The sequence below is a fragment of the Hibiscus syriacus genome, unplaced genomic scaffold (genome assembly GCF_006381635.1).
Source record: "Hibiscus syriacus cultivar Baekdansim isolate YM2019G1 unplaced genomic scaffold, ASM638163v2 tig00110201_pilon, whole genome shotgun sequence".
Lineage (NCBI taxonomy): Eukaryota > Viridiplantae > Streptophyta > Magnoliopsida > Malvales > Malvaceae > Hibiscus > Hibiscus syriacus.
The window spans coordinates 811429-875920 of NW_024062624.1; the positions used below are offsets into that span (position 1 = coordinate 811429).

Below are 64492 nucleotides of genomic sequence, written 5' to 3' on the forward strand. Positions count from 1 at the left end.
ACAATTGTCCACCATACTCTAACTTACCAAAGTAGTAACAAAACTACTCAGTTCAACATCTCCACTTTGAAGAAATGAAAACCTTCTATCATATCATTCAACCAAAGGTCTATAACAATAGAACCTTCCTCAAATCCACCCTTGAACTGGGGTATTCGCAACTTTATCAACTAATTTGATACATTCATTCTATGAGTTAAAGAAGTATAAATTGAAAACACATCAGAACATTCTTCAACATGAAGAATAATTTTCCAAATTTTATACAGGCATTTCCTGATGTGTTCGCTCTTCTCCCTGCCTGGCCAGGGCAGGTGAATGCTATTACCTTCAGGTTTATTACCTTTCACTTCTTTCGAAGCTCTTATTATCATACTTCCATTATCACATAATAATCTATTTTTATTAGCAAGACATCATACTCCTTACACTATCAGATCAGAATTTTTCACTTTGAGTTGGCATGTATACTTTTTAAAACACTTCTGACTTCGATTTAAGCCTAGAATCGGCTAAACCGTAGCTCTGATACCATTAAATATAACACCCCAACCCATACCCGACCCGGATACGAGTCCGAGGTGTCACATTGACTTTTCAAAACATGTACTTGTATAAAATAGTGAGTAATTTAAAACTTTTATAACCTTAAAACTTATTCAAAACGTTTACAAAACTATGCAGAGCTTATACAATATATATATTATTTTGATTACATGCCAACTAGAACTTTATTTATTAAAATACGTATTATTCACCTCTTTTCTGATCTGACACTTGGTAAGGAGAACTGACCTGTCTTGCTTCACATTGCTCGTTACTCTTCTCGAAACCTACATGTGAAACAATCACACGCTAAGTCGTTAACTTAGTGAGGCATATAAACATGTAATACAACTATAATTCATATCAAATGCATGAGCAATTAGTATTATAATCATATCATATAAAAGCACATATATATAATTTCTGCAACATGTACACACATGCACATATATCATTATCAACACGTTTAACATTTCTCATTCACTATCATTAATCTTTATAATTTAACACTCTTATATAAACATTTGTCTTTACCATATCATGCATTAACCAAGCAATACACCCTTATGTAAATCATGTAATCTATTCCATATAACAAGTCACATATGCATATCACATTTAGTATACTTGTTTACTCTCTTTATTAACCCATGTACACTATTGAGAACTTAAGGTATGTGAGTACATTGAGGTTGTGCACACATATGTTGTCACCACAACTCGATCAATGTCCCGCAGGACCTATCCAGAGGTCATAAAGATCCTCGGTAACTATCCAGAGGTCATAAAGATCCTCGGTAACTATCCAGAGGTCATAAAGATCCTCGGCAACTGTCCATAGGTTCCGAAGAACCTAGGTGAACTGTCCATATGTTCCTTAGAACATAGGTATACTGTCCATATGTCTCGAAAGACATAGGTAATTCTGTCCATATGTTCCGTAGAACATAGGTACCCTCGACTCTTGGCATGCCAACTATACCCCTAGCTCTCATGACACATAATATGGGTATTATCTTTTATATCCTTTTTCATATTCATGTAACAATATCATATAAGCTCATGGTTTCCTTTACATATACATGTAATCAAGTAGTTCTTATCCATTCTCATATGAGTTCATATCCATATAAACATAGGATTCACTTTCACATGTCCCATATACTTTCTCTTTCATATAACTCATGTCTTGTGATCATGTAAACACGTATCACATAAAATAACATGTCAAACATATCACACGACTGATATAATATTCTCATATATTCATGTAGTTCAGTATCACATATCATATGAATCATATAAATCATGTCACCTATACTCATGCATACATAAAATTCACAAATCAAATAACATTTTAAGAGTTACTTATTACCATAGTAACTCTGTCACTGGCTCATTACAAGCCAATGCTTATTCGATAACATAAGTATAATGAAATTGCACTCACCTGGCCTCACTAGTCCATTCCAATCTCTTATCTTCCCTTTTTATCGATATTACTTATCAATGATTCCGGAACTCGTTTAGGCTCTGAATCTACATAATTATACATTTTTAAGACAATTATTAGATACATACACCTTGTAATTTGATACTAGCAACTTAAACGAACTTATTAAACCAATATTTACAATTTTCCTTTAGGGGGAATCGGTTCCCTCCTGTGGGGGTATCGGTTCCCCCATGACATTCTGGAAATTTTATTCGCTTGAAGGGGTATCGATTCCCCTTGAATGGGTACCGATTCCCCTAGCCCAGAATTACATTTTCAGCACGAAAAATACTTCATTTCAACTTAAACACTTCCTATTTCAACCTCTTTTTCATTCTTAACTCTAGTACACATACTTAAACCAATCTATATTCATTTAATTCATCTTAAACCTCAAAATCTTATATTCCATATTTAATTCAATAATTACATCAATTTTGCAATATGTTTCAAATCCAATTCTATTACTCCAAATCTCTTAATTTAACTATTGACAAGTCAAATTCAACTTAAAATTCAACTTATCAACTTTATTTCAAGATTTCATTCAAAATCACAAAATCTTTAATCTCTCCTAATTCCACCATCCTTTGTTTTTAAGATGATTTAAGCTTTCCTTAAGCTTAGTTATCATCTAATAATCAAAACCCAACCTTAAAATCAACAATTCATTTATAAACAAAGAAACTTACCTTTGGCTCTTGGCTTCCACGTGAAGAAGAAGAAGAAAGGAGAAGAGAACTCTGGAGAATTCTCTCCCTTTCCACGTATATAATTCCATTTTTTTTAATTCCTTAAATGATCAAATGACCATTTTACCCTTTATTTCCTTTAATAATTACTAAATAACCTTCATCATATATATCCAATAATCATTGAACTATTTCATTCTTCTACTTTAGTCATCAAATTCTGAAACTTTACAAATTGGTCACTAACCCATAATTTAGGATGTTACAACACGTCTTAAACAGTTTATATGCTTATTAAAATCCACTTCCCGATAAGCTTTTACAGCCTTTCAATATGTCCATTTGTGATTTTTTATACCAGCAGACCTTGATTTTAGATTTCTATACAAATGAACACCAAAAAGTCCATGAAAAGCATCTGGGAAACACCTTCTAACAGCGTTGTCAATTGAGTTTGCCCTATCGGATATGATTGTCAGATTGCTAATAGGACCTATGCAATCCCTAAGATGCCCCATAAACCATGTCCATGAATCAGAGGTTTCAGATTTGCCAACCCCGTAAGCTATTGGCAGTATCCCATTGTTAGCATCCATGGCTACTGCTAATAAGTTTACTCTAAGGTATCGACCTTTTAAATGTGCTCCGTCAACTATAATAACTGGGCGCATACAATTAATAAACGAACGAAATATATTCATTTAAATGTGAAATGCATGTAACTAACAAAAATGAGTCAACAAAATTATATTGATTTACTAACCGCAGCACCAATGGCGATAAACATCAACTCAAAGCGTCCATCTCTATCTGTTTTGATATGAGTTACCGACCCAGGATTTTTCAGCTTTAAATTGTGACAATAAGCCGGCAGTTGGGCAAACGATGCTTCTGGCGACCCCCTCAACAATTCCAAGGCATAACATTTGGCTCTCTAAGCTTGAGAATATGAGATACTAATCTTGAACCGTGCATTCATGTCAGTCATAATTTCATGTCCCCGATATACCCTGCCATTCAAAAACATTAACTCAGCCAGAAAACCACCTAACATCTTTTTGTTTGCCTGTCTATGGTGAGGAAAAACTTGGGTTCTTGAACATGTATGTTTATCAATAAAAGTCCTAACTTGAAACATTTCGCAATCTTTTATCCTATTTGCAATCATACGCCACGTACAGTTTTTGTCAATCATACACCTTGTTTCGAAACGATCTTTGCTTGATTTGTTAACTTTTAGTTGATAGTCATCTTCCACACATTTCGTATACAAAGCTATCTTCAAGTCTTCCTTTGTATCAAAACAATCATCTTTCTTGATATGAATAATTTTTGTGTAACAATCAACTGCTATCTTTACCAACTCTTCTTCCGGTATCTGAAGTAATTATGGCATATTCCAGTTATACTCCCGTGGTATTTTCTTCGGGGACTTTTCTTTGGGGATTTCTTCTTCTTCTTTTTCTTCTTTAGTGTTATATGAATTACAGAATGGATGTTCAACATGTTCATTTACATTCGTAACTTCCTCCTCATTATCATCAATAACATCTTCCTCGGCAACAGCTGTTTCATCATCAAAATTCGGGTATTGACCAATATCAAAATTCTGGTATTGACCAATATCAAAATCATTACACGCAGGGTCTGTTTCTTCTTCTGAAAAATCATCAAAATCCGAGTATTGACCAAGATCAAAGTCCGGGTATTGACCAAGATCAAATTTTGAATTCTGACTAGTACTCACAATTTTTTCTGTTGGCTCATCATCGTCTAACTGGACAATACGAAAATCAGAATTTGGTGCTGAAAGTTGATTGGGATTTGGATTAGGGAAAGGTTGTGGGTTTTGAGATTGTGTTTGGTATTGGAAATGTGGTGAAACAATATTTGCTTGGTGATGAAATTGTGGTGGAACCATTAAATTTTGAGCACCATAAACTGGGGTTGAAAAACTTAGTTGATTACTAACCGCTACTGACTCAACTTCACTACTTCTAGGTTCAACAACATACAATGTAACATCATCACTTGAAACACTAATGCAAGCAATGAATCGTTCAACATCTTCATTGTCGGTTAACAAATAAACTTTACCATTTCTCTGATAAGATAGCCTAAATCCACTTAGGGGCTCTAAATTCAATTTATTTGCAACACGTAACATTAGAGTTTCATAAGTTAACTTTTTTAATGACAGTTTTAGTTGAAGATTCATGGGTAAAGGCATATATTGTAAAACACCATGAATATTCTCCCATGACCCTCCAAAACACAAATATATCCAAACATGATCAACATTAGATGATTTCATTATTGTAAATTAATTTACTAAACAAACGAGCTGCGAAACTAAAACATGTTGCCGGATGGGGAATGATGTCGTTGGATATAGGAACGGATGTCGCCGGAGAGAGTGATAGATGGAGATGGAATGAGTTGCGATTTAGGGATTTAGGTTATGAGTTACTGCTGCTGCGTAGTTATATACCCAAAACATTTGTGTTGCAAAACTAAAACCTGTTGCGAATTCAGAAATCGAGTTGCGAATTTGAAATTCAGTATTGCGATAGTCAGAATCTCGTTGCGATAGTCAGAATCTCGTTGCGATAGTCAGATTCGCGTTGCGATTTACGTATTCGCATTGCGATTTACGTATTCGCATTGCGATTTACGTAATCGCATTGCGATTTTCCAAATTCGCGTTGCGATTTACGTATTCGCATTGCGAATTAGGAAAATCGTAATGCGAATTTGAAAAATCGCAATGTGATAGTTAGAATCGCGTTGCGAATCTGGAAACTGATTTGCGATACCGGAGATCGCGTTGCGGATTATCGATCACATTGCGATTTAGTTGGTCATTTTGACAAATCCAAAAAAAATTGATTAAAATCGTATATTATAAGGTATTTTTTGTAACTGAGGTTATTTTCTCTAAAAGGAAAAATGAACAGTTTGGTATTATTGTAGAGAATTACCTGCGTTTTGAGAGCAGAGTTTATATCTAACGGTTAAAAATTAAAATATGTTTAAAATGGAGTTTTTAAACTAATTGAAAAAATAAAAAAATTCGGTTCTTTTATTTGTAAATGTTTTTATCTTTATGTCACATGGATTCTATTTATTTATAATGTCTAAAATATCATTTATTTATTTAAAAATACTTTTTAATGATAATCTCAAATATTTAAAATATACCAATGGAGATTGGTTCAAGTAGTAAGTAGTTTAATATAACTTAAATAAGAGTTTGAGAATTTGTTGCGGAAAATCCTGCTAAGAGACTCACCTATCAAAATTAGATATGCGACACAGATTGATCCAGAGTAATTAAGACGAAACCTTGAAATCAAAAGAAAAAAAATCAAAATATTAAACTGAACAAACAAAAATATTCTTCGACCGTATTTTCAAGAGATATACCAAACTATCGGATAGTTCTGTTGTACAACAGCCTAATATACAGTTAAGGAAATACGCTACAGGAAATGTTAATATTTTTTAACATTTTCGATAAAGTGCTACCTAAAACATTTTTTCTACTGGAATTGTTAATTTCGTTATTTAATTTCGATAGAAAAACTAATATAAAAAATAATATTTTAAGTAATACCAAATATTAATATTTTTGATAAAAAAATAATATTTTAAATAATATATTTTTAAAAATATTAATATTTATCACAACATATTTCTTTAAACTTATATTAGTTATGCAGTGCCTTATTCATCCCCACTCCAAAGTCAACTGTCTCAACTCTCATCATTTGTTAGGTCTAAGAATCTCATTCCACAATCTCACGCTCTCTTCTGCAACATTGGTCAAAAACCATTTATCATTCCAACTATCCATAGAAACCTTTACCAAAAGCTCCAGTCCCAAGTCAACATCCATTATGTCATCAGCTTTCAAGCCTGAACAAGCCAGGCTACCACCTGCCCGCGCTCTTTCCACTCCTCCTGTCACCAAGGCAATCTCTTTTGCTTATTTACTGTATATATATATATCAGTTGCTGTTTTTAATTGTGTGTATGATAAAGTGATGAGTGATCTGTTTTTGGTTGTTGCTATAGTTCAAGATTGGGCTTTGCCAGTTGTCGGTGACACCTGATAAAGAGAGGAACATAAAGCATGCTCGTAAGGCCATCGAGGAGGCAGCTCAAAAGGGTGCCCAGCTTGTTGTCTTGCCTGTGAGTTATCTTTCTTGTCTATGTCTCAAGGTTTCTCCTTTTCTGATGCTCGAATGAAGGGTTTCGTTAGGTAACAGTGTGTGCATAATTTAGCTTGGTTGTATCAGATTCCAGGCGTGAAAATTGAGAAGCTTGCTGGATCTTAGGACATTATGTCATACCAGATAAGATTGTAAACTAATTAATTGTTGCATATAACTACGTGGATGATTTATACTTCAATCTTGTTACTCGGATAGAGCTAGCCTTGAATGATGACCATGCCTTTTAGTTAAAGCTTTTTTCCATTTTAATATTTTTTGGTGAAAATGGAAGTGAAGTTTTTCACGTGAGCCAAATATATGGTGGAATATTTAGCCACATTGGTGTTCCATGAAATGTTGGTTTTGGTGTTCACCAATTACGTCTAATAATTTTGTGATTAAACATCTCAAGGCCCTCCCTTCCTGTCTGTTATTCTGTACCAGGAAATATGGAACAGCCCATATTCGAATGACAGTTTCCCACTTTATGCTGAAGATATAGATGCAGGGCATGACGCATCTCCTTCGACAGCTATGCTGGCTGAAATTTCTGGTCAACTGAGGATCACGATAGTTGGAGGCTCTATCCCTGAACGCTGTGGGGATCAGTTGTATAATACATGTTGTGTCTTTGGTACTGATGGAAAGCTGAAAGCCAAGCACCGCAAGGTAGAGGCACTTCCAATCTCACATGGTAGTGTATAGAAAATGCACTCCATTCTGGAGCCACATGTTATTTATTGTCCATTACGCAGAATGGTTTGACTATGGTGCAACATCTGTCAATTCATCACCTGTATATAAGCACATACATCTACGTGTATTACTAGATGATTAATCCATTTAATATTCCGTTATTGTTCTGATTGTGTCAATTTTTTGTTTGGTATCATCAAAACCTTGATGCCTGCTGCAAGAAAATGATCATTGGTCTTAAGCTTTATATTTACCTTTTGCCACTAACTCGTCAGTATGCTAGTCTCAAATATAAATATGTATCAGTAATCAAGCACAAATATTTGTGGTATATGTTGCCGAGTTGGCTGCTTCCTTTAGAGTTTAGACAATCCTAAGGTTTACTGATGTCGTTTTGAAGACCCCCTTTCAAGCTGGTGTGCAGATTATTTATGAATTCTTTGGAACTACAGATCCACCTTTTTGATATTGATATTCCTGGGGAGATTACATTTATGGAATCCAAGACCCTTACAGCTGGGGAGACTCCTACCATTGTGGACACAGGTTGATGTTTCCTTAAGACTTTTGCATGCATGGACATGTTAACCTGTCCATAATTTTTGTTAAAATCATTTTCTAGATCATATATGGTAAATCATCTTCTCCCATGTCATGTAACATTTATCTGGTCCTTACATCTCTGCCATGATTGGATGAAGTACTTTGTAAGATCTTCTACAATTAGATTTCACCAACAAGGAATTGTTTTCAGCAACGGAATATACTGGGTGAGTAATTTTCCAAGTGGGAAGCTAATCATCAACAGTTCATGCAGATGTTGGGCGAATTGGTATAGGGATTTGTTATGACATTCAATTTCAGGAATTGGACATGATATATGCCTCAAGAGGTGTCTTTACTTCTCCATTAAACCGTTATACAATTAATTTTATTTTCAACGTTGGCTTTTGTTAGCTGATGAATTCAACTATTATGTCCTAATTTATTTTATTTTTGTGAGTTTGGAGAATTATTATCATGACCTACTTCTCCTGTGTTATTTTGATGAAAATAGGTGCTCACTTGCTATGCTACCCCGGAGCATTTAACATGACAACCGGACCATTGCATTGGGAATTGTTGCAGAGAGCAAGGTGCTAGTTATTTCCCTGCTTTTACTCTCCTTGCTAATTCGTTAAACTTCACTTGAAAAACAAGAGAAATAAGGTAGGTTGGAGAGGGGATGTAGTAACTGCAGAGAGCAATGTGAGAGTCAGCGTTTCAATTCTTTTGGCCTTGCATCCTTACAGGGATGGTTCCTTGTTTTAGTTTTAGCTGGACCTACTAGTTCTTTACTTGTAAGGAACTCCGTACATATCAGTTCTTTTATATTTAAACATTACCTGCTGAGTTTGCTTTGCCAAGAGACCAACAAAATTACTTGATGAAATGGAATTTATCATGTTTGAACATCCAAAACCATCATTTAATTTATAGGGAGAAAATTATATTAGTTGTTTAGCAATGAATTAAAACTTAGCTCGAGCTGTACCAGTTTGTCCTCCAGATCTGCTCCTTTTTGCTATGAACATCCAACCTTTGCTGATAAAGTGAACTAACTGTTATTATGCTGAGGTAGTTTGTTCATCTACTAATGTGTTCCGTGCTGTTCTGTATGCAGGGCTGTGGATAATCAGGTATAGCAGCAAAATTTTCCTCTCTACAATTGATCAGTGTAAAGGCTTTCATAATCACATAATTGTCATACTTTACTGTTTGGTTTAATAAGACAGAGTGCTAGTACATATGAAAACTAATGTAAATCATGTCTGTATATAGTCAAAACGAGAATGCAGAGTATTTGGTTAGAGTAATATGTTGGACTCTGATGTTGTTCTAGATGAGTAGTGAAGACATGGTGTACTTAATTTCCTTCTTCTTTATTATGCTTCAAGAAACACTTGAATATATAAGTCATGTTCTGATGTCACCATAGATACTGGATAGTGAAAGTGGAGTCGATTCATCAGAACTGGTGTCTTCAGATAATTTGGAGATCTAGAACACGAATATCTGATTGCGCATAAAGGAGTTATTTTGTGTGTGTGTGTGTGTGTGTGTTTCTTTCCTCTCTAACAAAATCTAAATGACAGTTATATGTTGCAACTTGTTCACCTGCTCGAGATACTGGAGCCAGTTACATAGCTTGGGGTCACTCAACCCTCGTAGGTCCGGTGAGTAGATGCTTGTTTCTTTAGCTCTTTTGTGGATTACCAACATACGGCTTTGCTTCTGTAATACATGTGGAATGCCAGCCTTCCTGATCCTTTAAAAGTCTTTTGAGCAGACAAGTACATAATTAAGTTTTTGCGTGTGACAGTTTGGAGAAGTCCTGGCCACAACTGAACATAATGAGGACATAATTGTAGCAGAGATTGATTATTCAATACTTGAGCAACGAAGGTGACTCGGCTTTTACATGATATTTGTTCTATGCATACTTTCTAACTAATTTTACATGAGATTTATTCAATCATACTTTCTAACTAATTTTAATTGGGTGCTTGTATGAAATGCAGGATGAATCTCCCTTTGGCAAAGCAACGACGTGGTGATCTCTATCAGTTGGTGGATATTCAGAGACTCGATGCTCATTGATTAGAGAAGTGAACCATGTAAAGATCTGTGATTCATTGTGAGAATTTTTTATCAAGAAAGGTGGAATTCTACTAAAAATCATGGGACTGATCTAGTCCTTTATTTGGTTGAAGAAAACCAGAAGTTAATGGGATGTTAATCATTCGGATGATGGCTTTGAAACCCATATTTTAACAATAGCTGGATGTGTTTACTTTATTGTGTGTCGTTATCTTTTAACAAATGTGGACCAAGTCAACCATTCTTCTTCTCCTTGCTATCACTTTCAGTCTGTTTTATGGTTGAATGAGCAAGTCAAATCCCGTGGACAGATAGCAGGGAATGTGGGTCTACGCTAATAAGTATCATGCATGCATGCCCAGAAAATGTACTAAAAACATAATACAAGAGTGAGACAGGCAAGGTTTACAATGTTGTCTGCAATAATGAAGAACGATGAGGTAAAAGCACAATCGGGTGTGGCCATGCAGCACTCAGCTAAGTAGACAAGCAAGCAACCCTCCGCATGCATACCCACTTTTATTTAATTCACTCCTCGCCAAATTTTCTACTCTTATTTCACCTATCAATATTTGTATTTTGATGCAAATGAAATAATGATATTAAATTACAACCAAAACAAAACGTAACAGTGTTTATCGCGACATTATAATTATATTTATAACTTAAAAATATAATATATTTTTATAAATAAATCTATAACTACGATATCGCAACAACAGTCGTATATGCAACAAATACTACAACCCGTAAATTAATATCATGCTGCTGCCAAATAATGAAAGAAACTACTATATACACGGCGAGACAGTGTAGGTGAACATCTGGAAAACTAAACCTTCAAATGAGCTGACGTGGGGATGAGAGCTAGTAGCTTTTAAAGCGCACGTGAATTACTGACTATAGTTCACGTGCCTTGGTCAGGTGTGGGGCACACCCCACATTTTAATTAAGAAGAAGGAAATAAAATCAGTCATCAACTGTCCCTACTTAGTTCATTAGCGTTCCTAATTCAGGAATTAACATATTAATTTGTGTCACCGGAAGTATAAGAAACTAAATAAATCAGATCGGATTTTAAAAGTTAACAACATTATAATAGATCAGCTTAAAAAGTTGACAGATTTTAATTATTGCAATTATATTGTAAGAAAGATTATATTTATTTGTGGATTCCAAAATATTTTTATTATAGATACACGTATTAATAATATAAATTTTTTACATGTAGATTGACATAAATAAAATTTTAAAGTGCACAATCATTAATATAAATAATTAACTTAAAAGAATTTAATTTTTAGAGTGAACAAGTACTCATTCTAACTAATATGTAGATCAATCGATGATTATGTTAAGGGATGGTTATGGATGTCGTTAGGGACGGACACATAAATTTATGTCTGTGATACAAACTTAAGAAGTTATATTAAAAATGTAGGGGTGCGAAATTAGATAAGCTATATGAGATATAAAGAAAAAAATTAAAATTTCTAAGAGTGCGGCCATATCGCAGCTACCCTCGATTCATCCTTAGATGTCGCTTCTATGATAACTTATGTCCTCGAAATTGAGGTACATTAGCAAACCAGAAACGGCAAAAACATGTGATCTTGACAAGGATTTTTGAAGCATACTATCCCTTGTTGGATTTAAATAGAGATGGTTACACAATGCTATGTAATAGTTACTGTATGATTCTATGTTCTCCATTCTTTTCGGGGTTCTTAATGATGTTACTGGTTCATGCACACTGTTGTTTTTGGCAAGGGTTTTGCATAAGCAAGTAGGTGATCATGTGTAGATGGGGTTTAGTAAATAGATTAAGGTGGTGTTTGTTTTTAAAGAGGTAAAATGTTTGCAGTCTGCGGACCACATCTGCAGACATCTGCAACAGAAGAAGTAGACAAAAAATCTGCAGTCTACAAGAAGAAGATTATTTGTTTTTTAACGTCTGCAGACTGCTAAAATAAACTGAAATATAAAATAAACTGATTTTTTAAACTTAAAAGAGTTTTACAATACTGAAATTTAAATAATTTTAGTTTTATAATACTGAAATTTAAATAATCCATACAACTACAATAATAAATTTTTTAAAATAAATCAATTCATATTTTAAAATAAATCAATCCACATTTTAAAATAAATCAATCCATATTTTAAAATAAATCAATTCATATTTTAAAACAATTTTTTTCCATATTTTAAATTAAATCAATCCATTTTTTAAAATAAAATTTTCCATATTTTAAAATAAATCAATCCATATTTTAAAATAAATCAATCCAAATTTTAAAATAAATCAACTCATATTTTAAAATAAATCAATCCATATTTTAAAATAAATCAATCCATATTTTAAAATAATTTTTTCCATATTTTAAAATAAATCAATTCATATTTTAAAATAATTTTTTTCATATTTTAAAATAAATCAATCCATATTTTAAAATAAATCAATCCATATTTTAAAATAAATCAATTCATATTTTAAAATAAATCAATCCATATTTTAAAATAAATCAATCTATATTTTAAAATAAAATTTTTCGTATTTTAAAATAAATCAATCCATATTTTAAAATAAATCAATCTATATTTTAAAATAAATTTTAAAATATATTTAAATGATTTTAATTTTCCCGCAGACCTTTGAAGACATAAAATCATGTATGCACCAAGAAGAGTCCGAGCAGACATTTGAATAATTTCTGTCTTCTAAAAAACAAACGGTATACGAAGCCTAATATCTGCGCGTGGTCTGCACGACACAAATATAAGAGATTTAAAGAGGTTGCACAGTAAAAATAAACTACCTCTAAGAGAACTTGGCATGGCGTTTTGGTATTGCACGTGATGTCTTTAGACTCCTCGATGGGCACCTCCTTCAAATTTAATTCGTCCACATGGTTTCATTCTTTGTTAGATCGGTGGCTCCAATCGATTCCATATCATCTCACCATTTATGTCTGGGTTACATTATTCAGGCATTAGATAAGGACTGTGGAAGTTGTGCTTTATCTTCTTTGATATTTTGAAAGACGAGCACTCCAAATTTAAGTTTTATTTTTTATTTTTAGTAAAAAAAAGGAGAAAACCAATTTAATTACACACTACACAGCCTCATAATATTATTTCTGTGATTTACATCTCTCTAAAACAGATGAATTATATAATTAAGTGACGCTTCGAGTAAAATTAAATCGTTTATTTGATCTTGTACAAAATTTATTAAGTGATCCGTACATTTATTCCCTTAACGAAAAATATAATGAACTTTCTTGACTTAATCCTCCTTAATAACCATCTTATAGTCTTTAATCAAAACGTTTATTGGATGATCCCATGGGCGGAGCCAATGCCGATTGACACCCCCAAAAATTTCCAATTTTTTATTTTATATATAAATTTAATATATATAATATAAAAAAATAAAAATAAAATGACATCCCTTTTAAGAAAGTTTTGAAACCCTTTAAAATGACATCTTATATTAGCTTAGTTATATTCTATATTAATTTATTGAGCCTCACTGTTATAAATTAATTTATATGATTTTATTTAAATACCATAATTTAAAATCATTTATTTGATATCGGGATCTACAATCAAACATAAAATACCTAATACCTTAGTTAAGAGTAATCTTGATTGACTCTCCACGATTATACTGATTAAGTATTTATATTTTCAATCTTTGTCATAAATATTTCATCCAGATATTATTTATATCATGGATCAGTTCTAATTTAATGAGATTTCATTGTAAATGATTGAATCATTTTTGATACCATATACAATATGTGTTGTTTTTCGAATAAATGTTATTTTTTAAAATAAAAAATTTGATACAAATCGTATGATTAAGATTTATTTTATGGTACGTTGTCGTATCGATTGGAGAATTGTCTTAAAATTGTAATATTTATTTCAGAAGGAAGAGATTAATTCAAAACAGAAAAAAGAAAATAATGATATATTTCAAAATCATTTAGATACAATTATTCCTTTCAATGATGTATTAACAACAATACCGCAACTAACTGGTAATTTAAAAAACCTAGAAGAGACAACGAGCCTTCAATAATTGATAGAAACAAAATAATACATGGCAACATAAACAAATCTTTTTCTTTAACTAATAACCATTTTCTCTCTCTCGATAGTAGGCCTATCGTTCTTGGATTTCTGTGGTTATTTCTTGAGGTTGACTCAATTTTGGGAGAGGTTTTGGCGGGGTTACATGCTAGGTTGTATGATTCTTTGATTGGGGAGGGGGTTTATGGCCATCAATTGGAAGAGTTTGTTTGTTGGTACAAATGAGCAATCTTTGGAATCTTTTTCCTTCGGAGAGCTGCGAAGGATAGGTGACAATCATCCCTCCGAAGTATGTGTTTAATGAGGGGTTCTCTGAGTGACATTATTCATTGGTGGGACAATTCATTGGGTCAGCTTTCAATTTTGGATCCATGCAAAATATTGTGGAGCTAATGTGGGGAAAGTCTTCGATGGTGAAGGTAAATCTCGCTGGTTCAAATCTGTATGTGTTTTCCTTTACGAATAGCACTGTAAGGGACTGGGTTCTTGAAAATGGTCCATGGCATATTCAACACAAGCCACTGGTGTTGAGGAAATGGGAGCCTAATTTGAAGAAATTGGACCTTGATTTGGCTAGAATACATGTTTGGGTTCAACTATTCACTGTTTCGTTTGAGCTTTATTCCAAGAAGGGATTGAAATATATCTTTAGTGCCTTAGGTAATCCGCTGTATATGGATATTGTCACTGCATCAAAAGAGCATTTGAAGTTTGCAAAAGTGTGTATTGAGGTGGAGACGGGGGCTTGGTTAATATTCAGATGTGAGATGGTTCTACTGGGGTAGTTAAAGTTTTCATTCCTGTTGCTCCAAGTGTAAAACCTTTGGTCATTCAGATAAGACATGTGCTGAGGGTGAGGGGGAAACAGGGGTGGAGAGCTAAGAAAGACAAAAATCCTATTGGGGATGGGCAAGGGGCTTTGGTGACTCATGAGATAGATGCTCAGGTGGTTGTGATTCCTATTGAGCAAGGTGATATGGTTCCTGTTGTGCAGGTGGTGAATGACTGTGATAGAAATCTAGTGGTTGTGGATAAATGTTATATTCTAGTTTCTATAATTGAGGATAAAGAGAAATATGGGGTGGTTGTTGAAGAGTATTCTATGTTGGGTACTTCTTCCCATAAGAAGAATAGTAGAGGAATGAAGGTGGAAAAGGCTAAGGCTACTTTTGTAGGCTCTTCAAACAAATTTGAGATTTTAAGGACTGTTTGGGAAGAGGGTGATGGTTTGAGAAAACCTCGACTGACTTCTCAAGGTGTTGTTAATATGTTACAGGTGATGAAAGTAAAGAATAATGATCAAATAAAGAAAGTCAAAAAAAGAGGTGATGATGATTGTATAGTTAGAGGTATTATTTCTTCTTTTTCCTTATGATTGTTTTTTTTTAATATTAGGAGATTTAATCACCCCAAAAAATGGCTAAGGTGCTAAGTATGGTTGAAAAACTGCATGTTGAAATCTTGTGTTTGATTGAGACTAGGGTTAGAGAACAAAAGGCTAATGATGTTATTGCTAAATTTATTGTTGATTGGAATTACTGTTGGAACTATGATCATGTGGGGAATGGGAGGATTTGGGTGATATGGAGGAAAGGGATACAACTCTCTATCTTGCATGTTTTTTATCAGTCTATTTCCCTTCATGGTAGTTTAGAGGGTAAACTTGTTGTAATTAATGTGGTTTATGGAAGTAATGATAGAACTAGTAGGAAGCTATTATGGCAACAATTGCATTTGGTTGAATCTTTGGTGGGAATTTCTGCTTGGATAGTTGGAGGGGACTTTAATGTTACTGCTAACATTAGTGAAAGTTCACAATTTGAAGGGGCAGTAGCCAGGTTACTTCTGATATGGAAGACTTGCAAAACTGTATGAGGGAGCTTGGGTTGGAGGATCACCCTTATTTTGGACCTATTTTTACTTGGTCAAATAAGTATGAGATTGGTTTTTTAGCAAGGAAACTTGACAGAGTTCTTGGTAATGATGTTTGGTGTGATATTTTTTTCCTGATTCTCATGTAGGTTTCAAGCACCAGGTGTGTCTGGTCATTGTTTAGTTGCTGCTTGGTACACTTAGGAGAGTTTAACCTCCAAACCAAAGCCTTTTATGTTTTTTTAATTTCTGGATTTTGCATCCTCAATTTAGAGAGTTGGTGAAAAATTCTTGGGATGAGCCATTACAGGGTGATCCTATGCAGGTTCTTTTTTTGCAAGTTAAAGAGGTTAAAACCTGTGTTGAGATCTCTTAATAGGGATTATTTTTCTGATATCTCTCAAAAAGTTGTTGCTAAGAGGGTGTAACTTGAGGAGTAACAGATTTTGAATCTGTCCAATATTGGGTAGATTAATTTGGAAGCTAAGAAAGTGTTGGAAATGAAGCTGGTTGAGCTGGAGAAAGTTGAAAGTTTGTTTTATCAACAGAAGGCCAAAGTTAGTTGGATTCAAGAGGGGGATCAATGCACTAAATATTTCTATTCTCAAGTTGCAATTAAAAAGAAAATGAACACCATTAGAGTGTTGTAGGAGGGGAAAAGCCGGAGTCTATTGATGATATATCCTCTAATATGGTGAGGTTCTTCACTAAGCATATTGGGGTTGTTAATGAGATTGTTTAGGGCTGTGATGCTGGAGTTTTGAAAAACTTGATTAGCCATTCTTTGCTTACTGTGGCTGTTAATGACTTGACTATGGAGGTTACAAGAGAGGAGATCAAGACTATTTTTTCAGTCAGGGGAAGGTCAAAGCCCCTAGGCTTGATGGTTTCACAACTGATTTTTTTTAAAGTTGTTTGGAGCATTCTGGGGAGGATGTTACTGCAGTTGTTAAGTATTTATTTTACTTCTTCCATTTTGTATCCAGCTTTTAATTCTACTACTATAACCCTTGTTCCAAAGGTACCTAATCCCAATATGGCTAAGGATTATAGGCCAATTTCATGTTGCTTTGTGATCTACAAGGCCATTACAAAGATTTTTGGTTACAAAATTGGCTCACCTTTTCTCTGGAATGGTTTCTAGGAACAAATCTTCTTTTGATAAGGGTAGAAACATAGTGGACAACACTCTCCTTGCCCAAGAACTGGTTAGAGGATATGGTAGGAAAGCTCTCTCCCTTATATGTGTTATTAAGGCTGACTTGCAGATGACTTTTGACTCATTGAGCTTGGAATTTATTCTTTGAGTCTTGGATAGTTTGGGGTTGCCTGCTCAGGTGAAGAAGTGGATTGAGGTCCGTATTATTGGTTCTAGGTATTTCATATCCTTTAATGAGAGTTTGGTTGGATATTTTAGGGGTAGAATGGGCATTGGTAGGGGGATCCATTATCCCCTTACCTATTTGTACTGTCAATGAATGTGTTATCTAGGCTTTTAGATGAGGGTACTGCAAAGAAGATTTTCTCTTATCACCCTAAGTGTAAACAGTTAGGGCTAACTAATATGTGCTTCCCAGATGATTTATTGATTTTTTGCAGAGGTAACATGGACTCCATTTTGGGAATTAAATGTGTGTTGGATAAATTCTATGAACTTTCAAGTTTGAGGTTGAATGCGTTAAAGTCAAAGTTATTTTCTTCTGGTTTGACTGAGGGGCAATTAGCTTTTGTGTATGAGGTAACTGGTTTCAAGCTTGATGCATTATCTGTAAGGTATTTTAGGGTCTCATTAGTCCCTAAAAAGTTGATTGAGAGGGATTATACTTGTTTGGTAGAAAAAATTAAGGCTAGAATTGGGTAATGGTGTCCAACAGATGGCTTAGTTATGATGGAAGGGCTCAATTGATTGGTGGTGTGTTCTTTAGCATATCTAATTACTGGTTCAGCCAGTTGGGGATGCTTTCTGCTGTCATCAGGCGTGTGGATCAGCTTTGTGCTTTATTTTTTAGGAAGGGTGATGACACTCCTGCTAAGGGTGTTAAGGTGAAGTGGGATTGTATTTGTGCTCCTAAGTCTGAGGGGATTAGGAGTTAAAAGCTTAAAGAGTTGGAACAAAGCTTGTGTTCTTATGTTGATGAACAATATACTAGCTAATGATGGTTCTTTATGGGTGGCATGGATTAATGCTTATGTTTTCAAGGGCCAGGATTTCTAGCAGGTAGTTTATAAACCTCATTTCAGTTAGATCTTGAGAAAGGTGTTGGGTTGAGGACTGAGGCTTGGCCTTTATTTGTTGGGAGTGTTGACTGTGGAAGGATAACAATGAGATAGTTGTGGGGTGAGATGAGGGAAAAGAATGACAATGTGGAGTGGAAGAAGTTAATGTGGTTCTCTATGAACATTCCCAAGCACTCTACTATTGCTTAGATGGCAGCACTTAACAAGCTGCCTACTACTGATCGACTCATAAGAATAGGAATCAATGTGGATGAAGGTTGTACGATTTGCAATGGAGATAGGAATGATGCTCACGATCATATTTTCTTTGAGTGTGTTTTCTCTATAAAGGTTTGGGAGGATGTTTTGAGGTTATGCAAAATCTACAGGTTTGTAGGCAGCTTAAGTGGAGAGCTTGCTTGGGCTACCTCTAGGCTCAAAGGCAGATCGCTCTTGGTATACATCCTTCGTGTGGTTTGGTGTGCCCATATACATTATGTATAGGAAGAGAGGAACTGGAGGTAATTTAGAGGTGTTAGGGGGAGAGTAGATGAGATTGTGATAATGTGAACCAGACACTTTGCCTTACTTGGGGAATTTAAGTTTTTTCGGTTGTCTGGGTTGTAACTTTGTTGTTTTTTATAGCAGTTTTTGACTGCTTCCTGGATAATAAGAGAATTTAACTTATCCAAAAAAAATGATTTACTGACTATAAGATATTTTGATGAGTTTTATAACTATTAAAAGTTATTACATGGTCTCATGACTATAGAAAATTGTTTTGTTGAGACTCTCGACTATTAAAAGTTACAAAATAATCATCTAACTATTCATTATGTTCCAAGCTCTTCCTTTTCTGCTAAAAAAATAACGGTAGTCTGAGTTGGACATTAATCTACTAACTGAGATATGGTAAAATATGAGTTTGGAACATAAAGATTAGTTGGTTGATCATTTTGTAATCTTTAATAACAATTTTCTATAGTTAATGAATCATTTTATAACTTTTAATAATAAGTAGATTCAACAAAACAATATTTTATAATAGGAAGATTATTTATGCACTTTCCCCAATAATATAAACATGTATAATATAATTCAATTAATTCAATTCAATTCAATTTAACGGTTCATACAAAAGTTAAAACATACATGATTAATTTATGTTATATAAAGTTAGCTTTTTTAATATTATATTTTATACTTTTGTATAATATATATATTTATATAGTTTACCCAAGATTGCTTTTTTTGAAAAATACCCAATAAATTATCTGTTCCTAAAAGAACATACGGACCCACGCAAAGGCTGATAGACCCTTCTCCTTCTGCAATGGATTTGATCAGACGGTCCAAAATTCAAAGTGAATGAGGATGGAAGGGCTAATATGGGATTAGCGGAAAATGGCAGAGGACTGCCACGTATACAGATGACAATCTGTAATAGCCTTCCATTGTTAGTAAGATGTAAAATACCTTTATATAGTACCAAGCTTTTGTTCCCCCCTTCACTTCAATCTTCAATTCAAAGCTCTGCAATTTTGCTCTCTCATCGCTCTCTCGCTTATTTATATATATATAAAAAACAGTTTCTCTGTTCATTTTGTGAGCCCATTTTTACGAATCGAGAAGCCATGTACAGATCGGAGAAAACAGTGCACAGGCATGAGAGAGATAACCCATCCTTTTCTTCTACTCTGCTTGACAAAATCTGCCGTTCCATCGATGATGGTGACACCACAAATGGCGACTTGAAATTCTACAGGGAAACAATGCAAAAGAAACAGAGCAAAGGTACCATGAAATGCAACAAAAGTGGAGGCCATGGTGAGGAAGGAGATGAAGAGATGTCGAGTATCCGACAAGCTTGTTCGATCCAGAAATGGATGGAAAAGAAAGTTAATCAAAAGGCGAATGCAGGCACGAAACAGGTTTTCTCTCGCTTCCAAAGGAAATCACATCATGAATATGATCATGACCATGATGCGGTTTTCTTCAGCTCCACTTCCACCTCATCTGATTCCAGTTCCGGTGGTTTCTCATCGTCCGACACTGAGTCTATGTATGTTACGAAATCCAAATCATCATGCTTTGTAACATCAAGGCCGAAACCTGTTAGGACCGGCGTGTCGGTTCGGTCGGAGAAACCAGTCAAAACAGAGAGGACTTTGTTTTACGAACAGAGACAGTCGCATATGCTCGATGATTATCATTATAGTTCAGCCTCCGACTATACACCAAAGTCCCACAAAAGTCTCTCCAGTTCAAAATCAAGAGCCACCAAAATTTACGGCAATCAAAAGAAGGTGAAACAGCCCATTTCACCAGGCGGCCGAATCACGAGTTTCATCAATTCTCTGTTCACAACAAGCAATTCAAAGAAAACAAGGGGTGCTCCATCTTCGATCCTAAGCTGTGATGATGAACGGAAATTGAAGTCCAACCAGGTTTCAACTTGTTCTTCAGCTTCCTCGTTTTCAAGATCATGTCTAAGCAAGAACTCATCTTCCACGAGAGAAAGGCTGCGTAAAGGAGTAAAAAGAACTGTTAGATTCTGCCCGGTGAGTGTGATCGTTGATGAAGACTGCAGACCATGTGGGCAAAAACGCTTATACGAAGAAGAAGACTCGTCGAATACAGTGTCGGTTACGGCCCCCGCCGTATGGAAAATTCAGAAATCGCCTTTGATAAAGGTCGAAGAAGAGAAAATGTTTCAAGTAATGGAAAAAGCTAGGCGAGTGGAAGAAATGGCTGCAAAGTTTTTGAAAGAATATCATCTAAACCAGAGCAAGAACGACTTCATATCAAGGGACAGTCGCAGTCATTATGTTACGGAGGAGATGGATGAAGATGATGAGGATGCAGCGAGCTATTCGAGTTCGGATTTGTTCGAGTTAGATCATCTGGTTCTTATTGGTAACAACAGGTACAGAGAAGAGCTTCCAGTGTATGAAACTACTCATGTAGAAACAAATCGGGCCATTGCTAATGGCTTGATAGCATAGTTAATTTTCACTTTTTTTTTGTTCCAGTCTTGTTTATGCATTGTTTTATGGCCAAATTTTGGTGTAAATATCCAGTGAATTTCATTTCCATTTTGGGCATACTTACAAGAATCGTTGTTTAAGTGAAACGGGAAACTAAAGGTAGCATGTAAGACGTGAAAAATAAAGGCAAAGTATAACATGAAAAAGGGAAGGGAAGCATGGATTTTGGTCCTTTTTTTCCTGAAAAAAAGTAAGAAATGGGGATCTGTGAACTCTTTGATCATGATCTGGAACTGAAGAGATTCTCACAGTGGCATTGGATGGAACAAGGAACGAAGAAAAAGAGAAAAGAGTGGGAAAATGAAAGATTCGAATGAATGAAAGACAGCGATGTGTGTGTGGATTGTGACGGTAAAGGCAAAGGCAGATCTTCTTCCCCCCCCCCCCCCATGGGAATAGCGAAAGTTGATTAGGAGGTTTCTTTTGCTTTCTTTCTTGAACATTGTGTATTCAAGCCTCTTCCTCTTATTTGTGAATCCACTTACACAAATTAAATTAGATTCACCATTTTCGGTTTTTTTCCCCTTATCTAAGATTTTTGTGTCTTTGATAATGACATGAACTACGTTAAGTATCGGAATAGGATAAATCAATAAACCCAAATTCTATTTATTTTTCAATCATATAACTCAAATCTAATACGTATTAGTAAACGAACATTAACAAATTCAATGGTGGATCCAAAAATATATTTCGATATAATATATGTATTAGTAATAGAAATTTTTTGTATAAGGCGGATACAAATAAAATTTCAGACAGGATATTATTAGTAAAAATTAACATAAAAAATTCAAATTTCAACGTCCACTCTGGCGTACACATAGATCCACCACTGTTAACAATGATGACAAGTGGTGTTCGTCGAAAAAAAATATTATTTCATGTACTGTTAATGAAATTAGAAGATCATAAACTCTTGAAATAATGATATATATATATATATATATATATATTAAAAATAGATATATTATAAGGACAATTATCATCTTTTTAACTATATTTGTGAAACTATCCTCTTCATTAACAGTATACAAAATAACTATGATATATATATATATTATTAATATAGCAATTTTGCTATTGGCAACCTCCAAGAAGTCGGTAAAATGAAATGAAATTGGACGAGGAAACACTGAAATGGAATAAGAAGAGATAGTGACTATTTAACCAACTTTTAACAATTAAGTTTGAAGTTAAAAAAGTGTTCATCTCTCAGTTTATATTAATGTAAGTGAACTTTTATGATTGCCTATAAACGCACCATTAGCAGTACTACGTGTCACGTGGTGAGAATGGAATTAGAGTTGGCAACGTCAAAAAGGACGGGTCTTTCCACGGAACCGATAATTATTGCTTTAGATAAATGTTATTACCATCAATAATATTATTTATATATAATTATATAAAATAATCATTAGATTGGTTGTTTAAGGCGGCAGTGGATTTGTAACTTATTTTCAAGAGCTGTAGGCGGAGAAATTCGTTGTTTATTATATTTTAATGCACTGTTTCACTTTAGGGTTTGAGGGGGGAAGGTCGAAAGTAGTTGCAACAAAAGCTTCATTGATTAAATATAGCATTAGTTAAGAATCTATCAGTTGTTAGAGATTCTGCGTAGTGGGAAAGAACCGACGAAGTTACTACCAGCAGTGATGAGAAGATTTATAATTATGTTGTGTCCGTTTATCTTATTGGTATTTAAAATTATTTATTAGCTTCGTGTTGTGTCTATCATTACTATTAATTCATTTGTGTTTCAAATTTTGGTAGGAAGGGTTGTATTAATGGAGAATCGGATTAGCTTCGAGTTTCGAATTTTCTGTGTGTCGTATAAGGCATGAAAAAGACAGACCAACCAACCACCAATGGGTTTATAAAAGTAATAGTTAGGGTTCTCTTCCAGGGTGTATTCCTTCAACATCTGCTAAAAGCTTAATCGTGTTCAATTTCATATGAACTTAAATATATGTTTTTACGACGGCAACTGGATCTTAATAATAAAAATAATTAAAAGTACAACGTACCTAAACATAGAAAAGAAAATGAGGACGATAGTTAAAAAATTTATACACAAAATAAAAATATTAAATTTAAAGATACGAAAAAATACTAAATATTTCATTGAGAATGACGTTCAACATCAAAAGAATCTAATAACCTTCGTAAAATTCATTGTCTCTGTCGAACGAGATGCTTTACGAAGTGGTAAAGGAGTGGTGAGTGAACCACATAATTTTGCATGCTGCTTCGCTACACAATTCTGACAATACGTTCAATATCAGCAAATAATATTTTACCAAAGAGATGATCTAACAATACGTAAACACTGACAAATCAATCAAAAAACAAATATCATGGGGGGTTTTTGTGCGAGAACTAACACGACCATAGAGTTCTGTGAAAAAAGTGCCAAAAGTCCTAAGGAGCATGCCACAAGGACAGAGAAAAAGCCTACCACAAAATCAGAGAAAAGTGTGTTACAATGACAGAGATTTCTATTTAAAATTGAAAAAAAAAACAAATAACATAGTATAAAAAAGATAAGAAAAATAATAATTAGCAACTGTTGATAACCAATATTAAAATTTGTGCTGCATCCGATTAAAAAAACAAAATAAATTTTAGATATTTTCTTAATTAAAACGAATCATAATAAAAAGCATAAGGAAATATTTAATATATAATTACGTAAAAGTAAATAAATCTTATAATCTTATCTATTTCAATCGTAAATAGTAATAAATTTGTTGGTTTATTACATAAAGAGAATTCATTGTTGTTTGCCATAAAGAAAACAAGAGACCCCCATTGTTTTAATCATCAAATGCCGATTATTTTGGAAGCTGCTAAATAACCTTCTTGAATGGTTCAATAATTTAAGCACCGTTCTTAATGTTCAAGTGGAACCAACCCCCTGCAGAACTAAATTTCAAACTTAGCAAAACCTCGTGTAGGTTGGCAATGGAATCCGCCTCTGCAACTTCATTATTTGCTTTGGTAGAAAATGACAGAGATTTTATAAGTTTTCATTACCCACCTTTTCCTTTTCCTTAGTCTTTCATCCACAAAAGTAAAACAAGTGCAGTGGGTACGATCCATGTTAGATCCACCAAAGATTCAATCTTAACAATAAAGGGAAAAATACGAACGGAGTAACCATCAAGATCAAATAATAATATAAGAAAATAATGAAGTAATATACAAGACAGGAGGGATTTGGGAGCAACAAACAAGGATAATGTTATATTAAGTTTTTTTTATAACCAGTGCTATTAATCTGTTAATCGATTAATCCAGATAAAATGTTGTAAAAATAAAAATGATCTTCTTAATTTAATTTATTCGATTTACAATGGTAAGAATTCGAACGCAAGAATTGCATTAAGTTTCGGTATCCATGCAGGCACGCACGCTTTCAGAATTCGCAGGGTAATACGGATTCTGAAAATGATTTTTTTAGGTGACCACGCCTGACGAATGACGGATCAACATTTCATTATTTTCATCGTCACTTGAAGATCATAGGAAAACGAACCCTCTACTTATTACAAGGACTCTTTCAATCCCACTTTACAATTAAAATTACCCTCTAGTCCATTGGAAAATCCGTCTAAAAACTGTCGTTTAATTACCATAAAACAACAAGTATTAAACCAGTTTATAACCACCATTACACCATAATCAGCTTAACCAAGCCAAAAAAAATCATTAATAAAGACATAGAATGAACTCGAGTTCGGGTACCCCAGAGCAGAACAGGGACACCATATCGCATCATCAACAAGCTCTTGTAACAACGAGACCCCTGGTTAAAACGGAAAAGGCTACACCATCTAGGCAACTCTGCTTTAGCTTTAATGATTGTTTGGGAAAAGGGTCGGTTGCCTCCGCGAACCCACATCGGCTGCAACAAGGAACGCAACAACGTTCGAATCACCCGAACTCCAAATTAGAGAAGCAGGTATTCGGACCACACTTTTATTTGTTAGGTGAATCCACGATGCATGTGCTTTCATAATTATGTGTGCTTTGGGCTTTGGTGAAGGTGGCAGAGCTTGAAAAGGAGGTCCAGAAACAGAAAGAAATCCGGACCATGTACAAAATGAAAATGGAGAGAACACAAGACTATTTAAGGTACAGTCTTCAAATAGCACAGGATAAAGGATTCTTGGACCATATAATTAACCGCAAATCTCCTATTTCTCGGGATGTTGTCCTCGATGTCAATACCAGCGCTCCTCAACTCCCTGCCTCAGCTTCTCACCAATCCGATATAGGCCTACTCATCGATCAAGCCAAGTTGAATGGATGGTTCATCAACCCTCTCGAGGTAGTAATGTTTGAAGTGAATATTGTAAATGTTGAAAACCAAACTTTTTATGAGTTTGATCATTGAAGCAGATTGAGTTGCAAGAAAAAGTTGGTCAAGGGAGCACTGCAGACATATACAGAGGCATATGGAGAGGCATTGAAGTCGCAGTGAAGCGTGTATACCCCGATTTCTTTGAAAACAACGAGAATGGTGTAGCGTTTTTTGCTCAAGAAGTTGAGACATTATCTAAGCAGCGCCATCGCTTTATACTCCAGCTAATGGGGGCATGCCTTGAGCCGCCTATGCGAGGTTGGATAGTGACAGAGTTGTTGAGCATGACACTAAGGGATTGGTTGCATGGGCCTGGAAACAACCGGAAAAAAGGCAGAGCAACACAGCTTCCTCCATTCGAAGAGAGATTAAGCAAAGCAGTGGAGATTGCACAAGCAATGCAATATCTCCATGAACAAAAACCCAAAGTCATTCATCGTGATTTGAAGCCTAGCAACATTTTCCTGGACGATGCCAAGCATATCAGGGTGGCCGATTTCGGACATGCTCGGTTTTTAAGCGACGAAGAAATGGCACTTACTGGAGAAACGGGAACTTATGTTTACATGGCACCAGAGATTATCAGATGTGAGCCTTACAATGAAAAGTCCGATGTCTACAGCTTCGGGATCATTCTCAATGAACTCATCACCGGAAATCATCCTTATATTGAGACAAATTATGGACCAGCCATGGTAAACAATCAATTATCCATTGACATTATTTCTCTGGTGTTGAAGTGTTATAGCCCTTAACACATATCCATTGGATGTTGTTATTAGATTGCCATGGAGGTTGGAGAAGGAAAGCTAAGGCCAGCACTACCAGAAGACAATGGCGAATTGGGAGAGGTGATTGAGTTGATTTGCCAGTCATGGGATGAAGACGCTTCTGTTAGACCAGCCTTTGCAAGCATCACATCCACTTTGTCAAATTTCCAAATCAGATTCAAAGAAAAGTACTGCTTAGTGCAGTATTCTTCCCTACACTAGCATCCCTTCCATTATACAACTAGTATAATTTCAGTATCCTGATTACATTTCACTACAGTCTACCTCCATGTTTTCTTTTTTAGGGTAAATTACTCTTGTTGTCACTTTTATTTAGTTTTTTATATTTTGATCATTCAACTTTGAGAAATTATATTTTAACCACTTACATTATGATTACAAGAAAGTATCTATTCAGAATTCTCTCAACCAATTGACAATAAACGCACACACAAATTACTCTTGTTGTCACTTTTATTTAATTTTTTTATATTTTGATCATTCAACTTTGAGAAATTATATTTTAACCACTTACATTATGATTACAAGAAATTATCTATTCAGAATTCTCTCAACCAATTGACAATAAACGCACACACCCCCTACAGACGTTACTTCTCAAACTTGAAATCTCTAGGGAGAACAATACTCCCTTAATCACTAAAGTCGATTGATGAGCTTCATAAAATGATCGTATATTGACTTTCATTACATCAATAATGTGACACACTAACAAAAACAAATTTTTTAATTTAATCTCAAGATTTTAATCAAAATAAAAATTAATCATTTTAAAATATGTCATAACATCAATGGAACAATATTATTATGATTATTTTATGATAAATTAATGATATAAATTATTAAAATATAGTAAATTTTAAAAATTAGGGTAAATTATGTGAATAGTCCCTTATGTTTTGGTCTGACCGACTTTGTTCACCAATTTAAAAATTAAAAGAAAATGGTCCCTAACATTATCAATCCTTCCGATTTTCACATGCTCCTCCTCCTCTTCTTTTTCTTCTTACATAACCTGCAAACGAGGATAAGAAACCAAAATTGAAGCACTTTCACGCTCCAATTCAAACCAAGCAAAACCCAGAAATGAGAACAGTCAAAAAAAAAACTCAAACAAATCCAATTGAGTTTTGTGAGTTGTGATGGAAAATATGATTCAAATATGAATCCACACTGAAGTGAAGGTACATCAAATCCTTGAAACAAGAGCTTGCAAAATCCAAGCAGTCCGGAAAGAGTATGCATGATGCGTTGTTGGCTCAAACTAGAGAGTTGGAGAAAACCAATGTTTCACTCAAAGAATCCAGGCAAGAAATCAAATCCTTGCTCGAGACCTCACCCGATGTTGCTTCACACAGGTCCACAAGTGATGACCATTCTTTGGTTGAATCCCTCGAGCATGAGCTTCGATTGGTTAAAGCAAACTTGGCTAGATCACAAGGAAGGCCAAGAATCTAGCCATCTTCTAAGCCTAGGAGAACGACAAGAAAGCCGTGGATGATTTAGCTATGGCATTAAAGGAAATGATTATTGAATCGAACCAAACCAAAGTAACAAAGGAAGAGCTTAAGACGACAAAACGGGAAGTTGAGGAATTTAAGGTGAAGCTAAAGAACGTGGAGGAACCATGCATGAAAGAGAAGAGAGAAGTTGGTCGACCAAAGAACATTGCGACGAGATTAAGGTTAGAGGCTAAGGGATGTCGCGCTAGAAGAGTACAAAGCATTGCAGAAATCACTTAAAGAAGCTGGGAAACAATCAATAGATCCAAGAAAGAGATTCAGAGACTAAGGGACATAGTGAAACAGGCCTTAAATAAAGCAAATGTAGCCAAAGAAGCATCTAGCATTGCCAGAGAAGAAAATTCCCAGCTCAAAGACGCCCTTGCACAAAAGGAAGAAGCTTTGAAATTGCTTTACTAAGGAAGTGAAAAGCTTACGAAAATTAGAGCACATGCATAGTCATGAATCATGATCACCGATGAGAAGGACCGTTTTGATGGCAATGAAGCAGTACTCGGACATGGAGAATTGTGTGCAAGATAAGGAATACAATGATCATGATAAAGAAAGCGAACAACCCACACTAAGACCAAGAAAACCACCATGGCCGATGGTGAGAAGGACAACATTGGTGACGATGAAGCAGTACTCAGACATTGAGTTATTTGGGATTTTGGGGGCTTTTGGGATTTTTAATAAATTTTCATTTCATGTCACTTACGACTAGTGACTTACGTGGATTTATTTATTATATTTTAACCGTTGAAGAACTAAAATCGAACGGATAAATAATATTAGAGACTAAAATTAGACGGATCGATATAGTTAGAGACCATTTTCTCCTAATTTTTAAATTAGTGACCAAAACCGATCATATAAAAACATAGGGGATTATTTGCATAGTTTACTCTAAAAATTATAACACCTGTTATCAGAATTTCCAGATATACCCTTTCTCTGTTCATGTTCTACCTCCAGCAATCCCGAGTCCCGCCCTAATTTTCTATATTAAGAGCTTAAATCTTCGCAAAAAGGAAAAAGACAAAACCAATGGTTCTTCTCGTCTATGAATAAAAAATAAATAAAATTTTCCATAGTTCGTAACATTGAAGATAACAGATTAATATCACATAGTGATCCATCTACGCTCACTCTCACCGATAACTACGTTCATAGCCATTGTTATGCTTAAAAACCTGAGGTTTCATTCTTTGTTTTTTTAAAAAAAATAATTGACTCCCTTGTTGACTGTTTCAAAATCTGTATTTTCCCACCCTCTTCAGCGTTTACCATTTTTCTTTGATTTCCCCCCCTTTTTTGGGCTTCATGCTGTGCGAGTGCATGGTCTCACTGTTATAGTATATAAACTGACGATTGAAGTCGTTAGTTTGTATTTCTGTTATATTTTTTTTATTTTAACAGAAATACAAACTGACTAACGACTTCAATCGTCAGTTTATATACTATACTATAACACTCACTGTCTGAACCGGATATATCTCCATCGTGGTCTGTTTCATGTAGATTGTTTCATCCTTTTTCCCGCTCTTTGTTTGGTTTCATTGCGCTTGCTTGTGATATGAACTCTTGATTCTTTGTTTTTACTCTTTCTGGTGATTCTTTGCTTGCTTATTCTTTCTGGAAACCTTGTATCCGAGGTAAAGTGCACCCAACTCTTTTTAACGCTAAAGCTGAATAATAATCTTCTTTTTTAGTTAAAAAGTTTTCTATTAGTTGCCGTTGATTTAATAAGATTTTCGACGCTACTTTAACAGCTGTTAAGATGTCGTAAAAGAAAGGTCGTATTTTTAAATGCGAAGTTTGCCTCATTTGTTCCTAAACGTTAACCTGATTCTGTTTTGTAAGTGGAACCAAGTTCTTTGCTTCATATTTTTTTTTCTTTCCCTTACCAGAGTTTTGACGGAAAACTAAAGCAATGGCCGAGGAGGGAAAAAATGGAGGAACACAAGTGGTGATTAATGTCTCCGGCGAAGAAAATTCAAAAGGGTCTTATCCAAAAGAAGCAGAGGCATTGGACCCTAAGTTTAATTCTCAAGGTTCACACAATAAAGCATTGGCTGAATCTAGCGCTGTTACTGCCGGTCCTACTGCAAACAAGCCACCTAAAACCCCAATTGCAGGTAATGAGCTTCTTCTTAGACGAAGGTCATTTGCTAAACCCAAGTCTAGGTTCGGAGAACAATCTTATGTCCCTAAATCTGATCAAGAAGACAATAATTTAGGTAATCAAGAACAAGTTGGTGGTAATTCACCTTATAGACTCTCCTCCATCAATAAGTCCTCCCCTAATAATAAGTCGGCTAGAAGTATTAGGACGGATTCTGCCATATCGAAAACATTATCAATGGCCTCTAGAGGCTCCACTGAGGAAGATGAAAATGAGGAGATAGTTAAGAAAGTTAAACTGCAAAAAGAGAAGCTAAATGGAGTGAAACCCAAGGTTGTGATTCAGTGGTTTGTATTTGTGTTGCTACTCGGCTGCTTAATAACTAGCTTAACTATAGGTAAAGAAAAGAACATCCTCTTATGGGGTTTGGAAATTTGGAAGTTGTGTGTACTTGTGGTGGTTATATTCTGTGGTTTTTTGGTTACTCGTTGGTTTATGCTTCTGGTTGTTTTCTTGATCGAGATTAACTTTCTGCTTCGGAAAAAAGTGCTGTATTTTGTTCATGGTTTGAAGAAGAGTGTTCAGGTGTTTATTTGGCTTAGCATAGTTCTTGCTACTTGGGTTCTTCTGTTTCTTGATGTTGAGAGATCGAAGACTGCAACAAAAGTTCTCAATTATTTAACCTGGACTTTAGTAAGCATAGTTTTTGGAGCATTTTTGTGGTTGTTGAAGACTTTGTCGTTAAAGATAATGGCTTCGAATTTCCATATGAACAAATTCTTTGACAGAATACAAGAATCCGTCTTCCATCACTATGTGCTTAGGACCCTTTCAGGACCACCATTTATGGAGATTGATGGGATTCAAAAACAACCAGCTCAGTTGATTGTTAGCAATGCAAAAAAGGGTAAGGAACCTAAAACAAAAAGGTTGATTGACATGGGGAAGGTCCATAGGTTGAAGCGAGAAAAAGTTTCGGCTTGGCATATGAAGGTGCTAGTAGATGCTATCACGAATTCAGGGCTTTCCACAGTCTCCAACACATTAGAGGAATGTGCTTTTGATGACGGTGGCGAACAAGCAGATAATGAAATTACCAATGAGGAGGAGGCACAATATGTTGCTCATCAAATTTTTGCAAATGTAACCCGACATGATAGTGATCACAATCGCAGGTGAGAAAAATCAGCCTTCCATGATGCTTCTAGTGATTTTCCTGCCAACTCTTTTTTAAAAAATAAAAATAAATTTTATACTCTAACTTGATGCTCGTTATGGTCAGTTACATTGATGAGGATGACCTCTTAAGATTCATGATTAAGGAGGAAGTGGATCTTGTGTTACCTTTGTTTGAAGGATCGAGCACTGGTAAAATTGACAGAAAAAGTTTCACAAACTGGGTGGTAAGATGCTAAGAGCTCTATATGAATCCAATATCTTGAGTAACATTTTGAACTTTTTTATATTTATGCAAGTATGCGACAATGAGTATGAGAAACAAAATTTCCTGTTATTTTCTGGAACCCCATATGCCATATGTTGTTCTGCGGCAAATTTTACTAGTTAGATTGAGGAAGAAAGTTAAATGTTTTGACAGTAGTAACTTAAACAAAAAAAATTTAATACTCTTGGCAACAAGGAGCAAAGATCATCTAACTACTCTAGTGCTTTTTATGCTTTTGATTTACATTTGGAAGTCAAAATATACTCCATTTCTGTAACAGGACATCTTTCTAATGGAGTGCATACTTTCCATATGTCTTCATTGTTGTAGATTTTGGTGAAAAGAATTTGTTCCGAACATAGTTTTCAAGTGTTTATACTGAGAAAATTATGTGGTTTATGAAATACACTCTTTGCTGTCTCATAATTGGGTTTTGATGGCTTGAACACAATCCCGACATTATAGCTTTGCTGTGATGAAGGAAAGCCATCCCTGAAGATAAGGGTTCTTGATTAACATGCACGTATTTGTTATTTCATGCAGATAAAAGTTTACCAGGGTCGGAAAACACTAGGATATGCTTTGCGTGACACCAAAACAGCAGTAAAGCAGTTGAATACACTTGTGTCGGCAATCGTAATCATTGCTGCTATTATCATATGGCTTCTTTTGGTGGAAATTGCAACCACAAAACTGCTTTTGCTACTTTCATCGCAGCTTGTAGTGGCAGTTTTTATGTTTGGAAACACCTGCAAGACTATATTTGAAGCTATCATATTCGTGTTTGTGATGCATCCATTCGATGTCGGCGATCGTTGTGTGGTTGATGGTGTTCAGGTAACAATTGAAAAAGACTTACTCCTACATACATGTCTGGAAAAGATTACTAATTATGCTTATCACTTGGTAACTCACAGTTGCTGGTCGAGGAGATGAATATTTTAACGACAGTCTTCTTGAAGCTTGATAATGAAAAGGTGTACTACCCAAATTCAGTTTTGGCTACAAAACCCATCAGCAACTATTACAGAAGCCCAGATATGAGTGATACGATAGAGTTCTCGATTGATTTTATGACCCCAGCGAAGACAATAGGCAGGCTGAAAGAAGAAATAAAGAAGTAAGTTGACTGTAGCTTTATCCTACCTTTAATCCATGTAATGTTTGATTATGAGAAAACCAAACATTGCTATAGCTTCATGCAGGTGTCCCCGAGGTTTGACACCTTAACTGGCACAAATAACTTACACATAGTTTAAAGATCAAAGCATGTAATTTGATAGCTAAATATCGAAACAAGCAATATTTGGATCTCAATCTTTGAGTATGACTTTTATTATCATCGGAACTTATTCTTTTCGCATTCCCATTTCCCAGTTCATTCGGTCTATAAATTCATATTATCTCTGCTGTTATGTCTAATCAGGCATTTGGAAGCCAATGCCCTGTGGCATCCTAACCACCTTGTGGTGGTGAGGGAAATCGAGAATGTCAATAAGTTAAAGATGGCTCTCTTTTGCAATCACACGATGAACTTCCAGGACTTTAGAGAGAAGAACAGGCGTCGAACTGAACTGGTCCTTGAGTTGAAGAGAATTTTTGAGGAGCTGGGTATACGATACAATCTCCTTCCCCAACATGTGAATCTCAACCAAGTCAATCAAGACAGGCCCGACGCAACATATGCAACTACTTGATCATATTATTGCTTGTATGATGAAGAGTGATTTATATCATAGGTAAGCATCCCCATTGCACTCCTTTCTTACAAGGTGGGCTTATGCAACTATGAACAATAAACACTATATTTATTAATTATATCACCATTACCATTCATCTTATGTATAGATACGTCCTCTTTGACTCGTTTGCAATTGTTGTGTGAATAACTCAGATTGTCCTAGTAGTTATTTTAAATTATAAATTTTAGGATTTAATCACTTGAAACTTGTATCGCAGAGATCCCCATTTGAGAAGAAAATGGTTACTCAAGGTGGTTGAAAAAGGGAAGAAACATGAATCATAGGTAGTTGTTGTACATCATAGTTTAATTCGAAATCGAACTTCTTGCCGAGAGTTGTATGGAAGACAGCATTCTGGCATCGAATACAAGTACCTGATATGAAGCCATTAGATCTCATTCTATCTTGGTTTCAACCAGGGATGGAATGGGCTGATTCTGTTACCGGAGCTTAGGACAAGAGTCGTAATGAAGCGGTTTAGTTGTTGTAATCTAACATTGATGGAGAGTATTTTCAGATTTAAACTTATTATTTTGTTTTTAAGAGTTGAGACCTATGTAGCAATATGTTTTGGACCTTTCGTTTAATTTTAACTTGTTAAGTCTAATGTAAGATGGGCATTGCTTCATATTCTTGAGCTTTATTGCCAAATGTCACGCATGACCATCAATTTGCCAATATGCATTTCTGTAGAAGAATCAATAACAAGAGTTAAATGGAACTGAAAGTAAAGTCCATACTTGGTCTTCAGAAAGAATGTGATGGTGCAGACTCGTAGTGGGGAATCAAAGAGGAAAACAGAGAAAGTGGAGAAATTAAAGTCCACGTTGATCATGATTTTTGTGATGTGGGCATTGGTGGCCGCAATACCCTGTCAAGAGAGGAACAGTTTGCCCACAAATTTCCCGGTTCCCAAGGCCCGTAGCTTGATTGGGTTACAAGAGAATATCGCCGATGAGTGGAAGAAGAAAGGGATGGCAGGATTGTTGGATAAGATGCAGAAAATGGAGAAATCTGCTCAGAGATCGATAGACTTTTCAGATCCCGCTGAGAAATTAAAGGAAGCGGAAGCTCATGTTACGGAATTGATGGAGATTTGTGGGGGAAGGAGAATGGAACAAGGATTGACGCCTTCACAGATGCATATTAGGTATTGTAAGAAGCAGAACCCAGTTCCTTGATGCGTTGGAATAATGCTCTGCACCAGTCATATACCCGTTCTGTATATTAATACATTATATATAAGTATTTTCATATAAATAATTTAATATAAAGTTTTATATTTATACACATATATATAAATATTTGTCACGTTCTTTGAGAAGATAATGATCCTTTGGTTAAAAGCTCACGTCTTATCTCCTGTGCCCGTCGAATAGAAAAAGCATTGGAAAACTAGAGAACCAGAAAATTGTGAACAAAGTGATGGCTCTATCAACCACTGCTGCAACACTCTACATTTCTGGCAACAACATTCATGCCCCAGCGCGCAAAAGCTCCTCCGTATTCTCAAATTCTACCAACTTTTCTATAAAGAAGAGAAGAATACTGAGCATCAGGAGCTCCGGTGATGTATCATCCGAGACACCAGCCACTGAAACAGAATCAGAAAAATTCATTGATGAAACTCCTAAAGGACCTCCTTCTCTAATCTCTGCTCTTAATGTTGAACGAGCTCTTCGTGGCATCGGTAAATCATGATCAACCCTTTTCGCTTATTTATATAATTTATAGGACTAGCATTTAATCCTTATGCATTCATATTATTTCTGGGAAAAAGACTGCACTCAATTGATGAGGTTTTACTTTTAGCATGCAGCAATAACAGATGTCGATCACTATGGTAGACTTGGCCTTCAAAGAGGATGTTCTTATGAACAGGTCCTTAATCAAATCACTTATAACATGTAGTCTCATCTGCTAAATTCCTTCTTTTTTTATACTTAGGGTTCCATGTTTTCAGGTCACAGTGTCCTTCAGAAACAAGGTTGACGAACTCCTGAATCAGGGGCTGGATGAAGAAGATCTCAGCAAGAAAATGGATCTCTTAAAAGTTAGTCTTTGAAGCTTACAAACATTAATATGTAATTGTATATAAGCTTACAAACGTCATTTCTTTCTTAGGAATCATACTCGATTTTGTCATCGGTGGAAGAAAGAAGGCTTTATGACTGGAGCTTGACAAGAAGTGAAAACCCAGATAGATATGCCTGGCCTTTTGAGGTGGATATCACCCAAACTCCCACGGAGGACCCTCCACCAGGGGTAATCAACCATTTTCGTTTCAAACGAGTTTGTTTTCGTTTGTTCTTAGTCAGTTATAATTAGCAGTTTCAAATCATAATGAGAGTTTTGTGTGACAGGAACCGGAGGACGTCGGGCCGACGAGATTGGTGGGATATTTCATGTTGGGATGGCTAATACTGTCCGTCGTGTTGTCTATCGCCCTTGCCCGATAGGGGTTGTGTTTTTATTCTGTAATATAGTAATCACAAATGTTCTTTTCTACACGAATTTGGATGAAGCGAACTGCCACCATTATCATTCTTTAGCATAGTCTACTGGCTTGTTCATAAATGTTTTTTAGGGTAAGTATACCTGCGTTAATAATACAATTTTTGAACGGAGTATATATAAATAAAAGTTTAAGATTGACAACGTCTTTAAAATAAATAAATAACAAAAAGAAATTCAAATTTTAGTATTGGTAGGTATCTACCCTCAACAAGGTGTGACTCCGTCATACCGCTACCATTAGCATCACAATTAAAATGATGATCACTATCCAAAGAATTTGGATAATTTATAAGCATGCAATATCTGTGGGACATTTGTGCTAGCCCAGGCCCTCGATTTAATCGCATTTCTAAGAACAGTCTCCTTGTATCACGTCTTGGAGAAGTGGGAATATTAATTTCACATCAAAAAGAAAAAAAAGGAGGATTGTTGGGTTTAAGAGCAATGGCATTGTATATTCTATTAAATATGTCTTCTGAGAAAAAAATAATAACCCTATTACAAGTGATATCGGAATACTCCTTTGAGAGTCAAATTTTATACTCAACTTCCTAGGTGGTGGGCTATGACTGAAGGCACATTTAGACCCTAGAGAAAATAATGACACCTTATTATAACATTAAACAGGAAAATAATTGCATACAAGTTGAAGGTTATTGCTAAAATCAGAGAGAGAGAATTGGGGGGGGGGTGAATTTCTCAAAAGAGACTTGAGAATTTGATGAGATGTTATGATGGAGATAATTGAATTTTGCAGATTTAAACATGTTGGCATTATTGAAGATTTATGGCTTGTAAAACATACTGTTAGGTTGAGATTGAGGGGGTGTACTAAGGTTGCTACTCCTTCCTCTGCGCTTGCTTCAGAGTGGGTCGTTGGCTTATGGTTTTATAGGTGTTGCCTTTTTTACTTTTCCTTGTTTGTAAATGGTATGTATAGTGAAGTTCTTTTGGATGAATAAATCAACATTTATACACACAAAAAAAAGATTTATGGCTTCGCTGCAAAGGAGAAGATAAAAATAAGAGAATAAAGTGGTCCATAAACTGAAGATGAAGCCACCATAGCAATTGTTCCAAAGATTGAATCATGATGGTGGATATTTCAAACTCTAAATCTTTTGTTATATAGATATATTGCGATTGGTTATGGTTGACAATACATCATTGATAGCTTGGTACGAGGGTGAGATTAGGGTAGGGCTGTAAATGAGACGAGACAGATCGCGAGCTACTCAAGATCGACTCGGTCAAGGCTCGATAAATACTCAAATTGAATGGACTCGAGTCGAGCTCGACTCGAATTCTTAACGAGCTGAAACGAGCTACTTGATACTCGACTCGAAAAGCTCGTGAGCAGCTCGAAAATATAATATATTAAGATTTTATTTTATTTTTTAAAATAAATTATTAATAATATTAACATTTATGTGTTGATTGTTTTTAAAAAATACAGTAAGGTTTTCATGTATTTAAGGTTTATGTTCGAGTTTGAGTTTGAGAATTCAATCTTGTTAAGTTTAAGATTTTTTTTTTCATTTCGAGTTGCTCACGAGCTTCAGTTTAGGATTTCGAGTTCGAGTCGAGCTTAAAAATTTTAAGGTCGCGAGTTTTCGAGTCGAGTCGAGATCAACAATAGTCGAGCTCGATTCGGCTCGTTTACACCCCTAGATTAGGGATGGCCACAAAAAATACGTAATCAACTGGATCATTTTAATAAGGTCAGATTTTTAATGAAATTTAAAGTTCAGATTGGATTAATGTGAATTTAAATTCAAGTTTAGGGAGAATTAATCTCGTCCCCACCCAAATTTTGATTGGGTGGTGGCTTGGATGGTTGTCAAGGGGCAACGAGGTAGTAAGTGGCAGGTCTAAGAAGATGTGGTAATGATGGTGAAATTGTGCTTCTAGTTAAGGCAGAATGTGGGGTGAATGCAATGTTGTGAAGGTGAACGTCTGAGCTCGTGGTAGTTTTTGAGGCAAGGCTCGGGCAGAAACATTGTGGCATGAGTTCTGTTCTTTTTGTGGTGAAAATGGCAGTGACGTGATGATGGTAGGTTCCAGAAGAGCAATGATGGTGATAGCTCGGGCTTGCTGGGTGATGTTTGATGGTATGAAATTAGTGGGTGATCTCCAGCAAGCTGATGCTGGTTCTCTCTTCTCTTTTGTCGTGAGTTCCCTCGTGGCTGTCGGTTGTCTGTTGATGGGGTTCCGGGTGAGGTATGGTTGTAAGTGTTGTTGAAGTGGTGAGTTAAAGGGTTGAGTCATCGAGGATCAAATATGGATCGAGGAATATTGCTGAGAATAATCATATCCTTAAAAAAAATTAATTATTATATATTTTAAGTATTTTTTCCTCTTTGTATTTTCTATTATTAATATGTTTTCTTCCCTATAATTTTATAAATTCTCTCATTCCTACAATTTTAAAAATTCGCCTCTTATCATAAAATCATATTTCTATCAATGATAGTATGTTGCAAGTTATCATAGATGTTCACAAACCGTATCTTTGCCATTCATGACATGATTAAATTTTATCGATTTTCATAATTATTGGTTTTTGTTGTATTATACTCATCAAGAAAACGAGAAAAGAAGAGAGAGAAAAATCATGAAGTCATAAGGATTCCCATTCTCAATATTCAACCGTGTTGTTGTATAGCATGATATCTTAACAAGATTTGTATAATATCCTGTTGGGAAATAAAACGATTAATTTCCCTATAACCAGATTAGTGAGAATACGAAATAAAAGCGGAAAATAATACCTGAAATTGATTACGGAGTTCAGCCAATTACGTCTCCGGATTGCTGTAGATCTTTTACTAAAGAGAAAAAATTTACAAGTGTTTACAAAACACTCCCAACTCACAAGAAAGCTCTCTAGTATTGGGAGAAAGAAATGATTTGGGATGATTTTGAACCTAAATGGATTATGGTATTTATAGTTGAAGCTTAAGGACTAATCTTGTAAATACCCCAAAGTGTGTAGGAACTAAAATGTAATTAACCCTATTTCTATTTTCAACAAAATTGGGCACCGAATTCGGTGCCCCTTTGTTGAAAATAGGTGGCACACCCTTTTTGACTTTACAATCTCCCACTTGAAGACTGATTTTAAGTTGTCTTCACACCTCGATCAATGCAGCAATATTTCTGGTCTTGTTACTCTAGCATGCCTACTGAAGCTGAACACAACTTCAGTTTTTCCATAGTCACCATCTTTGTTAACATGTATGCCGGATTTTGAGCTTCACTAATCTTTTCAAGTTTCAAAATCTCATCTTCCAGAAGAGACCGGATAAAATGATATCGCAATTGTATGTGCTTCGTCCTGGAATGAAAAGACGGATTCTTCGCTAGATGGATAGCACTTTGACTGTCGCAATACAAGACATTGTTTTCTTGTTTCTTACCTAACTCTTCCAAGAAACTTTGGAGCCAAACCATCTCCTTGTTGGCTTCCGTAACAACAACATATTCTGCTTCAGTTGTGGAGAGAACAACTATCTTCTGTAGTTAAGAAACCCAACTCACTGCGGTACCTCCTAGAGTATAGACATACCCTATAGTGCTTCTTCTGATGTCAACATTTTCGGCTAAGTCAGCATCTACATAGTCTGTCAATATTTTATGTCCACCTTTGAAACAAAGTGCTTTGTTTGTAGTACCCCGCAGATATCTGAGGATTCATTTGACTGCTTCCCAGTGTACCTTGCCCGGATTATTCATGTATCTGCTAACAGCTCCCACTGCTTGAGCAATATCTGGTCTAGTACAAACCATGGCATACATCAGACTTCCAATTGCTGAGGAATACGACACCTTCACCATGTGTGCACGTTCTTCCTCCATCTTTGGTGATTGTACTTTGGAGAGTCTAAAATGAACAGCTATAGGTGTACTTACTGGTTTAGCATCTTGCATGTTTAACCTGGATAATACTTTGTTGATGTACTCAGCCTATGATAACATCAAGTCCCCAACTTTGTGTCTCTCTTAATCCTCATCCCAAGAATCTGCTTTGCAGCACCCAGATCTTTTATTGTAAACTGCTTCGACAATTTTTGCTTTAAGTTTATAATTTCTTGCATGTCTGAACCAGCAATGAGCATGTCATCAACGTACAACAATAAAATAATGATGTTGTTGTCGAACTTCTTGATGTAGCAACAATGATCTGCTTGACATCTAGTAAAACCACTGTTACTCATGAAACTATCGAACTTCTTGTACCACTGTCTAGGAGCTTGTTTTAAACCATACAAGTTATTCTTCAACCTGCATACTAGGTTTTTCGTGTCTGCCTTTACGAAGTCTTCTGGCTGCCTCATATAGATTTCTTCCTCCAAATCACCATGAAGGAAAGTTGTCTTTACATCTAACTGCTCAAGATATAGATTTTCTACAGCTATAATTTTCAACACCAGTCTGATTGTAGACAGTTTCACTACTGGAGAGAAAATTTCATTGTAGTCAATACATTCATTTTACTGAAAACCTTTGACAACCAATCTTGCTTTGTAGCGTTTGCTCCCATCGTGCTCTTCTTTGATCCTGTAAATCCACTTGTTATGGAGCGATTTCTTGCCCGGTGGTAATTCAACTAATTCTCACGTCTGATTTGACATAAGCGAGTCCATCTCATCTTTAATAGAAGACTCCCACTTGACTGAATCCTCCAACTGCATTGCTTCATCATAGCACTCTAGTTCACCATTTTCAGTCAGCAACAAGTAGTGCAAAGAAAGCAAATAACGTTGTGTTGGTTTAGGAATTCTGGATGAGCATTTCAGTTCTGGTGTGCCTGGTTCTTCTTGAACTGCTTCAGGATTGATCTGAATATCATTTCTAGAAATCTCCTCAAACTCAACAAATTTCTTTGTTTCAGCTTCGGTATTGGATCTACTTGATTCTATGGTTGACATGTCTTTTACATCACATTCTCATTGAAAATGACATCTTTGCTTCTGATGATCTTCCGATTTTCATAGTCCCAAAACCGGTAACCGAACTCATCACCACCATAACAAAAAAGACACATTTATTGGACTTGGCATCAAGATTACTTCTTTCAGCAGAATTTATGTATACATAAGAAATACAACTAAACACTCTTAAGTGTGAAAGATTTCTTTCTTTCTTGCTCCAAACTTCCTCTGGTCTTCCGCCATCCAAGGGAACTAAGGGCCTACGGTTGATCAGGTAAGCTGCAGTGTTGATAGCTTCAGCCCATAGTAATTTGTGCAAGTCGGCATGTATCCTCATGCTTCTGGCACGTTCATTCAGAGTTCTGTTCATGCGCTCTGCTACGCCATTCTGCTGTGGTGTCATGGGAACTGTTATCTCCATCTTGATCCCATTATTTACGCAAAATTCTCTGAATCTACTATTTCTATACTCTCCTCCATTATCAGACCTCAACCGCTTGACTTTCAAACCAGTCTTATTTTCCACCATGACCTTCCATTTTCTAAAGATATCAAAGACTTATGATTTCTTCTTCAGAAAATAAACCCACACCTTCATTGTATAATCATCGATGAAGGTGACATAATATAGTGAGCCTGCAAGAGATGGAACTGGATATGGTCCCCATACATCAGTATGAACCAACTCTAACTTTTCAGCCTTGGGTGTCTTGCCAATCTTTGCAAAACCGACTTTCTTTTGTTTACCAAATATGCAATCTTCACATAGTCCGACATCTATATTCTTTAGATCTGACAGCTTCCCTTTTGACAAAAGTTTCTTCATCCATTTCTCGCTCATATGGCCAAGCCTTTGGCTTCATATGTTTGATTTTTAATTAGCATTTGCTACTGCAATGATATTCTCTAAATTTGAAGTTACATAGAGAGTACCGGTCTTCTTACCACGAGCAATGACGAGTGCTCCTTTGGTAATCTCCCATTCACAGCCTGAAAAGGTTGTACTATATCCTTCTCTATCAAGCTATCCTACAGAAATCAAATTTCTTTTGAGGCCATGAATATGTCTCACTCCTTTCAGCTTCCAGGTGGTCTGATTTGACAACGTTAATCGGATGTCTCCTTTTCCGACGATCTTCAAGGTTTCATCATCAGCTAGTTGAACCTTCCCAAAATCACCACTGACATAGTTCTCCATGATTTCTTGGCATGGTGTGGAGTGGAAAAATGCCCCTGAATCCAAGATCCATGATTCAATCGGACTGTTGATGCTTAGAATTATGGCATCACCTATCTCCTCTGTTATGTTGGTAGATTCATGTGCGCCGGTATTTTTCTTCGGTGCTCAACAATCTCTTTTAAAGCGACCCTTCTTGCCACAATTATAACAGTTAAAATCTTTCTTTCATGTTCTTGATTTTCCCCTTCTGGATTTCGATCTGCCACGATTTGAATTTCTTTCTGAAGTTCTCCCTCTAGACTTCGTGTACAAGGCTAAGGAGCTTGATGCTTCACCCGATTCTCTCCATAGAATTTCTTCACTCAATATCAGATCTCGAACATCGACGAATTTTAATTTAATGTTTCCCGATGAGCTGTTGACTGCTGTAACAGTAGCATTACAACTGTCTAGTAGAGATGATAAGAGAATTAAAGCTTGAACTTCATCATCGAATTCAATTTCCACGGAACTCAACTGGGTTGTGATTGTGTTGAGTTCATTTAGGTGTTGAGCCACTGATGCCCCTTTCGCCATCCGCAAATTGAATAATCGCCTCATCAAGTGAACTTTGTTTGAGGCCGATGACTTCTCATACATACTGGAGAGAGTCGCCATAAGACTCGTCGTAGTCTTTTCCTTTGCTATGTTGAAAGCAACATTGCGGGATAATGTCAGTCGGATAACTCCGAGGGCTTGTCTGTCGAGAAGAGCCAGTCTTCATTCTTCATGCCCTCTGGTTGCTTTCTTAAGAGATGTTGGTATAGATTTTTCTGGTATAGAAAATCTTCAATCTCCATCTTCCAAAAGCCAAAGTTTGCACCATCAAACTTCTCAATTTTCACCTTTCATTCGTTTGCAACCATCGTTCTCACTCGAATCTGGCTTCTTTTGTATCATTTTTTGACAATTCTTGTGAATCATTGTGTATTAGAACACCTCCGTCGATAAATTCGTATCGCCGATAAAATTTTATTATTCATGAAATTTACTATTCACAAAATTTACTATTCATGTGAATAGTAATCTCCTAGAAAAATCGACAAAATTAACCACCAAAAGCTCTGATATCAGTTGTTGGGAAAAAACGAGTAATTTTCCTATAACCATATTAGTGAGAATACGAAATAAAAGCAGAAAAATAATACCCGAAATTGATAACGGAGTTCAGCCAATTATGCCTACGTCTCCGGACTGCTGCAGATCTTTTACTAAAGAGAGAAAATTTACAGGTGTTTACAAAACACTCACAACTCACAAGAAAGCTCTCTAGTATTGGGAGAAAGAAATGATTTGAGATGATTTTGAAGCTAATGCATGGTTATCAAAATCGGACCGGCCGGTTCAACCTGTTGAACCGTGAATCGGCGACCTATTCGGTCCGGTTACCTCACAAAACTGGACTGGCAATGAACCGGCTGAAAACCGGTAGAACCGATTTGAACCGTCGGTTCACTTTTTTTCTTTTTAAAAAAATTAAACCAAACGACGTCGTTTGTTCAACGAGCCGAGTCAAATTCAAGTATTGTTGAGCTCGACTCGAACTCGAAAACTATAAAAGTAAGCTCAACTCGACTCAAAAACTCACGAACTAAAAATTATCAAGTTCAACTCGAACTCGAAATATAATATTAAAACTTAAACTCAAAAAGGCTCGAACTCAAAAAAAAAATTAGAAGTTCGATTGAAGCCTAAAATTTGAGCTCAATTGAAGTGAAAGAATAGTTCGCTCTGTGCTCACCAAAAGGCTCCATGATTTTGAATGACAAATTACCTCTATTATTTATAGAAGTAAGTTGTGATGCTCTTCTATGTTTCTTAGTCATGTGAGATTGTTTTGTTCTCATATTTTTACTCTTTAAACTTTTGGGATGCTCTTCTATTTTTCTTAGCCATGTAGGATTGTTTTTTATAAAAAAAAATTAAATCAAATGACATAATTTGTTATGATTTTTTAATCCCCAATTTTATTTTTTGATTATAGCTATATAATTATATTTATTATTTAATATGTTTTACCTTAAATATTATGTTGTAGTTGATTTGAATCATTTTGTTTCACTTGATTTTATGGTTTTTAATTTATATATGTTATGACTTGTGATATTTTTATATATTTTAATATTATAAACTTAAAAAAGTGTTACATATATATTAATATTGCTTTGAATATTATGTAAAATTAAAAGAATATTTTATATAAAATTCGGTTCAACTGCGGTTGAACCCGGTTGAACCAGTGAACCAATACCTTCATAGGTTCAATGTCCGGTCTGGTTTTGACGCCAGACAGAATAGTGATTATCCTGTAGGCTAGCTCCGACAGACGATTCCCAAGAGAAAATTCGCCCAAAAACCAGAGAAAAAGTCTCTAGGGTTTAATAAAATATTATAAAATCAAAACTATCAAAAAGCAATCCACAAGCCAGACTGTTATAGCAAAAAAAAGCGTCTTTATTCGAATTTTTCCAAAAATAGCAAAATCCCGAAAATCACTCTAAATTGAAATTCGAAATAAAATAAGCAATCTCCCAAAAATCCGGCCTAAATCGGATTTAAATTGACTTCCTAATTAACAATCGAAATATTACCATAAATAGTAAAAAATAACTAAATCTAGTGATTTGGAGGGGAAAACGGCAGAATTTGAGGTTGAAAAAAAGGCCACATGGAGCGTAGCTCGATGTGGAGAGCGTGCGCGTCGAAAAGAGCTTTCCGGATTGAGGTCTTATGCGCGATTCTGACACCTGTAGCCAAAGTTATGGCCAAAAGACTGAAATATACTCAAAACGACCCCAATGAGGAACATGTCACAATCAATTCCCGCCTTTGCGCTGATCTGCCAACTCATGGTATCTCAGCGCCATCAACGTGCAATCTGACAGCTCAGCATCATCTGTCTCGGATCCCCCTGCATCAGATTTTAAAAACATTGGCTAAATGGATTAGGATATTTATAGTTGAAGCTTAAGGACTAATCTTATAAATATCCTAAAGTGTACAGAAACTAAAATGTAATTAACCTTAACATTAGATACCGAATTCGATACTCTTTGTTGAAATGGTGGCAGTCCCTTTTTGACTTTACATATCCCACACGAAATCTATCACCTAATTTTGGTGAAGAAAATAAAAAGATTCAGAAATTCTTCCAAGCGTGACAAACTAACACCCAATTCCCACCACACAATTATGTAGTTACATGAAATGAGATGGTAAAACTCTACAACTTGACCCTTGTTTCTCCTTTATATAGCTGTCGTTTTTAAAATGATTTATTTGATTAAATCTTCATACCACAATATCAGATTACGAGCAGCGTAATAATCTATTTATCTCCTTTCCGTAAGATTATATTGTCTGATAGAACTTGATGAGCATATGTGCGTTGATAAGTAGTAAAATCATTTCGTTTTCGAATATATTTGCATGGCATCGTGCTTAAATGGAAACTTGAGCATAGATGCCTTACGGTCGCCGCCCAACATATCAATATTACCCTCTAAACCCTAAACTGACTTGATCCTGGAAAGGAGGCGCGGACAAGTTGGGCTTCAATGGTGGGCGTTCAAACAAAATCATGAGTTTAGTTTTACCTTTGAATTTAATAATGGTTGTTGTTTCAAACAATGTTAACTATCTCTTGATCAATTCTCACTATTCACGTTGAATCAACATAAATATGCTATTGCTGCGTTTCCGTTTGTCAAAGACAAATCGCAAAGGAGCTCTATTTTTTTAATAAATTATTTTTTTTATTAAGTTTTAATTATTTATTAACTTTGTAAATAAATAATAACTTAAGTTTTTTTTATCATGCACACCATTCCCTTTATGTTAGATATATTTTTATAGTTTATGTTAGAAACAGTGATAATGCATTCGAACATTATTGTTTTCAATGTTTAAATTTAAATTATTTTGACACTTATCGAGATAAGTGATAATTTTTGTTTTAATCAAAAAATAATAATTTTAGCACTATATAAACCCCTCTGAATAACTTCCAAATAAGACTTGGTTTTGTAGCGCCCAAAATCAACAAAACTACATCTCTTTTATTTGTCTCTTTCGTTTTTGCATAAAGAGATGATAGCTTGCTTGGGACGAATCGTACACGACAACGACGCCGAGTCCAAACTTTACGAGGATGTTTCCACCATATCTAAATCCCTCGAACTCCAAGGTAGCATCGAAAGCGGTGGTGTTAGCTGTTCAGCCAGTAAAGATTCGGTGGTCTTTATTCGATTAAGCCCTTGTTTTTAATTAAACCGTCTGGGGCAGAGGATATAGGTCGGGCCGTTAAGTTCGCGTCGAGGACCTCCAATCTGACGGTGGCTGCAAGGGGTAACGGTCAGGCGATGGCCGACGGAGGTCTGGTGATTGACATGCGTTCGACGGAGGAAAACCATTTCTAGTTCTTGACAATCAATGGCTCTCCTTATATCGATGTTTCCGGTGGGGCATTATGGGAAGACATCCTGACACGGTGTTTCTCTAGGTTCGGTTTGGCTCCGAGGTCGTGAATCGATTATCTGAGCTTATCTGTAGGTGGGACTTTATCTAACGCCGGCGTTAGTGGACAAGCCTTCCGTTATGGTCCACAAACGTCTAACGTCACCGAATTGGAAGTTATAACTGGGTAAGGAGAAATAACGGTTTGCTCCGAAACGTTAAACTCCGAACTCTTTTTCGGAGTCCTCGGCGGGCTTGGTAAGTTCGGTATTATTACCCGAGCAAGGATTAAGCTTCAGCCAGCTCCAAACATGGTGGGTTTGCTATTTTAAAGAAATAATTATTAAATTTATTTCCGTTGTTCATGTTCAGAAATTCTACGTTTTTAATTAAAGTGCATGAGCGGCACGCTTCCCCTACGCAATTGAACTAATGTTATTATTCCATTTATTTAATTATGTGATTAGGTAAGATGGATAAGGAGAGTGTACTCTGAGTTTGAGGAGTTCACTCGGGATGCCGAGTTTCTGGTGACTCAGAAAGAAGGCGACTCGTTTGATTACGTGGAAGGGTTTGTATTCTCCAACACTGACAATCCTTTCAATGGCTGGCCATCCGTGCCAATTGGACCCGGGCCATGAGTTCAACCCGGCTCACATACCTCAAACCGCCGGCTCAGTCCTCTACTGCCTCGAACTGGCTTTCCATTACTGCGACAGTAACCACCCTTCAATTGTAGAACTAGATACGGTAACATTTTTTTCTTCTTTTTGGTTCAAATAATCTCCTGCATCATGGACTACGACAATTTTATCATTTGATCAAGTCGAATGACGATATTGTCCCTGGTACCCTGTGCAGGTGGTAAGCAGGCTTCTTAGACAGCTAAGCTTCGTGGAAGGGTTGAAATCCCTGGTGGATGTAAGCTACACAGTGTTTTTATTGCGTTCAAAACGAGCGGATGAACAAGCTAAAGCCAATGGGTGTTGGGATAGCCCTCACCCTTGGTTGAACCTCTTCGTGTCCAAATCAGACGTCGTTAACTTTGGCCGGACGGTGTTTAAAACGATGTTGAAAGACGGAGTCGGCGGGCCTATGCTAATCAACCCTCTTATGCGAGGCGAGTAAAATTTTCTCCACACGTGTATCCAAGTGAAAAGCATATTAGACCGGATGAAGTGGGAAGTGGGAAGTGGGAAGTGGGAAGTGGGAAGTGGGAAGTGGGAAGTGGTTAAGATTTTATTTTGTTTTGGCTTAACCAAATTATATTTTTTTATTTAGATACCTAAACTTTTTTTTTTCAATTTAGGTGTTTAATGTTTCTAATGTTATTATTTAGGTGCCTACGTCGTAACGACCGTTAAAAATAAGTCAATCAATCAGTGTTTGACACAGTTTATTTTTTTTAAAAATAAACTTTTCCTATTTTTTAAAATGTCTCAAGACTTTCAATTCCAACATCGTCCACAACCACCGCTAGCGATTATTAACTCACCTGTCAGCCACCAACCCTCCGACCACCTATTTATTGATTGGAATGGATGAGTGTTGGAATTTAGTGATTTAGGGTTTGAATTTAATTTTTTGGTTTATAGATTTTAGGGTTTGAAGCCACGATTTTCGACATAAGGTGGGCGAGTAGGTGACGGTCAATGTACAGGTCATCAGTGGGGGCGACAGTGATGGATAAAAATTTTGAGATTTTTTATTAGATTTTAGAAATATTTTGGAAATTTTTAGAATAATGATAATAATAATTTTTAAAAAATATACTTTTTAAAATTTTATAAAGGTATCATGTGTCATATTTTGAGTGGGTTGACGGATTTTTTTAACACCTATTACGATCAAAACATTTAAATAATAACGTCGGAATATTAAGCAATTAAATGAAAAAAATATATAATTTATATATTTATTTTTATATTAAGCCTTTTGTTTCCTTATTCTACCCGAAAGAGGGTCAAGTGATTATTGTATTTTCCCAAATGAGTAACCACAAGGGACCCCACAAGACTACATGGCTTACAACATCAATCACCAACCAAGATCCCACATAGCATAGTGACGGCTGTAGGGCCATCGTACTCTGAGCTCAACGTAATGGATAATATCACTTGGGTAGAAATGCTCGTGCAAAATTGATAGGCACGTGAATATCATATTATTCTAATACGTACGTATAATGTGTTTTTCAGATGGGATGATCGAACGTATGTGGTGCTACCGGAAGGCGAAATCTTCTACATCGTGGCGTTGCTACGGTTCGTTCCGAAGGGCCTGTCGGTTGAGAAATTGGCTGCTCAGAATCAAGAGATTGTGAAGTGGTGCATCAAAGAGGGTTTGGATTTCAAGCTATACCTCCCTCACTACCAATGGACAAGATTTGTGGATATGAAAGAAAGCTTCGATCCTATGGCCATCCTTGCACCTGGTCAAAATATTTTCAAAATGGACCCATCAAATGTCATAAATAGCAGGGAGCTGTGATTCTTATGCGTATCATATAGAATGTTTCCCCCATTAATTTGTGGCATTTACAATTGGTTGACAATAAATGTTGCACCAACCAATCATTGATGATTTCCTCTCGTGCTCCCGTCCCATTCTAAGCATTATGCACAGTTTGATCCAAGACAGATAGATGATGATAGAGTCTTGAAGCAATGGTCCACTATCCACAGTTCTCTGCAACTGTCTTGAGCGACCTGATTTTTCACAGTGTAAATGATCGATCTAGCATGTTTCCTTGGTGATTGATTTATTTTTGGCTTAACGATATATGAATCACCACTTGCAGATGTAAACAGAATCTACGATGAGTCGGTATTTACCTTCAAATTATTTTTTATGTTAATTATTCATTTCTATTATTAATATATATGCTCATCGTAAAAAATATTGTTGGATATGTCTTGTGTATTACAAATTGGTTTAAAAAAACAAAATATAACTTAAAACTGGATAGTTGGCTAAAAAAAACCTGCTCTTCGCATGTTTCTGTACTATACTAAATTACTAATTATTTTTATTGATGAGAGTTTTATATTACATACATTTATTGTTATTTACTTTTTATTTTCCGATTGTATATTAATGATTTATCTTTGTTTTAGGTTTATTTTGGATAGAAGTTTTATTGGATTAACTAGCCCAAAAAATAGCAGATTTTGATGGTCCAGTCAATATCTTGAATATTTAATTAGAATTTATCTGACATAAGGTTATCCATAAAATGAAACATGATTCAACCAGAAGTACAAGACTTAAATATTTATTTTTATCTTTTGTGATAAACCTTTTTATTTATGATTTTTAGTTTGATTATTTTATTATTTTATTTAGGAATTAGTTATTTTTGGTTAGAACTCTTGATAGGATTTTTAATTTGATTAGGAATTAGTCATTTTATTTACTTAACACTTTTGGGTTATAAATACCCCTTAGGTTCAACCTTTAAACTCATTGTAATTTATATTTCTTTGGCTATTTATTGAAGTTATATTTTTCTTTCATTTTTCTTACTTTTTATTATTATTTTCTTTTCACATTGCTAAGCATGATCCAATCAATGGTTAGCTAAATCTCTTTTAGTCGATAATTGAGCGATGACTCAATCCGTTTCTTGAGAATTGAAAAGTGTTTCATACCTTCAGGTATCTTTCTTAATTTTCGGCAAACAATGTTAGGTAATTGACTTAATCTTTAAATTCTTCACACTTTCAATTCAAATATTACAGCTTGGCTTGGAATGTTGTATTGATTTACCATTGGGGAGAGAACCGACTTGTAGCAAATTCAAATCCCTAAGAACAAACTTAGCGACAGTTCGCTAAGGGAAATCAAGTTTGGGTTCAATTTTCATTGAGACGCATAATCTGAGCATGTATTTTTCCAGCATTAAAGAAGATATTGGTGTTAACATCAATAGTCGAAGTTAAATCCAAAAAGAATTAAATTCTAAAGTTTGACTTTGGAAATTAGTTTACATGAGATAAGAGCAAGTTACAAGGGTTGGGCTTTGTAGACTGTAATCGGAAAAAATCTTAAAGTAAAATCTATTTGAAGGATCGAGATAAGTCGAGTCAAAGTGAAGCTAGAGGTTATCTCATATCATTATCTCTTTCAATTATTTATTTTTATTTCTTTGTTATTTTTATTTAATTTTAGTTTATTCAATTAAATTCGATAAACCCCCATTTTTATTTTATTTTACAAATTTTCTAGTTAGAGATCAAATTAAATTTAATTGAAAATTCCTTAGTCCCTGTGGATCGACCCTATTTATCTATATTATTCTATTTATTTTATTTTATTTATTTAAATTGAGAATTAGGTTTATTTATTTGACAAATTACAATGCTTGTCAAATTGGCATCATTATCGTTACTTCGGCAAATTACTGATATTGTTTGTTTTGATTTATAACAAGGAAAAATCAGGGTGAACTAGTAAAATTTGAACCTGAGATCGAAGCATACGCCCGAAGACTATGGCCAGGGTCGGTCCTGACATTTTAAGGGCCCTTGGCAAAATAAGAGATATAAGCCCTTAAAAAAATAACTTAAAATTCAAAAATAAATTTCGGTAAATGCCAAACAAATTTTTCATTAAAAATTATATGAGTAAATTCTATTACATTAACCAACATTATTTTACCAAATATATAAATATATATCACAATTTTTCACTCAATTTACTCCTATTATGTCTTCAATCATCTCTTAGAATCGTTTATCTCAATCGAAAATTGACGTCTCTCACCTACAAAATAATATACAAAAATAAAATAGAAATAAATAGACTGATGAGTAAATACAAAACACGCGAGAAATATTAAGGACTAAACAACATATTATCCAAAAATGCATAACATACATGGAAAAAGTAAAATTTACACATCAGTATTTATAATAAGAGAATATAACTAAATTAAACCCCCTTAGGACTAAAATACAAAACACGGAACAAATCAGGGGGACCTAGAACGTGAATAACCCATAAACCTATAATATATAACCCAACTTCATCCCCTTAGTTTCATTTTATCCCTAGCCCCCCAAAAGTAGAGCTAAAGATCTCCATTTCCCTTCTCCCCCCGAGCAAAAAGTTCACAGAACTCGTGCGCCGTCGTCTCAGCCATTGCTCCGGCCACCACACGCGGTGGTCAGACCCTTAAACTATCCGAAAGTAACCCTTTTCTCTGATCTACCATTCTCAAACCGAATCCAACACCGAAACACCCTAAACAAACCTCAAATCCACTCTAAAATGGTCTGACCCTTCGAATGCCTAACACTCCGGCGACTCACGGCGGTGGAGCAACCCCTACTCACCCCAAAATCTCATAACCTATCCCGTTAAAAACTAGATCTAGATAGAAACACAACATGCAAGGACCTCGAGCTTCTAATATATTCGGCCTCCCTGCCATCGACCTACATCGGCAGCCTAACTCCCTCCTCTCTGTTTATTTTTTGTTATTTTGCTGGTTAGCTGGGTTGATTAGAGCTGAAATAAACTTGTTAATTTTTTATTTCGAAATATACATATGGACGCTACCATGCTCGAAAAGGAAAAAATATATATTCGAAATTCTAGATCTGGGTTTTTAGAAGAATTATCACAGTAAAAAAATAGTATGTAATATGCTTTATCCGAACTAAAAGTAAATATAATGGTTTACTATATAAGAAATGAACCAATAAAAAAAGCATGCATTCGAACAATAAAAAAATGTGAGTAGTAGGTACCCTTTGAAATCTATAATTCCTTGAATATGAGTTTACAGTGTCTTTGTAAGGATTTTTTTTCGAATCCCCTTTACATTTTGTTTGTTTGGGCCCTTAAATACCCAGTTACAATCGAATAAAAAACTATTCCACTTCCTTGTGTTCTGTTTCTTTTTTGTATGTGAGTGGGATGTGTTGGAGCCCGTTAATGTTTTTTACATATCTCCCATAATATGCTGCTCCCCATTGTTGGTAGAGAAAAACTAAGCTAATATTCCTTGCTTGGCGTGCTCCTGGATATGCGTGAGTGGGTGAGAGTATGGGCACTAGTGTATAGTGGAGCATGGGTAAGGTCTTGGTCTGCTCAATTATAGTGCTTCATGTGGGGGAAAGACATGGGAAATAGATGGGTTTTGAATAAAAAAATGATCTGTAAGAAGCATGGGGGTGGGTTTGAAATAAAAAAATGGTGTTTATAGTTAAATTATGTAAAAATATTTTTTAATTATTAAAACTTAAAAATATTTTTAAGAATGGACCCCCTCCAAACCTGAGCCCTAGGCGGTCACCCTCTTCGCCTGGGCTCAGGGTTGGCCCTGACTATGGCTGATCTGACGATTCGTGAATTAGCCGCAACACCTGCTGAACAACAACCATTATGCATCACATTCCCAAATGGAGAAACACCATTCGAATTCAAGACTGGCTTGATCCATATTTTACCTACTTTCTATGGATTGCCGAGTGAAAAGCCTCACAAACACCTTACTGAATTTCATATGGTTTGATCTAGCATGAAACCACAATGAGTATCCGATGATCAGATTAAACTACGTGTTTCTCCTATTTCCTTGGTTGATTTGGCTAAGGATTGGCTATTTTACTTACCGCCTAATTCTTTTACTACTTAGGCTGACATGACTTGTCTTTTTCTTGACAGTTTCTTCCCTGTGATGAATACGAGTGAATTAAGGCGAAACATCTTAGGAATCCGAGAAAAGGATGGAGAGTCATTATACGACTATTGGGAACGATTCAAGAAACTCTGTGCTAACTGTCCACAACACGAGTTAACCGAACAGACTCTCCTCCAATATTTCTATGAAGGCTTGCTTCTTTTGGAGATGAAGATGATTGACACATCTAGTGGAAGAGCACTTGTGAATATGACTCCGCATGCGACCAGAAATCTAATTTATACCATGGCTGCTAACTATCAACAGTTTGGCTATTCCAATGAACATGCTCGTCAGGTTCACAAGATAAGTACAACTTCATTGGAAAGTAAAATTGATAAGTTGACTGATATTGTTCAATCTCTTTTTACATGCAAAACAAATACCACTAGACTTTTTTGAATATGCACAAGGCTGAACCATCCAATAGATTGTTGTTCGATGTTACAAGAAGACACTACCACACAAGTAAATGAAGTTGACATATTTTCCAAGACCTTCGCAGAGACAATATAATCCTTACTCAAACACCTATAATCCAGGGTGGATGTGTCATCCGAACTTTAGTTATACACAAAACCCGAGACCAAACCAGCATAATCAACAAAGACCATATGCCCAGTAATCTTATCAACCACTAAAAGCTTCCTTGGAAACTATCGTTGAACAATTAGCATTATCTTGAAATTGTCATTTTGATGTCAAATAAATTTCTTCTTCTTAATTAATAAATAAAGGAAATACGTAGTATAGAGAAGTAAGGGTCGATTCCACAGGGACTTAGAAAATTCTAAATTTTTGTCTGAGTTGTTTGAACCAAGCGTGAAAGTAGTAAATAGGGGGTTTTGGTAAAAAGATGTTCAAATAATAATAAAAACGATTTAAAGTACAAATAAGGAAAATATTTTAAAGTTGAAAATAGATATGGTAAAAACATCCTCAAGCTTCGCTTTGACTCAATTTCTTTCAGATCATCGAATTATATTTTCTCTTCGGGATTCACGTCGATTACTTTGTCTACAAGGGCAATCCTCGTGACTCTATTTTGTATACCGAATACCCAATGCAATCTTTGATTCCGGCTTCGAAAACTGATCTTATCAACATCAATTGTCATATATCAATTACCATTTAAGTTCATGGCGACCGACTCGGATTGTTGCTTCAATAGTCGCTAATTCTGATCTCAATTCCCTCTTGGCGAAGCTATCTCGCCAAGTGTGTTCCCAGGAAGTCGAATGTACTTTCAATAAGCCAATAATTCCTCCCACATATTTAATCGCAATAACCTCTTGCCCAAAGTCAATCTTTGATTTTGAAAACTGTTTTGATTTTGAAAAAATAAGCACATAGATTGAGAGAGATATTCCGAAGTTATTAAGTGCCTTTTTCAATTCTCCCGTTGAAATTGAGTCATCGCTTCAGCTCTCGGCTTATGAGAAAATTAGATAAGCATGACAAAAGTCATACTTAGCATATTTAAAACAAAGCTTAAAATAAAGGGAAAATCGAAAACTTGAAAAATAAAATAAAAGAGAAAACTTTTATTATACTAAAAAGAAAAGAAAATTGTAATCTGAGTTGTAATTTTAGGCTTACCCTAAAAGGGTATTTATAGCCTCTAAAAACCTAAAGATAAATAAAGAAATTAAAATAAAATAATCCTAAAGATAATTGTTTTTCCTAAATTCAAACTTTAAACAAGTCTCCTAACGCAACTCTACTCGTCCATCTTCCAGAAGGCGCGCTGAGTAGATCTTCTAGAAATTGCTGCTGACTATACCTTCTAGAAATTGCCGCTGACTAGACCTTCTAAAAACTGCCACGTCAGACCGTGTCATGCCTAGAGTCGTGCCCATGTCTCCAGCCGTGACCAAATAATAAAAAAAATACAGAATGCGCCCGTTTTACCACCAATTCTAGAAAGTAAGAAACTGCACAAAAATAAGCATAACACAACCAAATCAGCAGCAATAAATCCATAAAATGAAAGAATTAACGAGAAAATGCTACCAATTATGAACACTCATCATATCTCAAGAAAAATTCCAAAATTGAATCCAAGCTCATCTACAGGAGATATACAAACAAATAAGTCAACTGGCTCAAGCCATGAGACGATTGGAATCTCAAGGAAAATTATATTCTCAAACTGAGGCAAATCTATGAGAAAACATCAGTGCCATAACCCTTCGAAGTGACATTGTCATCGAACCAACTCTTAAAGATCATGTTGTCGCATATAATAAGAAAAATGAAGAAGAAAAGCCAAAATCCGAAGAGAACCAAGAAGTTAAGGCAAAAGATGGAGTTAACGCTTAAAAGAAAAAAGCAAGGTAAATCGCAACCCTATCTTACAATTTCACCCTATGCGACACCACCACCACCTTTTTCGTCAAGACTGGTTAAAAGTGACAAACAAGTGGAGGAGAAGGAGATTCTTGATGTTTTCCAAAAGGTGAAAATTAATATACCACTTCTTGATGTAATCTGAAATATGCCAATGTATGCTCGTTTCTTGAAAGAACTTTGCACAGCAAAAAAGATATTTTTTTGCCATGAAAAGGTAAATTTGGGAGATAATATTTTAGTCGTTTTTCAGCGTATACTTCCACCAAAATTAAAAGACTAAGGTATGTTCATTATTCCTTATAAAATCGGTAAACTAGAAATTAAATGAACTATTTGTGATTTAGGTGCTTTAATAAATGTTATGTCTTTATCTGTTTACAGCTTACTTTCTACTGAGTCTTTGAAGGAAACTAGAGTGATGATTTAACTCACTGATCGTTCCGTTATTTATCCCAAATGAGTACTTGAAAACGTTCTTGTAAAGGTAAACGAATTGATTTTCCCCATTAATTTTTATGTCATTGATATGGAAAATGATCGAACAAATACTTCTTCTGATATCATTCTTAGCCGCCCATTATTAAGCACCGTGCATACCAAAATAGACATAAGAAGTGGAATTCTTATTATGGAATTCCATGGTGAGATTGTTAAATTTGATGTTTATAAAGTAATGAAACAACCTGATTTTGTGCAAACATTAGCTTTGTTGATATAATTGAACCTTCTAAATATAATTTTTTTGATAAGTTGTACAGGAACTCGAAGAATGAAACTACTAAGGCAATGAAATTGGACATCACTTCTAACGTGGACTCACGATCATATGGCAAAGAGCTAAGTAAAAATTCAAATTTGATGCCTTCTAAATCTAAACTTTTTTTCACATGCACCAAAATTGGAGATAAAATCGTTGCTGAAACATTTAAATAACACATTTTTTGGTAAAGAAGATACTTTACCGATTATTATTTCAGACTAGTCTTCAAAGCTGAAAAAGACCTGAAGAAAAGCTTATGAGAATGTCATAATCTACAAGGATAAAATGAAAAAAAAATCTATGATCGCAGAGTTTCTCATAAGAAAGTTCTCGGTTGGATAATAATGTGGAGAAAGAATCTCTCGAAGAACATGTAGTATGAACTAGGTCATCGAGCTAACGACGTTAAATAAAAGCGCTATAATGGGAGGCAACCCATTTTTATTTTTCGTTCAATTTATTTATTTTATTACTTTCTTTTTCCAGTTATCTATTTATTTTTCTTTATATTTTTAGGTACACCATGTATTTTGATCGAGCTCAGAGATATATCTATAGAGTTTATTTGTGTCTCATCACATTATACATGGGGAGTATTATACTTTCTTTCACTTTGTGCTTTATTTTTTCTCGTATTGGGACAATACACTTTAAGTGAAGGGGTAGAGTGAGAATTTCACCTTGCTTATTCATGTTGGTTTAATGGAATATTTTGACACTTATGATTATTGCTTGCCTTGATTGACTTGTTAGTTTTTTTCATAATCTCTTGTTTACATGTTTGAGTTGATCTTGTTATGCATGAATAATTGATTTGAGTCGATAAGATGATTATATGAAAGCCTTTAACCTTGTGGTATAATTGTTAGTGTTGCTTAAATATGAGCTTGTACTTGTTTCACTAGTGATTAATGTTATCTCCAGGTGTATAACTTTCTGAAACGATTGTAAGTGGTAGATCGTTTGAATGCGACCAGATTGGAGAACCGAGGCGAGGTGCTTGGGTTGTCATATCGTTTCCATTTTAAAGGTTCGGTGACGAGTCGAGACTACAAAGTTTTAAAAACAGAGAGAAACGTGGAAAAAAAGGAAAAAAAGAAAAAAAAGAAAGAATGAGAGGAAATAAGCGCTTGAATAAAAAAAAGAGAAAGAGTGAGTGATACAAAAGATGAGTCAAATAAAACTTACACTCCGCCAATCGCTTTTCATTAGGAAACTAAACTTGGTTCGATTTTATCTCACAAGCAAATAGCAAAAGCTCTGCATATCTAACCCTTATTCATTTAGTTAATTGTTGTTCACTGAATTAGCTTGTCACTTTTATTTGGTTATTTTGTCTAACTTTTCAACCCATGCTTGAACTTGAGATTTGACAATTTTTTGAGTGAATCTTTGGAAAGTGATGAAAAAAGGGATTGAAGTATGCTTGAGGACAAATATTGAATAAGTGAGGGAAAATTTGATGAGTGTTTTCTATTGCATATATTTATTGTTATTTACTCTTTATTTTTTGATTGGATATTATTGATTTATCTTTATTTTGGGTTTATTTTGGACATGAGCTTTATTGTATTAATTAGCCCAAAAAGTAGTAGATTTCAATGGTCCAGCCAAAATCTTGAATATTTAATTGGAATTTACTTGGTATAAGATTATCCATAAGATGAAGCATAATTCAACCAGAAGTATAATACTTAAATATTTATTTTTATATTTTGTGATAAACCTTTTTATTTAGGATTTTTAGTTTGATTATTTTATTATTTTATTTAGGAATTAGTTATTTTATAATAACTCTTGGTAGTATTTTTAATTTTATTAGGAATTAGTCATTTTATTTACTTAGAACTTTTGAGTTATAAATATCCCTTAGTTCAACCTTTAAATTCATATTGGAATTTGTATTTATTTGGCTATTTATTGAAGTTCTACTTTTCTTTCATTTTTTACTTTTATTTCATTATTTTCTTTTCAAAATGATATTCATGATTCAATCCATGCTTAGTTAAATCTCTTTTAGGCTATAGTTGAGCGATGACTCAATCCGTTTCGTGAGAATTGAAAAACGCTTCATACCTTCAGGTATCTTTCTTGATTTTCGGCAAACAATATTATGTAATTGACTTAATCTTTAAATTTTTTACACTTTCAATTCAAAGATTGCAGCTTGGCTTGAATGTTGTTTTGATTTACCATTGGGAAGGAGAATCGACTTGTAGCAAATTTAAATCCCTAAGAACAAACTTAGTGACGATCCGCTAAGGAAAAGCAAGATCGGGTTCAATTCTCATTAAGACACATAATTCGAGCATGAACTTTTCCAGCATTAAAGAATATATTTGTGTTAACATCGATAGTCGAAGTTAAATCCAAACAATAATTAAATTTCAAAATTTGATTTTGTAAATTAATTCACATGAGAGAAAAACAAGTTACAAGGGTTGAGTCTTGTAGACTGTAATCGACAATAATTCAGAAGTAATATCTATTTCAAGGATCGAGACGAGTCAAATCAAAGCGAAGCTAGAGGCTATCTACTATCATTATCTCTTTCGATTATTTATTTTTATTGTTTTGCTATTTTATATTTAATTTTAGTTTATTTAATTAAATTCGATAAACACCTATTTTTATTTAATTTTAGTTTATTTAATTAAATTCGATAAACCCTCATTTTTTATTTTATTTTGCATATTTTCTGGTTAGAGATCAAATAAAATTTAATTGAAAATTCCTTAGTCCTTATAGATTGACCTTATTTCTCTATACTATACTATTATATTTATTTTATTTATTTATTTAAATAGAGAATTATATATATTTATTTGATAATTATGACACTTGTCATTTATTAAATTTAAAAAATATATTTTAAAGACACATAAATCGGATTAGGGATGGGCATAGGTTGAGTTTGGATTGGGTTTCGGCCAACCCGACCCGACCCGAAAATTTTATATCCTTCACCAGACACGACCCGACCCAAAAAATATATATCCTCCGCCCGACCTGAACCCGACCCAACTTTTTTTAGATAAAATCCGAACTCAATCCGACCCGACCCGAAATAATAATAAAAATATTATTTGTATTCAATAAAAACAATAATTTAATTGAAAAAAATAATATATATAGGGAAATTATTGTAATTATTCCTAAATATATAAGGTAAAATTATTTTTTCGGGTCAAATATTTTTTACCATAAATCCGAATCTGACCCGACCCGAACACAATAGTTAAAAAACACAATCTACCCTAAATTTTTTCAAAAAATCCTACCCATCGGGTTCGGGTCTATGCCCATCCCTAAACCCAATGCTGGTGTCAACGTCGGCAAATAAAGACCCAGAGAACAGATTAGCCGTGGTTGTAAAGCAACCGAAACGAAGTCGACATCTTACTGACTCTTCCCTCTGTTTCTTTCTTCTGTATCATATCTACTGAGTCACTTTTCACATCAACAATGGGAATGGCTTTATGGCTTCTTTTTTCTCCTTTCCTTTTCCTCTCTATTTCTGCCAATACTCAAAGTAAGTCTCCCTCCATTCTTCCTCTTATCCGGTCTTAGTAACTATAAAAACTGCATCCCCCCCATTTTGGGGGTTCTTTATATTTTCCGAATACAGCTGTTATTTCTAAGTTGGCAAGACATGATATTGATCTGAATCTCAGGCATTGCAGTTCTAAACTTTTAATCATTGCCCATTGTTATTTCCCATTTTTTCTTCTTCTTTTTTCCTGGATCGCGTGTTCAAAGCTGCGTATTTCAGTTGGTTGATTTATCTAATTATCTTGCTATCCTTTATTTACTGGATAAACGATGAAAAAGGAAAGAAATTTTACTTTTGGATCTTAGATTTCCTTCTATTTTGGTTGGAAGCTTCTTTTGTTAATGCATTGAATGTGGTTCACCATTTCTCAATATAGATATTCTTGAGCACTGTGCCATCTAGAAAGTTATTCAGTTTAGAATTCTATTAACTAATGGCTATCATATAAAAAATTTGAGATTGATATATGGAAGCTTAGGACGGATTTAGAATTGATCCATCCGGTAGGTGTTAAGTGCAAAGGCTCCTTACATTTTGCAATGTCTATTGTTTCACACCGGAAAGTCGATTGTATTTTTTGTTTATGATCTAATTAATTGTATCGTTATACTCAAGTCCTAATATTGAACTGTTCAATTGTAGCCAAAGTAACCGATAACCCTGCGGATGAATTGGTGGCTGTGCTTAATGCCAATAGGACAGCACAAAAGTCAGCATCTCTCACTGACAACCAAGGCCTGGCTTGTATTGCTTTGCAATATATAAAAGCATACCAAGGTGATTGTAAAGCTGTAGGAGAATCCAAGAAGCCTTCTGATTCTGAATTTGCCCAAACTTTTGCCCCCAACTGTGGTGTTGAAGCCTCGACCCTATCTCCAATCACTGGCCATTTACTTGGATGCCAATCCAAATATGTCGATCCTTCTGAAGCATTCTCAATGTTGATGGAAAATGAGAAGAGTTTGGAAATTCTTTACAATAAGAATCACACTGAAGTTGGGTCTGCTACAACCGGCACAGATGGTGGTGGTCCTTATTTTTGGTGTGTGCTGTTCAGCAGTGGTAAGCATAATAGTAGCTTTGTTCCAGAGGTGTAGCTAAAATTTCGAGACCTGGATGCTTTAGTGGTGCCAATGATCAATGCAACGGTGCTAATGATTTATCTCGACATAGTCATATGTGGTTGTACGCTGTTACAGCTTTCATTGCTGTGGGATACGCATTTGGGTTATGATCATACCCTGTAGTATCTGAGCCGTTCTCCATTTGATTGTTCACACTTCTTGCCATAGATTTCTCCAGTTTCATGTGTTGATTGATCATACTTGACATGACGATTGCGTCATTTTCTCTTGAAATGGTATATGTTGTTTATCATGATATTGTTGAGCTACGTTCAACCTCGGGACTAGATTGTGATAAGTTGCTGGTGTACTATTCCATTTTCAGTTGAAATTGAATGTTTTCTTCTGAGGTATCAGATGATTGAAAAGGCCACGGTTGGCAAAACACTAGTTTAACAGTTAAAGAGGCGAAACCACGGCTAGACCGGCTAACACAATCGCCACCCATTTCTAGAAAGACTTGCTTGACCTGTATGTAGCTATGAACTTTCTTCCTGGATCATACTTTTGGAATATAGTTTCTGGTGAAGAAAAATTATGATCCAACGGCCAAGGAACAGGGTGGAAGTTAAAGAGCAACCCCTTTAAACCCATATCCCATTGGAATCAGATTCTAGGAGCAGAATTCATCTGCAAAATTTCAGTTTTACTAAAGGTGATTAAACAAGTCCAAATAAAAGCAATTTGATAGAGAGCAAACAGTGGAGAAACTTTCTTCATCTCTGTAATTCTGCTTGAAACTATAATATTGGTATGCAGATGGTGACACCAATTATTGGAATATTAGTAATGCATGAGTGTGATTGTGTGTGAAAATAGGCGTGTGTTGTTGAGGTGTGAGTTGGTTAGATGGTTAAGGGCTGTTAGCAAGTTGTTAGAGTTGGTTAAGGCTGTTAAGCCAGCTCAGCTAATAGATGTATATATATAGATCTAACTGAAAAATAAACAAACAAGAGATACATTTTCTGTATTACTTCATTTCTCTGGAAATCTCAATATGGTATCTTTCGCTGGACGATCCGGACGACTTGCTTCTGTTTCCGCTGCTTGACAAGAGTCCTCATAATGAGCGTTGATCAACTTGCTTCTTCAATGGAGGGGGTTTCGAGGAATGCTAAGGCTTTCTCGAATAAAAGAGTCAATGTCGTATTGGATGAATCAAATTTTCTGTTGTGGAAGCAACAGGTGCTTCTCACCGTTCGCAGCCATAGACTTGAACGACTTCTCACTGGCTCCATGACTGCTCCGTCACAAACGGTGGTTAGTGATTCTGGTGAGGAGGTATTGAACGAGTTATATGAAGAATATGTAGCTCAGGACAGTGCTCTTGCGTCCTGGCTTCTGTCAACAATCAGTCCACAGTTGTTACCTCAGTTTGTCGGTGCTGAAACAGCCTCTGCTGTGTGGAGCACGGTGCTTCAGTTTTTCTCGAACAGATCCACAACGGCGGTCATCAGTTTGCACTACAAGCTTCAGTCTCTTAAGAAAGGAGACGAGTCCATGCGAGTTTATCTTACTCGCGTTAAAGAAGTGTGCGATGCATTGGCATCGTGTGGCAGTGTTGTGTCACAGGCAGTGCATGTTGCGAGCATTTTAAAGGGATTACCTCGTGAGTACCAACCTTTTGTGGCTGTCATAACAACCATGCGTGAATCGGTGTCTCTTGACGCTATTTACACTATGCTGATGGATGCGGAGACTCAATTAGCAGGGTTTTGTGATCCGCTTGAGTCACTTCCTATGAGTGCACATATGGTTCAAGGGCAAATGTCAAGTAAGACTGTGGAACAGTCTGATCGCAACACAGTGTCTCGTCAAATGTACTCACGTGGTCGATCGACTGGTCGAGGTCGGGGTCGGTCTCGATTGCAATGCCAATTATGTGGAAAAAATGGTCATTTAGTCGACCGGTGTTGGCATCGGTTTGATGAAGACTTCCCTGGTGTTACAGCCAATAACAACAATTATTCAAAGGAGGAGTCAGGAAATGCTTACTATGCTGCCAAGGATAATTCATATGATTGCAATACCAGTCAAAAATCTGGTGCTCATCAGTTCAAGTCACAGGTTGCTCGTGAACACTGGGTGGTGGATTCGGGTGCCACACATCATGTCACCTCTGATGGCACAAATATCTCACAGACAGTGGACTTTCATAATCCAGGTAAATTACTAGTTGGTGATGGTGATGCTTTAGATGTACAAGCTGTTGGTAGATCTTCTCTATTTACATTGTCGCGTGTACTGTTGTTAACCGATCTGTTGCATGTTCCAAGAATAACCAAGAATCTGCTGTCGGTGTCGAAGCTTGCTAGGGATAACAACGTTTTCCTTGAATTTCATGCGCATGAGTGTTGTGTACGTGATGAGAAAACCGGTTCAATATTACTTCGAGGAAAGGAAGATGGTGGCTTATACTCTTTTGTAGTTAACTCAACACCTGAAGATAATTCCAAGGCAGAGAATTACTCAACTCAACTGACTACAGCTGTGTATGACTTGTGGCATCAACGTTTGGGACATCCTTCGCATGATAGCTTAGTGAAAGTTTGTAAAGAAATAAATGTAATTCTTCCTTCAAGTGTTAATAAAACGTGTGTTGCGTGCCAAATGGGAAAGAGCCATAAATTGCCGTTTCATGCTTCTACAACAGTATATGATGCTCCTTTTCAGTTAGTTTTCACAGACCTCTGGGGACCTTCACATATTACTTCGACTGGTTACAAGTACTATGTCACCTTTGTTGATGCATGTACTAGGCACTCATGGCTTTACCTGCTCAAAGACAAAGCTCAAGCAATTAGTGCATTTGAAATGTTCCAGCAGATGGTTAAGGTGCAGTTTGGTTTGCCCATCAAGGCTGTTCAGAGCGATTGGGGAGGTGAATATCGAAGGCTGTCGAGCTGCTTGTTGAAAGCAGGTGTTGCACACAGGCTCACATGTCCACACACTTCTGAGCAGAATGGAGTGGTGGAACGCAAGCATCGTCATGTGATAGAACTAGCCCTTGTGTTGCTAGCTCAAGCGTCGATGCCTATCAAATTTTGGGCATATGCAGTTGTTACTGCAGTTCATTTAATTAACAGACTGCCTACAAGGGTCTTGCATGGTGTATCACCGTTCGAGAAGCTATTTCATCAGAAACCAGCTTATGGACAGCTAAGAGTATTTGGTTGCCTCTGTTTTCCTCATTTGAGACCATACTTGAAGCACAAATTGGACTTTAGGTCCAAACCATGCACCTTCTTAGGCTATAGTACTCGACATAAGGGCTTTCAGTGTCTTGCTGATGATGGTCGAATCTATATCACAAGACATGTGGTGTTTGATGAGAGTCAGTTTCCATTTGCAAAGAAATGTGCTCAGTTACCTGCTGCTACATCAACCATCAACA

General features: G+C 35.5%; 4 protein-coding genes and 3 pseudogenes across 5 annotated transcripts; all 7 read left to right on the forward strand.

Moving 5' to 3' along the window:
* The first annotated feature begins 5936 nt into the window (after positions 1–5936).
* On the forward strand, positions 5937–10484 carry LOC120218901 (annotated as a pseudogene).
* Positions 10485–20096: 9612 nt separating this feature from the next.
* Positions 20097–21568, forward strand: LOC120218734 (protein BIG GRAIN 1-like B). The gene has a single exon (XM_039215635.1). The coding sequence runs from the start codon at positions 20111–20113 to the stop codon at positions 21479–21481; it is 1371 nt and encodes a 456-aa protein (XP_039071566.1). The 5' UTR covers positions 20097–20110; the 3' UTR covers positions 21482–21568.
* Positions 21569–25250: 3682 nt separating this feature from the next.
* On the forward strand, positions 25251–26881 carry LOC120218902 (serine/threonine-protein kinase STY46-like). Its single transcript, XM_039215791.1, has 4 exons — positions 25251–25487; positions 25572–25856; positions 25928–26584; positions 26672–26881. The coding sequence occupies exons 1-4, from the start codon at positions 25251–25253 to the stop codon at positions 26879–26881; spliced, it is 1389 nt and encodes a 462-aa protein (XP_039071722.1).
* A 2842-nt stretch (positions 26882–29723) lies between these two features.
* Positions 29724–34048, forward strand: LOC120218738 (mechanosensitive ion channel protein 10-like). Of its 2 annotated transcripts, none has more exons than XM_039215638.1 (7): positions 29724–29840; positions 30096–31485; positions 31593–31713; positions 32298–32591; positions 32672–32874; positions 33181–33493; positions 33916–34048. In XM_039215638.1, the coding sequence occupies exons 2-6, from the start codon at positions 30119–30121 to the stop codon at positions 33449–33451; spliced, it is 2256 nt and encodes a 751-aa protein (XP_039071569.1). In that variant the 5' UTR covers positions 29724–29840; positions 30096–30118; the 3' UTR covers positions 33452–33493; positions 33916–34048. The 2 variants fall into 2 exon arrangements, with proteins under 2 accessions (XP_039071569.1, XP_039071570.1); XM_039215639.1 differs by having other exon boundaries at positions 33181–33465; positions 33911–34048.
* An 810-nt stretch (positions 34049–34858) lies between these two features.
* LOC120218739 (NAD(P)H-quinone oxidoreductase subunit U, chloroplastic) lies at positions 34859–36044 on the forward strand. Its single transcript, XM_039215640.1, has 5 exons — positions 34859–35186; positions 35316–35377; positions 35460–35549; positions 35621–35761; positions 35860–36044. Exons 1-5 carry the CDS (start codon positions 34922–34924, stop codon positions 35953–35955), a joined length of 654 nt encoding a protein of 217 aa, XP_039071571.1. The 5' UTR covers positions 34859–34921; the 3' UTR covers positions 35956–36044.
* Positions 36045–46192: 10148 nt separating this feature from the next.
* Positions 46193–49143, forward strand: LOC120218740 (annotated as a pseudogene).
* Positions 49144–59747: 10604 nt separating this feature from the next.
* On the forward strand, positions 59748–61284 carry LOC120218741 (annotated as a pseudogene).
* Positions 61285–64492: the final 3208 nt, after the last annotated feature.

Excerpts from the sequence above, each read along its gene's own strand:
- LOC120218734 (XM_039215635.1), top strand. The coding sequence starts at position 20,111 with ATGTACAGATCGGAGAAAACAGTGCACAGGCATGAGAGAGATAACCCA.
- LOC120218902 (XM_039215791.1), top strand. The coding sequence starts at position 25,251 with ATGAACTCGAGTTCGGGTACCCCAGAGCAGAACAGGGACACCATATCG. Across the intron at positions 25,857-25,927 it reads GGTTCATCAACCCTCTCGAG|ATTGAGTTGCAAGAAAAAGT; the intron begins GTAGTAATGTTT and ends TCATTGAAGCAG. Across the intron at positions 26,585-26,671 it reads CAAATTATGGACCAGCCATG|ATTGCCATGGAGGTTGGAGA; the intron begins GTAAACAATCAA and ends TGTTGTTATTAG.
- LOC120218738 (XM_039215638.1), top strand. The coding sequence starts at position 30,119 with ATGGCCGAGGAGGGAAAAAATGGAGGAACACAAGTGGTGATTAATGTC. Across the intron at positions 32,592-32,671 it reads GTGTGGTTGATGGTGTTCAG|TTGCTGGTCGAGGAGATGAA; the intron begins GTAACAATTGAA and ends GGTAACTCACAG. Across the intron at positions 32,875-33,180 it reads CTGAAAGAAGAAATAAAGAA|GCATTTGGAAGCCAATGCCC; the intron begins GTAAGTTGACTG and ends ATGTCTAATCAG.
- LOC120218739 (XM_039215640.1), top strand. The coding sequence starts at position 34,922 with ATGGCTCTATCAACCACTGCTGCAACACTCTACATTTCTGGCAACAAC. Across the intron at positions 35,187-35,315 it reads ACGAGCTCTTCGTGGCATCG|CAATAACAGATGTCGATCAC; the intron begins GTAAATCATGAT and ends TTTAGCATGCAG. Across the intron at positions 35,762-35,859 it reads CGGAGGACCCTCCACCAGGG|GAACCGGAGGACGTCGGGCC; the intron begins GTAATCAACCAT and ends TTTGTGTGACAG.